A 72,089-nucleotide genomic window follows, 5' to 3' on the forward strand; every position below is an offset into this window, starting at 1 on the left:
TCTCTTCCAAGGGGCATTGATATTGTATTTTTATTCCACTGCAACCTCCACCACTCTTCCAAGGGCCATTAAAAACGTCTTGTTAAGCTGCAGTGAACTCCATGTCTCATCCAAGGGGAATTAAAACCGTCTTGTTAAACCACTCTGCACTCCACAGCTCTATCAAGGGGCATTAAAACAGTCTAGTTAAGCTACTGTGACCTCCACTTCTCTTTCAAGGGGCATTGATATTGTCTTTTTATTCCACTGCGACCTTCACCACTCTTCCAAAGGGCATTAAAACCGTCTTTTTAAGCTACTGTGAACTCCACGTCTCTTCCATGGGGCATTGATATTTTCTTCTTATTCCACTGTAACCTTCACCATTCTTCCAAGGGGCATTAAAAACGTCTTGTTAAGCTACTGTGACCTACACTTCTCTTCCAAGGGGCATTAAAACCATCTTGATAAACTACTCTGAACTCCATAGCTCTTCCAAGGGGCATTAAAACCATCTTGTTAAGCTACTGTGACCTCCACGTCTCTTCCACTGGTCATTGATATTGTCTTTTTATTCCACTGCGAACTCCTCTCTTCCAAGGGGCATTAAAACCGTCTTGTTAAGCTACTGTGACCTCCACGTATTTTCCATGGGGGATTGATAATGTTTTATTCCACTGCGACCTCCACCACTCTTCCAAGGGGCAATAAAACAAACTTGTTAAGCTACTGTGACCTCCACGTCTCTTCCACCTGCTATTGATATTGTCTGTTTTTTCCAAAGCGACCTCCACCACTCTCCCAAGGGTCACTAAAACCGTTTTGTTAAGCTACTGTGACCCCCACGTCTATTCCACCGGGCATTGAAATTGCCTTTTTATTCCACTGCGACCTCCACCAGTCTATCAAGGGGCATTGATATTGTCTTTTTATTCCACTGCGACCTCCACCACTCTTCGAAGGGGCATTAAAACCGTCTTGTTAAGCTACTGTAATCTCCAAGCCTCTTCCATGGGGCATTGATATTGTATTTTTATTCCACTGTAACCTCCACCAATCTTCCAAGGGGCATTAAAACCGTTTTTTTAAGCCACTGTGACCTTAACGCCTCTTCCAAGGGGCATTAATCCCGTCTTGTTAAACCACTCTGAACTCCACAGCTTTTCCAAGGGGCATTAAAACCGTCTTCTTAAGCAACTGTGACCTCCACGTCTATTCCACGGGGAATTGGTATCGTCTTTTTATTTCATTGTGATCTCCACCACTCTCCCAAGGGGCATTAAAACCGTCTAGTAAAGCTGCTGTGACCTCCACGTCTCTTCCACGGGGCATTGATATTGTCTTTTTATTCCACTGCGACCTCCACCACTCTTCCAAGGGACATTGATGTAGTCTATTTATTCCACTGCAACCTCCACCACTCTTCTAAGGGGCATGAAAACCGTCTTGTTAAGCAACTGCGACCTCCACCACTCTTCCAAGGGGCATTGATATTTTCTTTTTATTCCACTGTAACCTACACCACTCTTCTAAGGGGCATGAAAAGCGGCTTCATAAGCTACTGTGACCTCCACATCTCTTCCACGAGGCATTAAAACCATCTTGTTAAACCACTCTGAACTCCACAGCTCTTCCAAGGGGCATTAAAACTGTCTTGTTAACCTACTGTGACCTCCACCTCTCTTTCAAGGGGCATTAAAACCGTCTTGTTAAGCAACTGCGACCTCCACCACTCTACCACGGGGCATTGATATTGTTTTTTTATTCCACTGCGACCTCCAGCACTCTTCCAAGGGGCATTAAAACCATCATGTTAAGCTACTGTGACCTCCACGTATATTCCACGGAGCATTGATATTGTCTATTTTTTCCACTGCGACCTCCACCACTCTTCCAAGGGGCACTAAAACCGTCTTGTTAAGCTACTGTGATCCCCACGTCACTTCCACAGGGCATTGATATTGTCTTTTTATTCCACTGTAACCTCCACCACTCTTCCAAAGGGGATTAAAACTGTCTTTTTGAGCTACTGTGACCACCACGTCTCTTCCACGGGACATTGATGTTGCCTTTTTATTCCACTGCGACCTCCACCAGTCTTCCAAGGGGCATTGATATTGTCTTTTTATTCCACTGCGACCTCCACCACTCTTCCAAGGGGCATTAAAACCGTCTTGTTTAGCTACTGTGACCTCCACGTCTCTTCCACGGGGCACTGATATTGTCTTTTTACTCCACTGTAATCTCCACCAATCTTCCAAGGGTCATTAAAGCCGTTTTGTTAAGCCAATGTGACCTTCACGCCTCTTCCAAGGGGCATTAATCCCGTCTTGTTAAACCACTCTGAACTCCTCAGCTTTTCCAAGGGGCATTAAAACCGTCTTGTGCAGCTACTATGACCTCCATTCCTTTTCCACGGGGCATTTTTATTGTCTTTTTATTCCACTGCGACCTCCACCAGTCTTCCAAGTGGCATTGATATTGTCTTTTTATTCCACTGCGACCTCCACCACTCTTCCAAGGGGCATTAAAACTGTCTTGTTAAGCTAATTTGACCTCCATGTCTCTTCCACGTGCATTTGAACCGTCTTGTTAAACCACTCTGTACTCCACAGCTCTTCCAAAGGGCATTAAAACAGTCTTGTTAAGCTACTGTGACCCCCACGTCTCTTCCAAGGGGCAATAAAACCGTTTTATGAAACCACTCTTCATTCCACAGCTCTTCCAAGGGGCATTAAAATTATCTTGTTAAGCTCCTGAAACCTCCACATCTCTTCCACGGGGCATTGATAATGTCTTATTATGCCACTGCGACCTCAATCACTCTTCCAAGGGGAAATAAGAGTCTTGTTAAGCTATTGTGACCACCACGTCTCTTCCACGGGTCATTGATATTGTCTTTTTATTCCACTGCAAACTCCACTATTCTTCCAAGGGGCATTGATATTGTCATTTTATTCCTCTGCGACCTCCACCACTTTTTCAAGGTTCATTAAAACTGTCTTGTTAAGCTACTGTGACCTCCACTTCTCATCCAGGGGGCATTAAGACCGTCTTGTTAAACCACTTTGCACTCCACACCTCTTCCAAGGGGCATTGAAGCAGTCTTGTTAAGCTACTGTGACCTTCACATATCATCCAAGGGCCATCAAAACAGACTTGTTAGACTACTCTGAACTTCACATCTCTTCCAAGGGGCATTAAATCCCTCTTGTTAAGCTTCTGTGAACTCCACGTTTCTTCCAAGGGGCATTAATATTGTCTTTTTATTGCACTGCGACCTCCACCACTCTTCCAAGGGGCATTAAAACCATCTTATTAAGCTACTGTGACCTCCACGTCTCTATCACGGGGCATTGATATTGTCTTTTTATTCCCTTGTAACCTCCACCACTCAACCAAGGGGCATTAAAACCGTCTTGTTAAGCTACTGTGACCTCGACGTCTCTCCCAAGGGGCATTGATAATGTCATTTTATTCCACTGCGACCTCCACCACTCATCCATAGGGCATTAGAAGTGTCTTGTTAAGCTACTGTGACCTCCAGGTCTCTTCCACGGGGCATTGATATTGTCTTTTTTATATCACAGCAACCTCCACCACTCTTCCAAGGGTCATTAAAACCGTCTTGTAAAGCTACTGTGACCTTCACGTCTTCTCCCCGGGGCATTGATATTGTCTTTTTATTCCACTGCGTCCTCCACCACTCTTCCATGGGGCATTGATATTGTCTTTATATTCCACTGCGACCTCCACCACTCTTCCACGGGGCATTGGTATTGTCTTTTTATTCCACAGCTACCTCCAACACTCTTCCAAGGGGCATTAAAACCGACTTGTTAAGCTACTTTGACCTCCACGTATCTTCAACGGGGAAATTATATCATCTCTTTATTCCACTGCGACCTCCACCACTCTTCCAATGTTCATTGATATTGTCTTTTTATTCCACTCCGACCTTTACCACTCTTTCAATGGGCATTAAAACCGTCTTGTTAAGCTACTGTGACCTCCACTTCTCTCCCACGGGGCATTGATACGGTCCTTTTCTTCCACTGCAACCTTCATCACTCTTCCAAGGGGCATTAATATTGTCTTTTTATTCCACTGCGACCTCCACCACTCTTCCAAGGGGCACTAAAACCGTCTTGTTAAGCTACTGTGATCCCCACATCACTTGCAAAGGATATTGATATTGTCTTTTTATTCCACTGTAACCTCCACCACTCTTCCAAAGGGGATTAAAACTGTCTTGTAGAGCTACTGTGACCAACACGTCTCTTCCACGGGACATTGATGTAGCCTTTTTTTTCCACTGCGACCTCCACCAGTCTTCCAAGGGGCATTGATATTGTCTTTTTATTCCACTGCGACCTCCACCACTCTTCCAAGGGGCATTAAAACAGTCTTGTTTAGCTACTGTGACCTCCACGTCTCTTCCACGGGGCATTGATATTTTCTTTTTATTCCACTGTAACCTACACCACTCTTCTAAGGGGCATGAAAACCAGCTTCATAAGCTACTGTGACCTCCACATCTCTTCCACGAGGCATTAAAACCATCTTGTTAAACCACTCTGAACTCCACAGCTCTTCCAAGGGGCATTAAAACCGTCTTGTTAACCTACTGTGACCTCCACCTCTCTTTCAAGGGGCATTAAAACCGTCTTGTTAAGCAACTGCGACCTCCACCACTCTACCACGGGGCATTGATATTGTTTTTTTATTCCACTGCGACCTCCAGCACTCTTCCAAGGGGCATTAAAACCATCTTGTTAAGCTACTGTGACCTCCACGTATATTCCACGGAGCATTGATATTGTCTATTTTTTCCACTGCGACCTCCACCACTCTTCCAAGGGGCACTAAAACCATCTTGTTAAGCTACTGTGATCCCCACGTCACTTTCACAGGGCATTGATATTGTCTTTTTATTCCACTGTAACCTCCACCACTCTTCTAAAGGGGATTAAAACTGTCTTTTTGAGCTACTGTGACCACCACGTCTCTTCCACGGGACATTGATGTTGCCTTTTTATTCCACTGCGACCTCCACCAGTCTTCCAAGGGGCATTGATATTGTCTTTTTATTCCACTGCGACCTCCACCACTCTTCCAAGGGGCATTAAAACCGTCTTGTTTAGCTACTGTGACCTCCACGTCTCTTCCACGGGGCACTGATATTGTCTTTTTATTCCACTGTAACCTCCACCAATCTTCCAAGGGTCATTAAAGCCGTTTTGTTAAGCCAATGTGACCTTCACGCCTCTTCCAAGGGGCATTAATCCCGTCTTGTTAAACCACTCTGAACTCCACAGCTTTTCCAAGGGGCATTAAAACCGTCTTGTGCAGCTACTATGACCTCCATTCCTTTTCCACGGGGCATTTTTATTGTCTTTTTATTCCACTGCGACCTCCACCAGTCTTCCAAGTGGCATTGATATTGTCTTTTTATTCCACTGCGACCTCCACCACTCTTCCAAGGGGCATTAAAACTGTCTTGTTAATCTAATTTGACCTCCACGTCTTTTCCACGTGCATTTGAACCGTCTTGTTAAACCACTCTGTACTCCACAGCTCTTCCAAAGGGCATTAAAACAGTCTTGTTAAGCTACTGTGACCCATACGTCTCTTCCAAGGGGCAATAAAACCGTTTTATTAAACCACTCTTCATTCCACAGCTCTTCCAAGGGGCATTAAAACCATCTTGTTAAGCTACTGTGACCTCCACGTATATTCCACGGAGCATTGATATTGTCTATTTTTTCCACTGCGACCTCCACCACTCTTCCAAGGGGCACTAAAACCATCTTGTTAAGCTACTGTGATCCCCACGTCACTTCCACAGGGCATTGATATTGTCTTTTTATTCCACTGTAACCTCCACCACTCTTCTAAAGGGGATTAAAACTGTCTTTTTGAGCTACTGTGACCACCACGTCTCTTCCACGGGACATTGATGTTGCCTTTTTATTCCACTGCGACCTCCACCAGTCTTCCAAGGGGCATTGATATTGTCTTTTTATTCCACTGCGACCTCCACCACTCTTCCAAGGGGCATTAAAACCGTCTTGTTTAGCTACTGTGACCTCCACGTCTCTTCCACGGGGCACTGATATTGTCTTTTTATTCCACTGTAACCTCCACCAATCTTCCAAGGGTCATTAAAGCCGTTTTGTTAAGCCAATGTGACCTTCACGCTTCTTCCAAGGGGCATTAATCCCGTCTTGTTAAACCACTCTGAACTCCACAGCTTTTCCAAGGGGCATTAAAACCGTCTTGTGCAGCTACTATGACCTCCATTCCTTTTCCACGGGGCATTTTTATTGTCTTTTTATTCCACTGCGACCTCCACCAGTCTTCCAAGTGGCATTGATATTGTCTTTTTATTCCACTGCGACCTCCACCACTCTTCCAAGGGGCATTAAAACTGTCTTGTTAAGCTAATTTGACTTCCACGTCTCTTCCACGTGCATTTGAACCGTCTTGTTAAACCACTCTGTACTCCACAGCTCTTCCAAAGGGCATTAAAACAGTCTTGTTAAGCTACTGTGACCCCCACGTCTCTTCCAAGGGGCAATAAAACCGTTTTATTAAACCACTCTTCATTCCACAGCTCTTCCAAGGGGCATTAAAACCGTCTTGTTAAGCTCCTGAGACCTCCACATATCTTCCACGGGGCATTGATAATGTCTTATTATGCCACTGCGACCTCAACCACTCTTACAAGGGGAAATAAGAGTCTTGTTAAGCTATTGTGACCACCACGTCTCTTCCACGGGTCATTGATATTGTCTTTTTATTCCACTGCGAACTTCACTATTCTTCAAAGGGGCATTGATATTGTCATTTTATTCCTCTGCGACCTCCACCACTCTTCCAAGGGGCATTAAAAACGTCTTGTTTAGCTAATGTGAATTCCAAGTCTCTACCACGGGGCATTGATATTGTCTTTTTATTCCACTGTAACCTCCACCACTTTTTCAAGGTTCATTAAAACTGTCTTGTTAAGCTACTGTGACCTCCACTTCTCATCCAGGGGGCATTAAGACCGTCTTGTTAAACCACTTTGCACTCCACACCTCTTCCAAGGGGCATTGAAGCAGTCTTGTTAAGCTACTGTGACCTTCACATATCATCCAAGGGCCATCAAAACAGACTTGTTAGACTACTCTGAACTCCACACCTCTTCCAAGGGGCATTAAATCCCTCTTGTTAAGCTTCTGTGAACTCCACGTTTCTTCCAAGGGGCATTAATATTGTCTTTTTATTGCACTGCGACCTCCACCACTCTTCCAAGGGGCATTAAAACCATCTTATTAAGCTACTGTGACCTCCACGTCTCTATCACGGGGCATTGATATTGTCTTTTTATTCCCTTGTAACCTCCACCACTCAACCAAGGGGCATTAAAACCATCTTGTTAAGCTACTGTGACCTCGACGTCTCTCCCAAGGGGCATTGATAATGTCTTTTTATTCCACTGCGACCTCCACCACTCATCCATGGGGCATTAGAAGTGTCTTGTTAAGCTACTGTGACCTCCACGTCTCTTCCACGGGGCATTGATATTGTCTTTTTTATATCACAGCAACCTCCACCACTCTTCCAAGGGTCATTAAAACCGTCTTGTAAAGCTACTGTGACCTTCACGTCTTCTCCCCGGGGCATTGATATTGTCTTTTTATTCCACTGCGTCCTCCACCACTCTTCCATGGGGCATTGATATTGTCTTTATATTCCACTGCGACCTCCACCACTCTTCCACGGGACATTGGTATTGTCTTTTTATTCCACAGCTACCTCCAACACTCTTCCAAGGGGCATTAAAACCGACTTGTTAAGCTACTTTGACCTCCACGTATCTTCAACGGGGAAATTATATCATCTCTTTATTCCACTGCGACCTCCACCACTCTTCCAATGTTCATTGATATTGTCTTTTTATTCCACTCCGACCTCCACCACTCTTTCAATGGGCATTAAAACAGTCTTGTTAAGCTACTGTGACCTCCACTTCTCTCCCACGGGGCATTGATACGGTCCTTTTCTTCCACTGCGACCTTCATCACTCTTCCAAGGGGCATTATTTTGTCTTTTTATTCCACTGCGACCTCCACCACTCTTCCAAGGGGCACTAAAACCATCTTGTTAAGCTACTGTGATCCCCACATCACTTGCAAAGGGTATTGATATTGTCTTTTTATTCCACTGTAACCTCCACCACTCTTCCAAAGGGGGTTAAAACTGTCTTGTTGAGCTACTGTGACCAACACGTCTCTTCCACGGGACATTGATGTTGCCTTTTTTTTCCACTGCGACCTCCACCAGTCTTCCAAGGGGCATTGATATTGTCTTTTTATTCCACTGCGACCTCCACCACTCTTCCAAGGGGCATTAAAACCGTCTTGTTTAGCTACTGTGACCTCCACGTCTCTTCCATGGGGCACTGATATTGTCTTTTTATTCCACTGTAACCTCCACCAATCTTGTCTAATAATGTCTTATTATGCCACTGCGACCTCCACCACTCTTCCAAGGGGAAATAAAAGAGTCTTGTTAAGCTACTGTGACCACCACGTCTCTTCCACGGGTCATTGATATTGTCTTTTTATTCCACTGCGAACTCCACTATTCTTCCAAGGGGCATTGATATTGTCTTTTTATTCCTCTGCGACCTCCACCACTCTTCCAAGGGGCATTAAAAACGTCTTGTTAAGCTAATGTGAATTCCAAGTCTCTACCATGGGGCATTGATATTGTCTTTTTATTCCACTGTAACCTCCACCACTTTTTCAAGGTTCATTAAAACCGTCTTGTTAAGCTACTGTGACCTCCACTTCTCATCCAGGGGGCATTAAAACCGTCTTGTTAAACCACTTTTCACTCCACACCTCTTCCAAGGGGCATTGAAGCAGTCTTGTTAAGCTACAGTGACCTTCACATCTCATTCAAGGGCCATCAAAACAGACTTGTTAGACTATTCTGAACTCCACACCTCTTCCAAGGGGCATTAAATCCCTCTTGTTAAGCTTCTGTGAACTCCATGTTTCTTCCAAGGGGCATTGATACTGTCCTTTTATTCCACTGCGACCTCTATCACTCTTCCAAGGAGCATTAATATTGTCTTTTTATTGCACTGCGACCTCCACCACTCAACCAAGGGGCATTAAAACCGTCTTGTTAAGCTACTGTGACCTCGACGTCTCTTCCAAGGGGCATTAAAATCATCTTATTAAACCACTCTGAACTCCATCACTCTTCCAAGGTTCATTAAAACCATTCTGTAAAGCTACTATGACCTCCATGTCTCTTCCAGGGGGCATTGATATTGTTTTTTTATTCCACTGCGACCTCCATCACTCTTCCAAGGGGCATTGATATTGTATTGTTATTGCACTGCGACCTCCACCACTTTTCCAAGGAGCATTAAAACCATCTTATTAAGCTACTGTTACCTCCAAGTCTCTTCCAAGGGACATTGATATTGTCTTTTTATTCCACTGCGACCTCCAACACTCTTCCAAGGGGCACTGATATTGCCTTTTTATTCCACTGCGTCCTCTACCACGCTTCCAAGAGGCATTAAAACCGGCTTGTTAACCTACTTTGACCTCCATGTCTCTTCCACTGTGCATTGATATTGTCTTTTTATTCCACTGTAACATCCACCACTCTTCCAAGGGGCATTAAATCCGTCTTGTTAAGCTACTGTGAACTCGTCTCTTCCAAGGGGCATTAAAACCATCTTGTTAAACCACTCTGAACTCCACAGCTCTTCCAAGGGGCATTAAAACCATCTTGTGCAGCTACTATGACCTCCACGCCTTTTCCACGGGGCATTTATATTGTCTTTTTATTCCACTGAGACCTCCACCACTCTTCCAAGGGGCATTGATATTGTCTTCTTATTCCACTGCGATGTCCACCACTCTTCCAAGGGGCAGTAAAACCGTCTTGTTGAGCTGCAGTGACAACCACGTCTCTACGATGGGGCATTGATATTGTCTTTTAATTCCACTGTGACATCCACCACTCTTCCAAGGGGAATTAAAACCATCTTGTTAAGCAGCTGTGACCTACAAGTTTCTTCCAAGAGGCAATGATATTTTCTTTTTATTCCACTGCGACCTCCAGCACTCTTCTAAGGGGCAATAAAACAGTCTTGTTAAGCTACGGTGACCTACACTTCTCTTCCAAGGCACATTAAAACCATCTTGATAATGCACTCTGAACTCCACAGATCTTCCAAGGGGCATTAAAACCATCAATTTAAGATACTGTGACCTCCACGTCTCTTCCACGGGGCATTGATATTGTCTTTTTATTCCACTGCGACCTCCAACCCTCTTCCATGGGGCATTAAAATCGTCTTTTTAAGATACTGTGACCTCCACGTCTCTTCCACGGGGCATTGATATTGTTTTTTTATTCCACTGCGACCTCCACCACTCTTCCAAGTCGCATTAAAACCATCTTGTTAAGCTACTGTCACCTACAAGTCTCTTCCAAGGGCATTAAAACCATCTTAATAAACCACTCTGAAATCCACAGCTCTTCCAAGGGGCATTAAAAGCATCTTGTTAATCTACTGTGACCTCCACTTCTCTCCCACAGGGCATTGATACTGTCCTTTTCTTCCACTGCGACCTTCATCACTCTTCCAAGGGGCATTAATATTGTCTTTTTATTCCACTGCGACCTCCACCATTCTTCCAAGGGGCATTAAAGCCATCTTCTTAAGCTACTGTGACCACCATGTCTCTTCCACGGGGCATTGATATTGTCTTTTTATTCCACTGTAACCTCCACCACTCTTCCAAGGGACATTAAAACCGTCTTGTAAGCTACTGTGACCTCGACGTCTCTTCAAAGGGGCATTGATATTGTATTTTTATTCCACATAACCTCCACCACTCATCCAAGGGGCATTAAAACCGTCTTGTTAAGCTACTGTGACCTCCACGTCTCTTCCAAGGTGCATAAATACCATCTTGTTAAACCACTCTGAACTCCACAGCTATTTCAAAGGGCATTAAAACCGTCTATTTAAACTACTGTGACCTCCACGTCTCTTCCATGGGGCATTGATACTGTCCTTTTATTCCACACCTACCTCCAACACTCTTCCAAGGGGCATTAAAACCGACTTGTTAAGCTATTGTGACCTCCACGTCTCTTCCACGGGGTATTGATATTGTCAGTTTATGCCACTGCGACCTCCACCACTCTTCCAAGGGGCATTAAAACCATCTTGTTAAGCTACTGTGACCTCCACGTCTCTTCAACGGGGAATTGATATCATCTTTTTATTCCACTGCGACCTCCACCGCTCTTCCAATGTTCATTGATATTGTCTTTTTATTCCACTCTGACCTCCACCACTCATCCAACGGGCATTAAAACCGTCTTGTTAAGCTACTGTGACCTCCACGTATCTTCCAACGGGCATTAAAACCGTCTTGCTAAGCTACTGTGATCTCCACGTCTCTCCCACGGGGCATTGATACTGTCCTTTTCTTCCACTGCGACCTTCATCACTCTTCCAAGGGGCACCAATATTGTCTTTTTATTCCACTGCGACCTCCACCACTCTTCCTAGGGGCATTAAAGCCATCTTGTTAAGCTACTGTGACGTCCATGTCTCTTCCACGGGGCATTGATATTGTCTTTTTATTCCACTGTAACCTCCACCACTCTTCCAAGGGACATTAAAACCGTCTTGTAAGCTACTGTGACCTCGACGTCTCTTCAAAGGGGCATTGATATTGTATTTTTATTCCACAAAACCTCCACCACTCATCCAAGGGGCATTAAAATCATCTTTTTAAGCTACTGTGACCTCCACGTCTCTTCCAAGGTGCATAAAAACCATCTTGTTAAACCACTCTGAACTCCACAGCTATTCCAATGGGCATTAAAACCGTCTATTTAAGTTACTGTGACCTCCACATCTCTTCCACGGGGCTTTGATAGTCTTTTTATTCCACAGCGACCTCCACCACCCTTCAAAGGGGCATCAAAACCATCTTGTTAAGCTGCTGTGACCTCCACATCTCTTCCACGGGGCTTTGATAGTCTTTTTATTCCACTGTAACCTCCACCACTCATCCAAGGGGCAATAAAACCGTCTTCTTCAGCTACTGTGAGCTCGACGTCTCTTCCAAGGGGCATAAAAACCGTCTTTTTAAACCACTCTGAACTCCACCACTCTTCCAAGGTGCATTAAAACCATCTTGTTTACCTACTATGACCTCCATATCTCTTCCACGGGGCATTAATATTGAGTTTTTATTCCACTGTATCCACCACCCCTCTTCCAAGGGGCTTTGATATCATCTTTTTATTCCACTGCGACCTCCACCACTCTGCCTAGGGGCATTAAAACCATCTTGTTAAGCTACTATGACCTCCACGTCTCTTCCTCGGGACATTGATATTGTCTATTTATTCCACTGCGACCTCCACAACTCTTCCAAGCAGTGTTGATATTGTCTTTTTATTCCAATGCGACCTCCACCACTCTTCCAAGAGGCATTAAAACCATCTTGTTAAGCTACTGTGACCTCCACGTCTCTTCCAAGGGGCATTAAAACCATCTTGTTATACCAATAGGAACTCCACAGCTCTTCCAAGCCGCAATAAAACCAATTATTTAAGCTGCTGTGACCTCCCCGTCTCTTCCACGGAGCTTCAATATTGTCTTTTTATTCCACAGCGACCACCACCGCTATTCCAAGGGGCATTAAAACCGTCTTGTTAAGCTACTGTGACCTCCACGAGTCTTCCACGGGGCATTGATATTGTCTTTTTATTGCACTGTAACCACCACCCCTCTTCCACGGGGCATTGATATTGTCTTTTTATTCCACTGCGACCTCCACCACTCATCCAAGGGGCATTAAAACCGTATTGTTAAGCTGCTGAGAACTCCACGTCTCTTCCAAGGGGCATTAAAACCATCTTGTTTAACCACTCTGAACTCCACAGCTATTCCAAGGGGCATTAAAACCGTCTATTTAAGCTACTGTGACCTCAACGTCTCTTCCTCGGGGCATTGATAATGTCTTTTTATTCCACAGCGACCTCCACCAATTTTCCAAGGGGCATTAAAACCATCTTGTTAAGCTACAGTGACCTCCACTTCTCTTCCACAGGGCATTGATACTGTCCGTATATTACACTGTGACCTCCACGTTTCATGCGCGGGACATTGATATTGTCTTTTTATTCCACTGCGACCTCCACCACTTTTCCAAGGGGCATTGATATTGTCTTTTTATTCCACTGCGACCTCCACCACTTTTCCAAGGGGCATTGATATTGTCTTTTTATTCCACTGAGACCTCCACCACTCTTCCAAAGGGCATTAAAACTGCCTTGTTAAACTACTGTGACCTCCACGTCTCTTCCAAGGGTCATTGATATTGTCTATTTATTCCACTGTAGCCTCCACCACTCTTTCAAGGGGTATTAAAACCTCCTTGTTAATCTACTGGGTCCTCGACGTCTCTTCCAAGGGGCATTGATATTGTCTTTTTATTCCACTATAATCTCCACCACTCATCCAAGGGGCATTAAAACCGTCTTGTTACGCTGCTGTGACCTCCATGTCTCTTCCAAGGGGCATTAAAACAATCTTGTTAAACCAATCTGAAATCCACAGCTATTCCAAGGGGCATTAAAACCGTCTATTTAAACTACTGTGACCTCCACGTCTCTTCCACGGGGCTTTGATTTTCTCTTTTTATTCCACTAAAACCTCCACTACTCATCCAAGGGGCATTAAAACCGTCTTGTTAAGCTACTGTTAACTCCATGTCTCTTCCACGGGGCATTAATACTGTCCTTTTATTCAACTGCAACCTCCATCACTCTTCCAAGGGGCATTAATATTGTCCTTTTATTCCACTGCGACCTCCACCACTCTTCCAATGGGAATTGATATTGTCTTTTTATTCCACTGTGACCTCCACCACTCTTCCAAAGGGCATTAAAACCGTCTTGGTAAGGTACAGTTGCGTCAACGTCTCTTCCATGGGGCATTGATAATGTCTTTATATTCACTGTAACCTCCACCACTCTTCCAAGGGGCATTAAAACCATCTTGTTAAGCTACTGTGACTTCCACGTCTCTTCCAAGAGGCATTAAAACCATCTTGTTAAGCCACTATGAAATCCACATCTCTTCCAAGGAACAATAAAACCATTTATTTAAGCTACTGTGACCTCCATGTCTCTTCCACGGGGTTTTGTTATTATCTTTTTATTCCACAGCGACCTCCACCACTCTTCCAAGGGTCATTAAAACCATCTTGTCAAGCTACTGTGACCTCCACGTCTCTTCCACGGGACATTGATATTGTATTTTTATTCCACTGCGACCTCCACCACTCATCCAAGGGGCATTAAAACTGTCTTGTTAAGCTACTGTGACCTCCATGTCTCTTCCACGGGGCATTGATATTGTCTTTTTATTACACTGTAACCTCCACCACTCTTCCAAGGGACATTAAAACCGTCTTATAAGCTACTTTGACCTCGATGTCTCTTCGTAGGGGCATTGATATTGTCTTTTTATTCCACTGTAACCTCCACCACTCATCCAAGGGGCATTAAAACCGTCTTATTAAGCTACTGTGACCTCCAATTCTCTTCCAAGGTGCATAAAAACCATCTTGTTAAACCTCTCTGAGCTCCACAGCTATTCAAAGGGGCATTCAAACCGTCTATTTAAGCTACTGTGACCTCCACGTCTTTCCCACGGTGCTTTGAAATTGTCTTTTTATTCCACAGCGACCTCCACCACTCTTCCAAGGGGCATTAAAACCATCTTGTTAAGCTACTGTGACCTCCACGTTTCTTCCACGGGGCTTTGATACTGCCCTTTAATTCAACTGCGACCTCTATCACTCTTCCAAGGGGCATTCATATTGTGTTTTTATTCCACTGCGACCTCCACCACTCTTCCAAGGGGCATTAAAACCATCTTGTTAAGCTACTGTGACCTGCACATCTCTTACATGGGACATTGATATTGTCTTTTTATTCCACTGCGACCTCCACCACTCTTACAAGGGGTCATTGATATTGCTTTTTATTCCACTGCGACCTCCAATACTCTTCCAAGGGGCATTGATATTGTTTTTTCATTCCACTGCGACCTCCACCACTCTGCCTAGGGGCATTAAAACCATCTTTTAAAGCTACTGTGACCTCCACGTCTCTTCCAAGGAGCATTGATATTGTCTTTATTCCATTGCGACCGCCATCACTCTTCCAAGGGGCATTAATATTGTCTTTTTATTCCACTGCGACCTCAACCACTCTTCCAAGGGGCATTAAAACCATCTTGTTAAGCTACTGTGACCTGCACATCTCTTACATGGGACATTGATATTGTCTTTTTATTCCATTGCGACCTCCACCCTCTTACAAGGGGCATTGATATGGTCCTTTTATTCCACTGCGACCTCCAACACTCATCCAATGGGCATTAAAACTGTCTTGTTCAGCTACTATGACCTCCACGTCTCTTCCACGGGGCATTGATATTGTCTTTTTATTCCATTGTAACCACCACCCCTCTTCCAAGGGGCATTGACATTGTCTTTTTATTCCACTGCGACATCCACCACTCATCCAAGGGGCATTAAAACTGTCTTGTTAAGCTACTATGACTTCCACTTCTCTTCCAAGGTGCATAAAAACCATCTTGTTAAACTACTCTGATCTCCACAGCTATTCCAAGGGGCATTAAAACATAGTTACATAGTTACATAGTTACATAGTTTATAAGGCCGAAAAAAGACAAGCGTCCATCCAGTTCAGCCTATTTCTTGTGCACTGCAGCTATTCCGCAGCGTTGATCCAGGGGAACGCAAAAAAAAACAAAACAAAACAAAAAAAAACATGCGGTATAGGCCAATTGACATCATTGAGGAAAAAATTCACTTCCCGACACCAATCTGGATTAATTAACTATCACTAAGCATAAGATGTAATTTTATTGTTCTCAAGAAAGGCGTCCAGGCCTCTCTTGAACTCATTAAGTGAGTTGGACATCACCACTTCCTCTCCCAGAGAGTTCCAGAGTCTCACGGCTCTGACCGTAAAGAATCCCCTTCTATGCTGGTGCAGGAACCTCCTTTCCTCCAGACGCATAGTGTGCCCCCTCGTCTTTGTCACCATCCTTGGTATAAACAGGTCATGGGAGAGATCTCTGTACTGCCCCCTGATGTATTTATACATGTTTATGAGGTCTCCCCTAAGCCTTCTCTTTTCCAACGTAAATAGGCCTAATTTTGACAACCTCTCTGGGTATTCTAGTCCCTCCATTCCCTTTATTACCTTAGTCACCCTCCTTTGTACCCTCTCTAGCTCCAATATGTCTTTCCTGAGCCCCGGAGCCCAGAACTGTGCACAATATTCTAAGTGCGGCCTTACCAGCGCTTTATACAGAGGAAGAACAATGTTCTCATCATATGCCCCTATTCCTCTTCTGATGCATGCCATGACTCTATTTGCCTTCGCAGCTGCTGCCTGACACTGGGCACTCCAATTTAATTTGCTATTAACCAAGACGCCCAGGTCCTTCTCCATGTCAGATTTCCCCAACGGTTTCCCATTTAATATGTATGGGTGACTGCTGTTTTTCTTTCCCATGTGCATGACTTTACATTTATCGGCATTGAACCCCATTTGCCATTTTTTGGCCCAACTCCCCAATTTATCTAAATCCTCCTGTAGCTGTGCCCTATCCTCATCTGTGTTAACTACTTTATAAAGTTTAGTATCATCTGCAAATATTGCTATTTTACTATGCAACCCTTCCACTAGATCATTAATAAATATATTAAATAATATAGGGCCCAAGACAGACCCTTGAGGCACCCCGCTAGTAACCCTGACACACCCTGAGCTTACTCCATTGATAACCACCCTCTGCTTTCTATTACTCAGCCAGCTATTTACCCACTTACACACATTATCCCCCAGACCAAGCATTCTCATTTTATATACCAACCTTTTGTGTGGCACGGTATCAAACGCTTTGGAGAAGTCAAGGTATACAACATCCACTGACTCTCCCCGGTCCAGCTGTGAGCTCACCTCCTCGTAGAAGGCAATCAGGTTTGTTTGGCAGGAGCGATCTCTCATGAATCCATGTTGATATGGAGTTAGACAGTTATTATCATTAAGATATTCTACAATAGCATCTCTAAGAAATCCTTCAAACAATTTACCCACAACAGACGTTAAGCTGACTGGTCTATAGTTCCCAGGGTCACTTTTAGACCCCTTTTTGAATATTGGTACCACATTTGCTTGGCGCCAGTCTAGTGGGGCAGTCCCTGTCCATAAAGAGTGCTTGAATATAAGATACAGCGGTCTGTCTATCACATTACTTAATTCTTTTAGTACCCGGGGGTGTATGCCATCTGGGCCTGGTGACTTGTCTATTTTGATATTATTTAGGCGTTTCTGAACTTCCTCCTGGGTTAGGTGGGTGATATTTAGCGGAGGGTTTACTTTATTACTTTGCATTTCCTCCGATAAATTGTTTTCTTTTGTGAAAACAGTGGAGAAGAAGCTATTGAGTAGGTTTGCTTTACCCTCATCGCCCTCTATGATTTTACCCAGGTTATTTTTCAATGGGCCAACTCCATCAGTTTTAATCCTTTTACTGTTTATATAGTTAAAGAACAGTTTGGGATTCGTTTTACTTTCTTTGGCAATTAGTCTCTCTGTCTCCTCTTTTGCTATTCTTATTTGTTTCTTACAGATTTTGTTTTTTTCCCTATAAGTTATTAGCGCTTCCTCGCTGCCTTCTTGTTTAAGTTTACCGAAAGCCCTTTTTTTGTTTTTCATTGCCCTCTTGACTTCCTTATTTAGCCACATTGGCTTCCTCCTAAAAACCATCTATTTAAGCTACTGTGACCTCCACGTCTCTTACTCGGAGCTTTGATATTGTCTTTTTATTCCACAGTGACCTCCACCAATCATCCAAGGGGCATTAAACCGTCTTGTTAAGCTACTGTGGCCTCCACGTCTCTTCCTTTGGGCATTGATACTGTCCTTTTATTCCACAGCTACCTCCAACACTCTTCCAAGGGGCATTAAAACCGACTTGTTAAGCTACTGTGACCTCCACGTCTCTTCCACGGGGTATTGATATTGTCAGTTTATGCCACTGCGACCTCCACCTCTCTTCCAAGGGGCATTAAAACCATCTTGTTAAGCTACTGTTACCTATAAGTCTATTCAACGGGGAATTGATATCGTCTTTTTATTCCACTGCGACCTCCACCACTCTTCCAATGTTCATTGATATTGTCTTTTTATTCCACTCTGACCTCCACCACTCTTCCAACGGGCATTAAAACCGTCTTGTTAAGCTACTGTGACCTCCACGTATCTTCCAACGGGCATTAAAACCGTCTTGTTAAGCTACTGTGACCTCCACGTCTCTCCCACGAGGCATTGATACTGTCCTTTATTTCCACTACGACCTTCACCACTCTTACAAGGGGGATTAATATTGTCTTTTTATTCCACTGCAACCTCAACCACTTTTCCAAGGGGCATTAAAGCCATCTTGTTAAGCTACTGTGACCTCCATGTCTCTTCCACGGGGCATTGATATTGTCTTTTTATTCCACTGTAACCTCCACCACTCTTCCAAGGGACAGTAAAACCGTCTTGTAAGCTACTGTGACCTCGACGTCTCTTCAAAGGGGCATTGATATTGTATTTTTATTCCACATAACCTCCACCACTCATCCAAGGGACATTAAAACCATCTTGTTAAGCTACTGTGACCTCCACGTCTCTTCGAAGGTGCATAAAAACCATCTTGTTAAACCACTCTGAACTCCACAGCTATTCCAAAGGGCATTAAAACCATCTATTTAAGCTACTGTGACCTCAACGTCTCTTCCACGGGGCTTTGATAGTCTTTTTATTCCACAGTGACCTCCACCACTCTTCCAAGAGGCATTAAAACCATCTTGTTAAGCTGCTGTGACCTTCACGTCTCTTCCACGGGGCATTGATATCATCTTTTTATTCCACTGCGACCTCCACCACTCTTCCAAGGGGTCATTGATATTGTCTTTTTATTCCACTGTGAACTCCACCACTCTTCCAAGGGGCATTAATATTGTCTTTTTATTCCACTGCGACCTCCACCACTCTGCCTAGGGGCATTAAAACCATATTGTTAAGCTACTATGACCTCCACGTCTCTTCTTTGGGACATTGATATTGTCTTTTTATTCCACTGCGACCTCCACAACTCTTCCAAGCGGTGTTGATATTGTCTTTTTATTCCAATGCGACCTCCATCACTCTTCCAAGGGGCGTTAAAACCATCTTGTTAAGCTACTGTGACCTCCACGTCTCCTCCAAGGGACATTAAAACCATCTTGTTAGGCTGCTGTGACCTTCACGTCTCTTCCACGGGGCATTGATACTGTTCTATTATTCAACCAAGGGGCATTAATATTGTGTTTTTATTCCACTATGACCTCCACCACTCCTCCAAGTGGTATTAAAACCGTCTTATTAAGCTACTGTGACCTCCACGTCACTTCCACGGGACATTGATATTATCTTTTTATTCCACTGCGACCTCCAACACTCTTCCAAGGGACATTAAAACGGTCTTGTTAAGCTATTGTGACCTCCATATCTCTTCCACGGGGAATTGATATTGTCTTTTTATTCCACTGTAACCTCCACCACTCATCCAAGGGGCAATAAAACCGTCTTCTTCAGCTACTGTGAGCTCGACGTCTCTTCCAAGGGGCATAAAAACCGTCTTATTAAACCACTCTGAACTCCACCACTCTTCCAAGGTGCATTAAAACCATCTTGTTCACCTACTATGACCTCCATGTCTCTTCCACGGGGCATTGATATTGAGTTTTTATTAAACTGAATCCACCACCCCTCTTCCAAGGGGCATTGATATCATCTTTTTATTCCACTGCGACCTCCACCACTCTTCCAAGGGGTCATTGATATTGTCTTTTTATTAAACTGTGACCTCCACCACTCTTCCAAGGGGCAGTGACATTGTCTTTTTATTCCGCTGCGACCTCCACCACTCTGCCTAGGGGCATTAAAACCATCTTGTTAAGATACTATGACCTCCACATCTCTTCCTTGGGCCATTGATATTGTCTTTTTATTCCACTGCGACCTCCACAACTCTTCCAACCGGTGTTGATATTGTCTTTTTATTCCAATGCGACCTCCACCACTCTTCCAAGGGGCATTAAAATCATCTTGTTAAGCTACTGTGACCTCCATGTCTCTTCCAAGGGGCATTAAAACCATCTTGTTAAGCTGCTGTGACCTTCACGTCTCTTCCACGGGGCATTGATACTATCCTATTATTCAACTGCGATCTCTCTCACTCTTCCAAGGGGTATTAGTATTGTGTTTTTCTACCACTTTGAACTCCACCACTCTTCCAAGGTGCATTAAAACCATCTTGTTCACCTACTATGACCTCCATGTCTCTTCCACGGGGCATTGATTTTGAGTTTTTATTAAACTGTATCCACCACCCCTCTTCCAAGGGGCATTGATATCATCTTTTTATTCCACTGTGACCTCCACCACTCTTCCAAGGGGCATTGATATTGTCTTTTTATTCCACAGCGACCTCCACCGCTATTACAAGGGGCATTAAAACCATCTTGTTAAGCTACTGTGACCTCCACGAGTCTTCCACGGGGCATTGATATTGTCTTTTTATTGCACTGCGACCTCCACAACTCTTCCACGGGGCATTGATATTGTCTTTTTATTCCACTGCGACCTCCACCACTCATCCAAGGGGCATTAAAACAGTCTTGTTCGGCTGCTGAGAACTCCACGTCTCTTCCAAGGGGCATTAAAACCATCTTGTTAAACCACTCTGAACTCCACAGCTATTACAAGGGGCATTAAAACCGTCTATTTAATCTACTCTGACCTCAACGTCTCTTCCTCGGGGCATTGATTGTCTTTTTATTCCACAGCGACCTCCACCAATTTTCCAAGGGGCATTAAAACCACCTTGTTAAGCTACAGCGACCTCCACTTCTCTCCACGGGGCATTGATACTGTCCGTATATTACACTGTGACCTCCACGTTTCATGCACGAGACATTGATATTGTCTTTTTATTCCACTGTGACCTCCACCACTCTTCCAAGGGGCATTGATATTGTCGTTTTATTCCACTGAGACCTCCACCACTCTTCCAAGGGACATTAAAACTGCCTTGTTAAGCTACTGTGACCTCCACGTCTCTTCCAAGGGGCATTGATATTGTCTATTTATTCCACTGTAGCCTCCACCACTCTTCCAAGGGGCATTAAAACCTTCTAATTAATCTACTGGGACCTCGACGTCTCTTCCAAGGGGCATTGATATTGTATTTTTATTCCACTATAACCTCCACCACTCATCCAAGGGGCATTAAAACCGTCTTGTTATGCTGCTGTGACCTCCACCTCTCTTAAAAGGGGCATTAAAACAATCTTGTTAAACCACTCTGAAATCCACAGCTATTCCAAGGGGCTTTAAAACCGTCTATTTAAACTACTGTGACATCCACGTCTCTTCCACGGGGCATTGATATTGTCTTTTTATTCCACAGCGACCTCCACCACTCTTCCAAGGGGCATTAAAACCATCTTGTTAAGCTAATGTGACCTCCATGTCTCTTCCACGGGGCACTAATACTGTCCTTTTATTCAACTGCGACCTCCATCACTCTTCCAAGGGGCATTAATATTGTCCTTTTATTCCACTGCGACCTCCACCACTCTTCCAATGGGAATTGATATTGTCTTTTTATTTCACTGCGACCTGCACCACTCTTCCAAGGGGCATTAAAACCGTCTTGTTAAGCTACTGTGACCTACATGTCTCCTCCAAGGGGCATTAAAACCGTCTTATTAAAACACTCTGCACTCCACATCTCTTCCAAGGGAAATTTATATTGTCTTTTTATTCCACTGTGACCTCCACCACTCTTCCAAAGGGCATTAAAACCGTCTTGGTAAGCTACAGTTACGTCAACGTCTCTTCCACGGGGCATTGACATTGTCTTTTTATTCCACTGTAACCTCCACCACTCTTCCAAGGGGCATTAAAACCATCTTGTTAAGCTACTGTGACTTCCACGTCTCTTCCAAGAGGCATTAAAACCATCTTGTTAAAACACTATGAAATCCACATCTCTTCCAAGGAGCAATAAAACCATTTATTTAAGCTACTGTGACCTCCACGTCTCTTCCACGGGGTTTTGTTATTATCTTTTTATTCCACAGCGACCTCCACCACTCTTCCAAGGGTCATTAAAACCATCTTGTTAAGCTACTGTGACCTCCACGTCTCTTACACGGGACATTGATATTGTATTTTTATTCCACTGCTACCTCCACCACTCATCCAAGGGGAATTAAAACTGTTTTGTTAAGCTACTGTGACCTCCATGTCTCTTCCACGGGGCATTGATATTGTCTTTTTATACCACTGTAACCTCCACCACTCATCCAAGGGGCATTAAAACCGTCTTGTTAAGCTACTGTAACCTCCAATTCTCTTCCAAGGTGCATAAAAACCATCTTGTTAAACCACTCTGAACTCCACAGCTATTCCAAGGGGCATTCAAATCGTCTATTTAAGCTACTGTGACCTCCACGTCTTTCCCACGGTGCTTTGATACTGCCCTTTTATTCAACTGCGACCTCTATCACTCTTCCAAGGCGCATTCATATTGTCTTTTTATTTCACTGCGACCTCCACCACTCTTCCAAGGGGCATTAAAACTGTCTTGTTCTGCTACTGTGACCTCGACGTCTCTTCCAAGCGGCATTAAAACCATCTTATTAAACCACTCTGAACTCCACCACTCTTCTAAGCGGCATTAAAACCATTTTGTTCAGCTACTATGACCTCCATGTCTCTTCCACGTGGCATTGATATTGAGTTTATATTTCACTGTAACCACCACCCCTCTTCCAAGGGACATTGATATCGTCTTTTTATTCCACTCCGACCTCCACCACTCTTCCAAGGGGTCTTTGATATTGCTTTTTATTCCACTTTGACCTCCAATACTCTTCCAAGGGGCATTGATATTGTCTTTTCATTCCACTGCGACCTCCACCACTCTGCCTAGGGGCAATAAAACCATCTTTTAAAGCTACTGTGACCTCCACGTCTTTTCCACGGGGCATTGATATTGTATTTTTATTCCACTGTAACGTCCACCACTCTTCCGAGTGGCATTAAAACCATCTTGTTAAGCTACTTTGAACTCTACGTCTCTTCCAAGGGGCATTGATATTGTCTTTTTATTCCACTGCGACCTCCGCCACTCTTACGAGGTGCATTCATATTGTCTTTTTATTACACTGCGACCTCCACCATTCTTCCAAGGTGCATTAAAAACGTCTTGTTAAGCTACTGTGACCTCCACGTCTCTTCCAAGGGGTATTGATATTCTCTTTATTCCATTGCGACCTCCATCACTCTTCCAAGGGGCATTAATATTGTCTTTTTATTCCACTGCGACCTCAACCACTCTTCCAAGGGGCATTAAAACCATCTTGTTAAGCTACTGTGACCTCCACATCTCTTACATGGGACATTGATATTGTCTTTTTATTCCACTGCGACCTCCACCAATCTTACAAGGGGCATTGATATGGTCTTTTTATTCCACTGCGTCCTCCACCACTCTTCCAAGGGGCATTAAAACCATCTTGTTAAGCTACTGTGACCTCCATGTTTCTTCCACAGTGCATTCATATTGTCTTTTTATTCCACTGTAAACTCCACCACTCATCCAAGGGGCATTAAAACCCTCTTGTTAAGCTACTGTGACCTCCACGTCTCTTCCAAGGGGCATTAAAACCATCTTGTTAAACCACTCTGAAATCCACAGCTATTCCAAGGGGCATTAAAACCGTCTTATTAAGCTACTGTGACCTCCACATCTCTTCCACGGGACATTGATATTGTATTTTTATTCCACTGCGACCTCCACCACTCTTCCAATGGGCATTGAAATTGTCTTTTTATTCCACTGCGATCTCCACCACTCTTCCAAGGGGCATTAAAACCATGTTGTTTAGTTACAGTGACCTCCACGTCTCTTCCAAGGTGCATTAAAACCACCTTGTTAAACCACTCTGAACTCCACCACTCTTCCAAGGGGCATCAAAACCGTCTTGTTCAGCTACTATGACCTCCCCGTCTCTTCCACGGGGCATTGATATTGTCTTTTTCTTCCACTGTTACCACCACCCCTCTTCCAAGGTGCATTGATATTGTCTTTTTATTAAACTGCGACATCCACCACTCATCCAAGGGGCATTAAAACTGTCTTGTTAAGCTACTGTGACCTCCACTTCTCTTCCAAGGTGCATAAAAACCATCTTGTTAAACTACTCTGAACTCAACAGCTATTCCAAAGTGCATTAAAACCATCTATTTAAGCTACTGTGACCTCCACGTCTCTTCCTCGGAGCTTTGATATTGTCTTTTTATTCCACAGTGACCTCCACCAATCATCCAAGGGGCATTAAACCGTCTTGTTAGGCTACTGTGACCTCCATGTCTCTTCCACGGGGCATTGATATTGTCTTTTTATTCCACTGTAACCACTACCCCTCTTCCAAGGGGCATTGATATTGTCTTTTTATTCCACTGCGACATCCACCACTCATCCAAGGGACATTAAAACCGTCTTGTTCAGCTACTATGACCTCCACGTATCTTCCACGGGGCATTGATATTGTCTTTTTATTCCACTGTAACCACCACCCCTCTTCCAAGGGGCATTGATATTGTCTTTTTATTCCACTGCGACATCCACCAGTCATCCAAGGGGCATTAAAACTGTCTTGTTAAGCTACTTTGACCTCCATGTCTCTTCCATGGGGCATTGATATTGTCTTTTTATTCCACTGTAACCTCCACCACTCTTCCAAGGGACATTAAAACCGTCTTGTAAGCTACTGTGACCTCGACGTCTCTTCGTAGGGGCATTGATATAGTCTTTTTATTCCACTGTAACCTCCACCACTCATCCAAGGGGCATTAAAACTGTCTTGTTAAGCTACTGTGACCTCCAATTCTCTTCCAAGGTGCATAAAAACCATCTTGTTAAACCACTCTGAACTCCACAGCTATTCCAAGGGGCATTCAAACTGTATATTTAAGCTACTGTGACCTCCACGTCTTTTCCACGGTGCCTTGATATTGTCTTTTTATTCCACAGCGACCTCCACCACTCTTCCAAGGGGCATTAAAACCATCTTTTTAAGCTACTGTGACCTCAAAGTCTCTTCCATGGGGCTTTGATATTGTCTTTTTATTACACTGTAACCTCCACCACTCTTCTAAGGGGCATTAAAACTGTCTTGTTCTGCTACTGTGACCTCGACGTCTCTACCAAGCGGCTTTAAAACCGTCTTATTAAACCACTCTGTACTCCACCACTCTTCCAAGGGGCATTAAAACCATTTTGTTCAGCTACTATGACCTCCATGTCTCTTCCACGGGGCATTGATATTGAGTTTTTATTCCACTGTAACTACCACCCCTCTTCCACGGGGCTTTGATATTGTCTTTTTATTCCACTGCGATCTCCACCACTCTTCCAAGGGGTCATTGATATTGTCTTTTTATTCCACTGCAACATCCAACACTCTTCCAAGGGGCATTGATATTGTCTTTTTATTCCACTGCGACCTCCACCACTCTGCCTAGGGGCATTAAAACCATCTTTTAACCCCTTAAGCCCAGGAGCATTTTCCGTTTTTGCATTTTCGTTTTTGCTCCCCTTGTTCCCAGAGCAATAGCGTTTTTATTTTTTGGTCAATATGGCCATGTGAGGGCTTATTTTTTGCGAGACGAGTTGTACTTTTCAACGCCATTACTAGTTTTACCATATCCTGTACGGGAAAACGGTAAAAAAATTCCAAGTGCGGTAAAATTGCAAAAAAAGTGCAATACCACAGTTGGTTTTTTTTTTTTTTTTTTTACCACGTTCACTGAATGCTAAAACTGACCTGCCCTTCTTATTCTACAGGTCATTACGAGTTCATAGACACCAAACATGCATAGGTTCTTTTATATTTAAGTGGTGAAAAAAAATTCCAAAATTTGGTAAAAAAATAAATAAAAAAATAGCGCCATTTTCTAAGACCTGTAGCGTCTCCATTTTTCGTGATCTGGGGCTGGTTTATGGCTTATTTTTTGCGAACCGGGCTGTCGTTTTTATTGATAACATTTGGGGTAGATCCGATGTTTTGATCGCCCGTTATTGCATTTTATTTCAATTTTGCGGCGACCAAAAAAAGTAATTCTGGCGTTTAGAATTTTTTTCTCGTTACGCCGTTTACCGATCGGATTAATTTTTTTTTTATATTGATAGATCGGACGATTCTGAACGCGGCGATACCAAATATGTGTATGTGGGTTTTTTTTTTTTATTTTGAATGGGGCGAAAGGGGGGTGATTTAAACTTTTATATTTTTTTATTTTTTTTATATTTTTAAAAACTTTTTTTTTTTATTTTTTGCATGCTTCTATAGTCTCCATAGGAGACTAGAAGCAGCAACTATCCGATCGCCTCTGCTACATACAGAGGACGAGCAGATCCCCTGCATGCAGCAGAAATGGTCCTGTGTTATGAGCGCCGACCACTAGGTGGCGCTCATAGCGATAAGATCATGACAACCACAGGCGTCTGCTGCAGACCCTGGGTTGTCATGCACGCCCATCGGCGACCCGCGATCACGTGACGGGGTCGCCGGTGGGCGTGGCTTATGACGTGCCACCCGGAAGCGACCGTTAAATGCTTGACAGCAGAGATTGACAGCAGCATTTAACATGTTAACAGCCACGGGTGGATCGCGATTCCACCCGCGGCTGTTGCGGGCACATGTAAGAATCAGCTGACATGTGCTCCGTTCAGTGAGGGCTCAGCGCAGCAGCCCTCACTGAACGGGCAGTACGCAAATATGCTTACTAATACGTCCTCGGTAGTTAAGGGGTTAAAGCTAGTGTGACCTCCACGTCTTTTCCACGGGGCATTGATATTGTCTTTTTATTCCACTGTAACCTCCACCACTCTTCCGAGGGGCATTAAAAACGTCTTGTAAGCTACTATGAACCCTACTACTCTTCAAGGGGCATTGATATTGTCTTTTTATTCCACTGCGACCTTCACCACTCTTCCGAGGTGCATTCATATTGTCTTTTTATTCCACTGCGACCTCCACCACTCTTCCAAGGGGCATTAGAACCATCTTGTTAAGCTACTGTGACCTACACGTCTCTTCCACGGGGCATTGATATTGTCTTTATTCCACTGCGACCTCCACCACATTTCCAAGGGGCATTTAAACCGTCTTGATAAGCTACTGTGACCTCCATGTCTCTTCCTGAGGGCATTGATATTGTCTTTTTATTTCCCTGTAACCTCCACCACTCTTCCAAGAGACATAAAAACCGTCTTGTTCAGCTACTGTGACCTCCACCACTCTACCAAGGGGCATTAAAACCGTCTTGTTAAGCTACTATGAACTCCACGTCTCTTCCACGAGGCATTGATATTGTCTTTTTATTCCACTGTAACCTCCACCACTCTTCCAATGGGCATTAAAACCATCTTGTTAAGCTAATGTGACCTACACGTATCTTCCAAGGGGCATTAAAACCATCTCAATAAACCTCTCTGAACTCAACGTCTCTTCCAAGGAGCATTAAAAGCGTCTTGTTAAGCTACTTTGACCTCCACGTTTCTTCCACGGGGCATTGATATTGTCTTTTTATACCACACCAACCTCCACCACTCTTCCAAGGGGCAATAAAACCATCTTGTTAAGCTACTGTGAGCACGACGTCTCTTCGAAGGGGCATTGGTATTGTCTTTTTATTCCACTGCGACCTCTACCACGTTTCCAAGGTACATTAATACTGTCTTGGTAAGCTGCTTTGACCTCCACGTCTCTTCCTCGGTCATTGATATTGTCATTTTATACCACAGCAACCACCAGCACTCTTACAAGGAGCAATAAAACCATCTTGCTAAGCTACTGTGACATCCACGTCTCTTCCCCGGGGCATTGATATTGTCTTTTTATTCCACTGCGACCACCACTACTCTTCCAAGGGACATTAAAATCGTCTTTTTAAGCTACTGTGACCTCTACGTCTCTTCCAAGTAGCAATGATACTGTCCTTTTATTCCAATGCGACCTCCATCACTCTTCCAAGGGGCATTAATATTGTCTTTTTATTCCACTGCGACTTACACCACTCATCCAAGGGGGATTAAAACAGTCTTGATAAGCTACTGTGACCTCCACGTCTCTTCCAAGTGGCATTGATATTGTCTTTTTATTCCACTGCCACCTCCACCACTCTTCCAAGGGGCATTAACAGCTTCTTGTTAAGCTACTGTGACCTACATGTCTCTTCCAAGGGGCAATAAAACCATCTTGATAAACCACTCTGAACTCCACAGCTCTACCAAGGGGCATTAAAGCCATCTTGTTAAGCTACTGTGACTTCCACGTCTCTTCCACGGGCCATTGATATTGTCTTTTTATTCCACTGCGACCTCCACCACTCTTCCATTGGCCATTGATATTGTCTTTTTATTCCACTGCCACCTCCACCACTCTTCCAAGGGGCATTAAAACTGTCCTTTAAAGCTACTGTGACCTCCACGTCTCTTCCAAGGGACATTGATATTGTCTTTTTATTCCATTACGACCTCCACCACTCATCCAATGGGCATTAAGAAAGTTTTGTTAAGCTACTGTGACCTACACGTGTCTTCCAAGGGGAATTAAAGCCATCTTGTTAAACCACTCTGAACTCCACAGCTATTCCAAGGGGCATTAAAACCGTCTATTTAAGCTACTGTGACCTCCACGTCTCTTCCACGGGGCATTAATATTGTCTTTTTATTCTACTGCGACCTCCATCACTCTTCCAAGGGGCATTAAAACCATCTTGTTAAGCTACTGTGACCTCCATGTCTCTTCCTTGGGACATTGATATTGTCTTTTTATTCCAGCGTAACCTCCACCACTTTTCCAAGGGGCATTAAAACCGTCTTGTTAAGCTACTGTGACCTCCACGTCTCTTCCAAGGGGCATTAAAACCATCTTGATAAACCACTCTGAACTCCACAGCTCTTCCAAGGGGCATTAAAACCATCTTGTTAAGCTCCTGGGACCTCCACGTCTCTTCCACGGGGCATTGATATTGTCTTTTTATTCCACTGCGACCTCCACAACTCTTCCAATGGGCATTGATATTGTCTTTTTATTCCACTGCGACCTCCACCACTCTTGCAAGGGACATTAAAACCGTCTTTTTAAGCTACTGTGACCTCCACGTCTCTTCCAAGGGGCATTAATATTGTCTTTTTATTCCACTGCGATGTCCACCACTCACTCAAGGGGCATTAAAACAGTCTTGCTAAGCTACTGTGAACTCCACATATCTTCCAAGGGGCATTAAAACAATCTTGTTAAACCACTCTGAACTCCACAGCTATTCCAAGGGGCATTAAAAACATCGATTTAAGCTACTGTGTCCTCCACGTCTCTTCCACGGGGCTTTTAAACCATCTTGTTAAGCTACTGTGACCTCCACGTCTCTTCCATGGGCCATTGATATTGTATTCTTACTCCACTGTCACCTCCACCACTCTTCCAAGAGACATTAAAACGGTCTTGTTAAGCTACTGTGACCTACATATCTCTTCAAAGGGGCATTAAAACCGTCTTGTTAAACCACTCTGAACTCCACAGCTCTTCCAAGGGGCATTAAATCTATCTTGTTAAGCTACTGTGACCTCCACGTCTCTTCCACGGGGAATTGATTTTGTCTTTTTATACCACAGCGACCTACACCTCTCTTCCAAGGGGCATAAAACCTTCTTATTAAACTACTGTGACCTCCACGTCTCTTCCCCGTGGCATTGATATTGTCTCTTTATTCCACTGTGACCTCCACCACTCTTCCAAGGGGCATTGATATTGTCTTTTTATTCCACTGCGACCTCTACCACTCTTCCAAGGGGTATTAAGAACGTCTTGTTAAGCTACTGTGACCTCCACGTCTCTTTCTCGGGGCATTGATATTGTCTTTTTATTCCACTGCGACCTCCAACACTCTTCCAAGGGGCATTAAAACCATCTTTTTAAGCTACTGTGAACTCCACATCTTTTCCATGGGCATTGATATTGTCTTTTTATTCCACTGTAACCTTCACTACTCTTCCAAGGAGCATTAAAACCATCTTGATAAACCACTCTGAACTCCACAGCTCTTCCAAGAAGCATTAAAACCATCTTGTTAAGCTACTGTGACCTTAACGTCTCTTCCACGGCGCATTGATATTGTCTTTTTATTCCACTGCGACCTCCACCACTCTTCCAATGGACATTGATATTGTCTTTTTATTCCTCTGCGACCTCCACCACTCTTCCAAGGGCATTAAAACTGTTTTAAAGCTACTCTGACCTCTACCTCTTTTCCACGGGGCATTGATATTGTCTTTTTATTCCACTGTAACCACCACCACTCTTCCAAGAGACATTAAAACCATCTTGTTAAGCTACTGTGACCTCCACGTCTCTTCCAAGGGGCATTTATATTGTCTTTTTATTCCACTGCGACCTCCACCACTGATCCAAGGGGAATTAAAACCATCTTGTTAAGCTACTGTGACCTCCACGTCTCTTCCACGGAGCATTGATATTGTCTTTTTATTCCACGGTAACCTCCACCCCTCTTCCAAGGTGCATTGATATTGTCTTTTTATTCCACTGTGACCTCCACCACTCTTCCAAGGGGTCATTGATATTGTCTTTTTATTCAACTGCGACCTCCACCACTCTTCCAAGGGGTCATTGATATTGTATTTTTATTCCTCTGTGACCTCCACCACTCTGCCTAGGGGCATTAAAACCGTCTTGTTAAGCTACTGTGACCTCCACGTCTCTTCCACCGGGCATTGATATTTTCTCTTTATTCCACTGTAACCCCCACCACTCTTCCAAAGGGAATTAAAACCGTCTTTTGTTAAGCTACTGTGACCTCCATGTCTCTTGCAAGGGGCATTAAAACCGTCTTATTAAACCACACTGAACTTCACCACTCTTCCATGGGTCATTAAAACTATCTTCTTCAGCTACTATGACCTCCACGTCTCTACCACGGGGCATTGATATTGTCTTTTTATTCCACCTTTACCTGCACCCCTCTTCCAAGGGGCACTGATATTGTCTTTTTATACTACTGTAACCTCCACCACTCTTCCAAGGGGTCAATGATATTGTCTTTTTATTCAACTGTGACCTCCACCATTCTTCCAAGGGGCATTGATATTGTATTTTTATTCCACTGCGACCTCCACCACTCTGCCTAGGGGCATTAAAACCATCTTGTTAAGCTACTGTGACCTCCACGTCTCTTCCATAGGGCATTGATATTGTCTTTTTATTCCACTATAACCCCCACAACTCTTCCAAGGGGAATTAAAACCGTCTTTTGTTAAGCTACTGTGACCTCCCCGTCTCTTCCATGGGGCATTAAAACCGTCTTATTGAACCACACTGAACTCCACCACTCTTCAAAGGGGTATTAAAACCATATTGTTAAGCTACTGTGACCTCAACGTCTCATCCACGGGTCATTGATATTGTCTTTTTATTCCATTGCGATCTCCACCACTCTTCCAAGGGGCCATAAAACCATCTTCTTAAGCTACTGTGACCCCGACGTCTATTCCCCGTGGCATTGATATTGTCTTTTTTATTCCACTGCCACCTCCACCACTCTTCCAAGGGGCATTAAGAGCTTCTTCTTAAGCTACTGTGACCTACATGTCTCTTTCAAGGGGCAATAAAACCATCTTGATAAACCACTCTGAACTCCACAGCCCTACCAAGGGGCATTAAAGCCATCTTGTTAAGCTACTGTGACTTCCACGTCTCTTCCACGGGCCATTGATATTGTCTTTTTATTCCACTGCGACCTCCACCACTCTTCCATTGGCCATTGATATTGTCTTTTTATTCCACTGCCACCTCCACTACTCTTCCAAGGGGCATTAAAACTGTCTTTTAAAGCTACTGTGACCTCCACGTCTCTTCCAAGGGGCATTGATATTGTCTTTTTATTCCATTACGACCTCCACCACTCATCCAATGGGCATTAAGAAAGTTTTGTTAAGCTACTGTGACCTACACGTGTCTTCCAAGGGGAATTAAAGCCATCTTGTTAAACCACTCTGAACTCCATAGCTATTCCAAGGGGCATTAAAACCGTCTATTTAAGCTACTGTGACCTCCACGTCTCTTCCATGGGGCATTAATATTGTCTTTTTATTCTACTGCGACCTCCATCACTCTTCCAAGGGGCATTAAAACCATCTTGTTAAGCTACTGTGACCTCCATGTCTCTTCCTTGGGGCATTGATATTGTCTTTTTATTCCACCGTAACCTCCACCACTTTTCCAAGGGGCATTAAAACCGTCTTGTTAAGCTACTGTGACCTCCACGTCTCTTCCAAGGGGCATTAAAACCATCTTGATAAACCACTCTGAACTCCACAGCTCTTCCAAGGGGCATTAAAACCATCTTGTTGAGCTCCTGGTACCTCCACGTCTCTTCCACGGGGCATTGATATTATCTTTTTATTCCACTGCGACCTCCACAACTCTTCCATGGGCATTGATATTGTCTTTTTATTCCACTGCGACCTCCACCACTCTTGAGAGGGACATTAAAACCGTCTTTTTAAGCTACTGTGACCTCCACGTCTCTTCCAAGGGGCATTAATATTGTCTTTTTATTCCACTGCGATGTCCACCACTCACGCAAGGGGCATTAAAACCGTCTTGTTAAGCTACTGTGAACTCCACGTATGTTCCAAGGGGCATTAAAACAATCTTGTTAAACCACTCTGAACTCCACAGCTATTCCAAGGGGCATTAAAACCATCGATTTAAGCTACTGTGTCCTCCACGTCTCTTCCACGGGGCTTTTATATTGTCTTTTATTTCCACAGCGACCTCCACCACTCTTCCAATGGGCATTAAAAACATCTTGTTAAGCTACTGTGACGTCCACGTCTCTTCCAAGGGGCATTGATATTGTCTTTTTATTCCACTGTAACCTTCACAACTCTTCCAAGGGGCATTAAAACCATCGTGATAAACCACTCTGAAATCCACCACTCTTCCAAGGGGCATTAAAACCATCTTGTTCAGCTACTGTGACCTCCACGTCTCTTCCCCGTGGCATTGATACTGTCTCTTTATTCCACTGTGACCTCCACCACTCTTCCAAGGGGCATTGATATTATCTTTTTATTCCACTGCGACCTCCAACACTCTTCCAAGGGGCATTAAGACCGTCTTTTTAAGATACTGTGAATTCCACGTCTATTCCATGGGGCATTGATATTGCCTTTTTATTCCACTGTAACCTTCACAACTATTCCAAGGGGCATTAAAACCATCGTGATAAACCACTCTGAACTCCACAGCTCTTCCAAGAAGCATTAAAACCATCTTGTTAAGCTACTGTGACCTCCACGTCTCTTCCACGGGGCATTGATATTGTCTTTTTATTCCACTGCGACCTCCACCACTCTTCCAATGGACATTGATATTGTATTTTTATTCCTCTGTGACCTCCACCACTCTGCCTAGGGGCATTAAAACCGTCTTGTTAAGATACTGTGACCTCCACGTCTCTTCCACGGGGCATTGATATTGTCTTTTTATTCCACTGTAACCCCCACCACTCTTCCAAGGGGAATTAAAATCGTATTTTTTTAAGCTACTGTGACCTCCACGTCTCTTGCAAGGGGCATTAAAACCGTCTTATTAAACCACACTGAACTTCACGACTCTTCCATGGGTCATTAAAACCATCTTGTTCAGCTACTATGACCTCCACCTCTCTACCACGGGGCTTTGATATTGTCTTTTTATTCCACCTTTACCTCCACCCCTCTTCCAAGGGGCATTGATATTGTCATTTTATACTACTGCGACCTCCACCACTCTTCCAAGGGGTCACTGATATTGTCTTTTTATTCAGTTGCAACCTCCACAATTCTTTCAAGGGGCATTGATATTGTATTTTTATTCCACTGCGACCTCCACCACTCTCCCTAGGGGCATTAAAACCGTCTTGTTAAGCTACTGTGACCTCCACGTCTGTTCCATAGGGCATTGATATTGTCTTTTTATTCCACTGTAACCCCCACCACTCTTCCAAGGGGCATTAAAACCATCTTGTTAAACCACTCTGATATCCACAGCTCTACCAAGGGGCATTAAAGCCATCTTGTTAAGCTACTGTGACTACCACGTCTCTGCCACGGGGCATTGATATTGTCTTTTTATTCCACTGCGACCTCCACCACTCTTCCATTGGCCATTGATATTGTCTTTTTATTCCACTGCCACCTCCACCACTCTTCCAAGGGGCATTAAAACTGTCTTTTAAAGCTACTGTGACCTCTACGTCTCTTCCAAGGGGCATTGATATTGTCTTTTTATTCCATTACGACCTCCACCACTCATCCAATGGGCATTAAGAAAGTTTTGTTAAGCTACTGTGACCTACACGTGTCTTCCAAGGGGAATTAAAGCCATCTTGTTAAAAAACTCTGAACTCCACAACTATTCCAAGGGGCATTAAAACCGTCTATTTAAGCTACTGTGACCCCCACGTCTCTTCCACGGGGCACTAATATTGTCTTTTTATTCTACCTCGACCTCCACCACTCTTCCAAGGGGCATTAAAACCGTCTTGTTAATCTACTGTGACCTCCATGTCTCTTCCTTGGGGCATTGATATTGTCTTTTTATTCCACCGTAACCTCCAGCACTTTTCCAAGGGGCATTAAATCTGTCTTGTTAAGCTACTGTGACCTCCACGTCTCTTCCAAGGGGCATTAAAACCATCTTGATAAACCACTCTGAACTCCACAGCTCTTCCAAGGGGCATTAAAACCATCTTGTTAAGCTCCTGGGACCTCCACATCTCTTCCACGGGGCATTGATATTGTCTTTTTATTCCACTGCGACCTCCACAACTCTTCCAATGGGCATTGATATTGTCTTTTTATTCCACTGCGACCTCCACCACTCTTGCAAGGGACATTAAAACCATCATTTTAAGCTACTGTGACCTCCACGTCTATTCCAAGGGGCATTAATATTGTCTTTTTATTCCACTGCGATGTCCACCACTCATTCAAGGGGCATTAAAACCGTCTTGTTAAGCTACTGTGAACTCCACGTATCTTCCAAGGGACATTAAAACAATCTTGTTAAACCACTCTGAACTCCACAGCTATTCCAAGGGGCATTAAAACCATTGATTTAAGCTACTGTGTCCTCCACGTCTCTTCCACGGGGCTTTTATATTGTCTATTATTTCCACAGCGACCTTCACCACTCTTCCAATGGGCATTAAAAACATCTTGTTAAGCTACTGTGACGTCCACGTCTCTTCCAAGGGGCATTGATATTGTCTTTTTATACCACAGCGACCTCTACCACTCTTCCAACGGGCATTAAAACATCTTGTTAAGCTAATGTGACGTCCACGTCTCTTCCACGAGGCATTGCTATTGTCTTTTTATTCCACTGCGACCTCCACCAATCTTCCAATGGGTATTGATATTGTCTTTTTATTCCTTTGTGACCTCCATCACTCTTCCAAGTGGCATTTAAACCATCTTGTTAAGCTACTGTGACCTCCACGTCTCTTCCACGGGGCATTGATATTGTATTCTTACTCCACTGTCACCTCCACCACTCTTCCAAGAGACATTAAAACGGTCTTGTTAAGCTACTGTGACCTCTTCCACGGGGAATTGATATTGTCTTTTTATACCACAGCGACCTACACCTCTCTTCCAAGGGGCATAAAACCATCTTATTAAGCTACTGTGACCTCCAAGTTTCTTCCCCGTGGCATTGATATTGTCTTTTTATTCCACTGTGACCTCCACCACTCTTCCAAGGGGCATTGATATTGTCTTTTTATTCCACTGCGACCTCTACCACTCTTCCAAGGGGTATTAAGAACGTCTTGTTAAGCTACTGTGACCTCCACGTCTCTTTCTCGGGGCATTGATATTGTCTTTTTATTCCACTGTAACCTTCACCACTCTACCAAGGGGCATTAAAACCATCGTGATAAACCACTCTGAACTCCACAGCTCTTCCAAGAAGCATTAAAACCATCTTGTTAAGCTTCTATGACCTCCACGTCTCTTCCACGGGGCATTGATATTGTCTTTTTATTCCACTGCGACCTCCACCACTCTTCCAATGGACATTGATATTGTCTTATTATTCCTCTGCGACCTCCACCACTGTTCCAATGGCATTAAAACTGTGTTTTAAAGCTACTCTGACCTCCACGTCTTTTCCACGGGGCATTTATATTGTCTTTTTATTCCACTGCGACCTCCACCATTCATCCAAGGGGAATTAAAACCGTCTTGTTAAGCTACTGTGACCTCCACGTCTCTTCCACGGGGCACTGATATTGTCTTTTTATTCCACGGTAACCTCCACCCCTCTTCCAAGGTGCATTGATATTGTCTTTTTATACTACTGCGACCTCCACCACTCTTCCAAGGGGTCACTGATATTGTCTTTTTATTCAACTGCGACCTCCACCATTCTTCCAAGGGGCATTGATATTGGATTTTTATTCCACTGCGACCTCCACCACTCTGCCTAGGGGCATTAAAACCGTCTTGTTAAGCTACTGTGACCTCCACGTCTCTTCCATAGGGCATTGATTTTGTCTTTATATTCCACTGTAACCCCCACCACTCTTCCAATTGGTATCAAAACCGTCTTTTGTTAAGCTACTGTGACCTTCCCGTCTCTTCCTAGGGGCATTAAAACCGTCTTATTGAACCACACTGAACTCCACCATTCTTCCATGGGGCATTAAAACCATCTTGTTCAGCTACTATGACCTCGACGTCTCTTCCACGGGGCATTGATATTGTCTTTTTATTCCACTTTAACCTTCACCCCTCTTCCAAGGGGCATTGATATTGTCTTTTTATACCACTGCGACCTCCACCACTCTTCCAAGGGGTCACTGATATTGCCTATTTGTTCAACTGCGACCTCCTCCACTCTTCCAAGGTGCATTGATAATGTATTTTTATTCCACTGCGACCTCCACCACTCTGCCTAGGGGCATTAAAACAGTCTTGTTAAGCTAAAGTGACCTCCACTTCTCTTCCACGGGGCATTGATATTGTCTTTTTATTCCACTGTAATCTCCACCAATCTTCCAAGAGGCATTAAAACCGTCTTTTGCTAAGCTACTGTGACCTGCCTGACTCTTCCAAGGGGCATTAAAACCGTTTATCTAAGCTACTATGACCTCCACGTCTCTTTAACAGGGCATTGATATTGTCTTTTTATTCCACTGCGACCTCCAGCACTTTTCCAATGGGCATTGATATTGTCTTTTTGTTCCACTGCGACTTCAACCACTCTTCCAAGGGGCATTAAAATTGTCTTTTTAAGCTACTCTGACCTCTACGTCTCTTCCACAGAGTATTAAATCCATCTTGTTAAACCACTCTGAACTTCACAGCTCTTTCAAGGGGCATTAATAAGGTCTATTTAAGCTACTGTGACCTCCACGTCTCTTCCACGGGGCTTTGATATTGTCTTTCTATTCCACAGCGAGCTCCACCACTCTTCCAAGGGGCATTAAAACCGTCTTGTTAACCTACTGTGACCTACACGTCTCTTCCAATGGGCATTAGAACCATCTTGTCAAAGCACTCTGAACTCCACAGCTCTTCCAAGGAGCATTAAAACCACCTTGTTAAGCTACTGTGACCTCCACGTCTCTTCCACGGGGCATTGATATTGTCTTTTTATACCACAGCGACCTCCACCACTCTTCCAAGGGGCAATAAAACCATCTTATTAAGCTACTGTGACCTCCACGTGTCTTCCCCGTGGCATTGATATTGTCTTTTTATTCCACTGCGACCTCCACCACTCTTCCAAGGGGCATTGATATTGTCTTTTTATTCCACTGCAACCTCCACCACTCTTCCAAGGGGCATTAAAACCGTTTTTTAAATCTAATTTGAACTCCACGTTTTTTCCACGGGGCATTGATATTGTCTTTTTATTCCACTGTAACCTCCACTACTCTTCCAAGGGGCATTAAAACTGCCTTGTTAAGCTACTGTGACCTACACGTCTCTTCCAAGGTGCATTAAAACCATCTTGATAAACCACTCTGAACTCCAAAGCTCTTCCAAGGGGCATTAAAACCATCTTTTTAAGCTACTTTGACCTCCACGTCTCTTCCAAGTGGCATTGATATTGTCTTTTTATTCCAATGCGACTTCCACCACTCTTCCAAGGGGCAATAAAACCATCTTATTAAGCTACTGTGACCTCCACATCTCTTCCACAGGGCATTGGTATTGTTTTTTTATTCCACTGCGACCTCCACTACTCTTCCAAGGGGCATTAATATTGTCTTTTTATTCTACTGTGACCTCCACCACTCTTCCAAGGGGCATTAAAACCAACTTGTTAAGCTACTGTGATCTCCACGTCTCTTCCATGGGGCATTGATATTGTTTTTTTATTCTACTGTAACCTCCACCGCTCCTCCAATACGCATTAAAACCGTCTTGCTAAGCTACTCTGACCTACACGTCTCTTCTAAGGGGCATTAAAACCATCTTGATAAACCCCTTAGAACTTCACAGTTCTTCCAAGTGTCATTAAAACCGTCTTGTTAAGCTACAGTGACCTCCACGTCTCTTCCACAGGGCATTGGTATTGTTTTTTTATTCCACTGCGACCTCCACTACTCTTCCAAGGGGCATTAAAACCGTTTTTTTAATCTAATTTGAACTCCACGTTTTTTCCACGGGGCATTGATATTGTCTTTTTATTCCACTGTAACCTCCACCACTCTTCCAAGGGGCATTAAAACTGCCTTGTTAAGCTACTGTGACCTACACGTCTCTTCCAAGGTGCATTAAAACCATCTTGATAAACCACTCTGAACTCCAAAGCTCTTCCAAGGGGCATTAAAACCATCTTTTTAAGCTACTTTGACCTCCACGTCTCTTCCAAGTGGCATTGATATTGTCTTTTTATTCCAATGCGACTTCCACCACTCTTCCAAGGGGCAATAAAACCATCTTATTAAGCTACTGTGACCTCCACATCTCTTCCACAGGGCATTGGTATTGTTTTTTTATTCCACTGCGATCTCCACTACTCTTCCAAGAGGCATTAATATTGTCTTTTTATTCTACTGTGACCTCCACCACTCTTCCAAGGGGCATTAAAACCAACTTGTTAAGCTACTGTGATCTCCACGTCTCTTCCATGGGGCATCGATATTGTTTTTTTATTCTACTGTAACCTCCACCACTCTTCCAAGGGGCATTAAAACCGTCTTTTTAAGCTACTGTATACTCCACGTCTTTTCCACGGGGCATTGATATTGTCTTTTTATTCCACTGTAACCTCCACCACTCTTCCAAGGGGCATTAAAACTATTTTGCTAAGCTACAGTGACTTCCACGTCTCTTCCACAGGGCAATAAATCCATCTTGTTAAACCACTCTGACCTCCACAGCTATTCCAAGGGGCATTAAAACCGTCTATTTAAGCTACTATGACCTCCACGTCTCTTCCACGGGGAATTGATATTGTCTTTTTATTCCACTGCGACCTCCACCACTCATCCAAGGGGCATTAAAACCGTGTTATTAAGCTACTGTGACCTCCACGTCTCTTCCACGGGACATTGATATTGTCTTTTTATTCCACTGCGACCTCCACCACTCTTCCAAGGGGCATTGATATCGTCTTTTTATTCCACTGCGACCTCAACAACTCTTCCAAGGGGCATTAATACCATCTTGTTAAGCTGCTGTGACCTCCATGTCTCTTCCACGGGGCATTGATATTGTCTTTTTATTCCACTGTAACCTCCACCACTCTTCCAAGTGGCATTAAAACCATCTTTTGTTGAGCTACTGGGACCTTGACGTCTCTTCCAAGGGGCATTAAAACCATCTTATTAAGCCACTCTGAAATCCACCACTCTTCCAAGGGGCATTAAAACCATCTTGTTCAGCTACTGTGACCTCCATGTCTCTTCCACGTGGCAGTGATATTGTCTTTTCATTTCACTGTAACCTCCACCACTCTTCCAAGGGACATTAAAACCGTCTTGTCAAGCTACTCTGACCCCCACTTCTCTTCCAAGGGTCATTAAAACCATCTTGATAACCACTCTGAACTCTACAGCTCTTTCAAGGGGCATTAAAACCGTATATTTAAGCTACTGTGACCTCCACGTCTCTCTCACAGGGCTTTGATATTGTTTTTTTTTCCACAGCGGCCTCCACCACTCTTCCAACGTGCTTTAAAACCATCTTGTTAAGCTACTGTGACCTGCACCTCTCTTCCAAGGGGCATTGATATTGTCTTTTTATTCCAATGCGATCTCCACCACTCTTCCAATGGGCATTAAAACCATGTTGTTAGGCTACTGTGTTCTCCAAGTCTCTTCCACGGGGCATTGATATCGTCTTTTTAATTTCACTGTAACCTCTATCACTCTTCCAAGGGGCATTAAAATTGTCTTGTTAAGCTACTGTGTTCTCCACGCCTCTTCCACGGGGCATTGATATAGTCTTTTTATTCCACTGCGACATGCACCACTCTTCCAAGGGGAATTGATATTGTCTTTTTATTCCACTGTAACCTCCACCACTCTTTCAAATAGCATTAAAACCGTCTTGTTAAGCTACTGTGTTCTCCAAGTCTCTTCCACAGGACATTGATATCGTGTTTTTATTCCACTGTGACATCCAGCACTCTTCCAAGGGGCATGAAAACCTTCTTGTTAAGCTACTGTGACCTCCACCTCTCTTCCACGGGGAATTGAAATTGTCTTTTTATTCCACTGTAACCTCCCCCACTCTTTCAAGGGACATTAAAACCATCTTGTTAAGCTACTGTGACCTCCACGTCTCTTCCAAGGGGCATTAAAACCATCTTGTTAGAACACTCTGAACTCCATGTCTCTTCCAAGGGGCATTAAAACCGTCTTGTTAAACCACTCTGAACTCAACGTCTCTTCCAAGGGGCATTAAAATCGACTTGTTAAACCACACTTAACTCCACGTCTCTTCTAAACGGCACTAAAACCGTCTTTTTAGGTTACTGTGACCTCCAAGTCTCTTCCAAGGGGCATTAAAACCTTCTTGTTAAACCACTCTGAACTCAACGTCTCTTCCAAGGGGCATTAAAATCGACTTGTTAAACCACACTTAACTCCACGTCTCTTCTAAACGGCACTAAAACCGTCTTTTTAGGCTACTGTGACCTCCAAGTCTCTTCCAAGGGGCATTAAAACCGTCTTGTTGAACCACTCTGAACTCCATGTCTCTTCCAATGCGCATTAAAACAGTCTTGTTAAGCTACTATGTCCTCCACGTTTCTTCCAAGGGGAATTAAAAGCGTCTTGCTAAACCACTTTGAACTCCACGTCTCTTCCAAGGGGCATTGATATTTTCTCCTTATTCTACTGTGACCTCCACGTCTCTTCCAAGGGGCATTAAAACCGTCTTGTTAAACCACTCTGAACTCCATGTCTCTTCAAAGTGGCATTAAAATTGTCTTGTTAAGCTACTATGACCTCCACGTCTCTTCCAAGGGGCATTAAAACCATCTTGTTAAACCATTCTGAACTCCACGTCTCTTACAAGGGGCATTAAAACCGTCTTGTTAAACCACTCTGAACACCAAGTCTCTTCCAAGAGGCATTAAAACCATCTTGTTAAGCTACTGTGACCTCCACGTCTCTTCCAAGGGGCATTAAAAACGTCTTGTTAAACCACTCTGAACTCCACGTCTCTTCCAAGGGGCATTAAAACCGTCTTGTTAAGCTACTGTGACCTCCACGTCTCTTCCAAGTGGCATTAAAAACGTCTTGTTAAACCACTCTGAACTCCACGTCTCTTCCAAGGGGCATTAAAACCGTCTTGTTAAGCTACTGAGACCTCCACGTCTCTTCCATGGGGCATTAAAAACGTCTTGTTAAACCACTCTGGACTCCACGTCTCTTTCAAAGTGCATTAAAATTGTCTTTTTAAGCTACAGTGACCTCCATGTCTCTTCCAAGGGGCTTTAAAACCGTCTTGTTAAGCTACTATGACCTCCACGTCTCTTCCAAGGGCCATTAAAACCGTTTTGCTAAACCACTCTGAACTCAACCTCTCTTCCAAGGGGCATTGATATTGTATCTTTATTCCACTGTAACCTTCACCACTCTTCCAAGGGGCATTGATATTGTCTCTTTATTCCACTGTGACCTCCACGTCTCTTCCAAGGGCCGTTAAAACCATCTTGTTAAACCACTCTGAACTCCACGTCTCTTCCAAGTGGCATTAAAACCGTCTTTTTAAGCTACTGTGACCTCCACGTCTCTTCCAAGGGGCTTTAAAACTGTCTTGTTAAACCAATCTGGACTCCACGTTTCTCACAAGGGGTAATAAAACCGTCTTGTTAAACCACTTTGAACCCCAAGTCTCTTCCAAGAGGCATTAAAACCGTCTTGTTAAGCTACTGTGACCTCCACGTCTCTTCCAAGGGGCATTAAAACCGTCTTATTAAACTACTCTGAACTCCACCACTCTTCCAAGGGGCATTAAAACCGTCTTGTTCAGCTACTATGACCTCCCCGTCTCTTTCACTGGGCATTGATATTGTCTTTTTATTTCACTGCGACCTCCACCACTCTACCAAGGGGCATTGATATTGTCTTTTTATTCCACTTCGACCTCCACCACTCATCCAAGGGGCATTAAAACCGTCTTGTTAAAAAACTCTGAGCTCCACAGCTCTTCCAAGGGGCATTGATATTGTCTTTTTGTTCCACTGCGACTTCCACCACTCTTCCAAGGGGCATTAAAACTGTCTTGTCTAGCTATTCTGACCTCCACGTCTCTTCCACAGGGTCTTAAAACCATCTTGTTAGACCACTCTGAACTCCATGTCTCTTCCAAGGGGCATTAAAACCGTCTTGCTAAGCTACTGTGACCTCCACGTCTCTTCCAAGGGGCATTAAAATCGACTTGTTAAACCACTCTTAACTCCACGTCCCTTCTAAACGGCACTAAAACCGTCTTTTTAGGCTACTGTGACCTCCACGTCTCTTCCAAGGGGCATTAAAACCGTCTTGTTAAGCTATTGTGACCTCCACGTATTTTCCAAGGGGCATTAAAACTGTCTTGTTGAACCACTCTGAACTCCACGTCTCTTCCAAGGGGCATTAAAACCATCTTGTTAAGCTACTATGTCCTCCACGTCTCTTCCAAGGGGCATTAAAACCGTCTTGCTAAACCACTCTGAACTCCACGTCTCTTCCAAGGGGCATTGATATTGTATCTTTATTCCACTGTAACCTCCACCACTCTTCCAAGGGGCATTGATATTGTCTCTTTATTCTACTGTGACCTCCACGTCTTTTCCAAGGGGCATTAAAACCGTCTTGTTAAACCACTCTGAACTCCAATTCTCTTCCAAGAGGCATTAAAACCATCTTGTTAAGCTACTGTGACCTCCACGCCTCTTACAAGGGACATTAAAAACGTTTTGTTAAACCACTCTGAACTCCACGTCTCTTCCAAGGGGCATTAAAACCGTCTTGTTAAGCTACTGTGACCTCCACATCTCTTCCAAGGGGCATTAAAAACGTCTTGTTAAACCACTCTGAACTCCACGTCTCTTCCAAGGGGCATTAAAACCGTCTTGTTAAGCTACTGTGACCTCCACGTCTCCTCCAAGGGGCATTAAAAACGTCTTGTTAAACCACTCTGAACTCCACGTCTCTTTCAAAGCGCATTAAAATCATCTTTTTAAGCTACAGTGACCTCCATGTCTCTTCCAAGGGGCTTTAAAACCGTCTTGTTAAGCTACTATGACCTCCACGTCTCTTCCAAGGGGCACTAAAACCGTGTTGCTAAACCACTCTGAACTCAACCTCTCTTCCAAGGGGCATTGATATTGTATCTTTATTCCACTGTAACCTCCACCACTCTTCCAAGGGGCATTGATATTGTCTCTTTACTCCACTGTGACCTCCACGTCTCTTCTAAGGGGCATTAAAACCGTCTTGTTAAACCACTCTGAAATCCACGTCTCTTCCAAGGGCCGTTAAAATCATCTTGTTAAACCACTCTGAACTCCACGTCTCTTCCAAGGGGCATTAAACTTGTCTTGTTAAACCAATCTGGACTCCATGTTTCTTACAAGGAGTAATAAAACCGTCTTGTTAAACCACTCTGAACTCCAAGTCTCTTCCAAGAGGCATCAAAACTGTCTTGTTAAGCTACTGTGACCTCCACGTCTCTTCCAAGGGTCATTAAAAACGTCTTTTTAAACCACTCTGAACTCCACGTCTCTTCCAAGGGGCATTAAAACCATCTTGTTAAGCTACTGTGACCTCCACGTCTCTTCCAAGGGGCATTAAAAACGTCTTGTTAAACCACTCTGAACTCCACGTCTCTTCCAAAGTGCATTAAAATCGTCTTGTTAAGCTACAGTGACCTCCATGTCTCTTCCAAGGGGCATTGATATTGTCTTTTTATTCCACTGCGACCTCCACCACACTTTTAGTCAGCTTTTGCTTTTCAATGCATAAGTGAACACTAAGGGAGACCCACTCCCCAATAATGGGTAGAAGGTTTTTAGTATGCTGTAATCCACGTCTGTTTCAAGGGGCATTGCAGTTCCTCATAATTTTTGGAAAGCTTTCCATTCACTGCTTAGGCCAACAGTGTACAGTAGACCCAGTTGCTATAAATGGAAAAAAAGGTTTAGTTAAGGCCCTCTGACCTCCATGTCACTTCTAAGGGGCATTGGAGTGCCTCAAAATTTTTGGTAGGCATTGCACTCACTGTATGCCCTATAACTGTGTAGCCAAACCTCTCCTTTTGGTACAGAAACATATCCTACAAGACATGTGTGGTTGACTGACCTGACATTGGTGTGAATGGTTCCTGTTCCTCCTGCTCTTTCTCCTTTGCCACCACCTCATCCATCATTCATCACATCAAGCTTTTTTTAAACGGGAGTCATAGAACAGGGATAGTAGCAGGAAAACATCCAGCAATCCTCGTAGGAGGTAGGATATGCGCCAAAACGCTGACCACCTCAGGCCTAGCTGCTACTACATACATGCGCTTGCATTCCAAGGAACAGAAAACTAAGGAGATGGATGGCCTCATGATCATGAATAATTTACTCGTTGTGTAGGAGGCCGACCACTGCTGCTGTCTACCTTCGGAACTTTGTCAGTCAACATAACTGACCAATAGAGTCATGCAGAAATTTAGTAGGAGGGACCCAAACGTGACGCTGTTCAACGTCAACTAGTAAGTATATCAAATAGAAAAAAGACGTAAACTGAATATTATCCAAAAAATACAAAGAATTCTTTATTAGTAATATTTAAAATCAGACAAAAACACAATGTTTAAAAAAAGGCAGTAAGTATTAATAATTAACCAAAAAAAAAAAAGAAAAGAGCACCATAATAGATACCCACATGAGCATGAATTACAGTAGTACAGGTCAAACAATGAAAAATAGAAAAAATCTTTATAAAACTTGTTCAAGCCAAGTCACTAAGCAAATCATCAATCTAGATCATATGAGGATCTGTACCTCACCTCACCTCACCTCATATGATCTAGATTGATGATTTGCTTAGTGCGCATGTGGGAGACCTCGTTTCTGAAACTCTATGACGTGTACCATTGCTATCACTGTTCCAAAAAGCCCATTTTTGATGTCTTTCAAATGGCTGCTGAGTTTCAGTGAAAATACGCGTGCGACTTTCAGTGAAAATACAGCAGATAGTCCTACTGAAAGACTGTTAGAATTTGTATTATGGCAAGAAAAAAGCAGCTAAGTAAAGAAAAATGAGTGGCCATCATTACTTTAAGAAATGAAGGTCAGTCTGTCCGCAAAATTGGGCAAACTTTGAAAGTGCAGTTGCAAAAACCATCAAGCGCTACAAAGAAACTGGCTCACATGAGGACCTCCCCAGGAAAGGAAGACCAAGAGTCACCTCTGCTTTTGAGGATAAGTTTATCCGAGTCACCAGCCTCAGAAATCACAGGTTAACAGCAGCTCAGATTAGAGACCAGGTCAATGCCACACAGAGTTCTAGCAGCAGACACATCTCTTCAACAACTGTGAAGAGGAGACTTTGTGCAGCAGGCCTTCATGGTAAAATAGCTGCTAGGAAACCACTGCTAAGGACAGGCAACAAGCAGAAGAGACTTGTTTGGGCTAAAGAACACAAGGAATGGACATCAGAACAGTGGAAATCTGTGCTTTGGTCTGATGAGTCCAAATTGAGATTTTTGGTTCCAACCACCGTGTCTTTGTGAGACGCAGAAAAGGTGAACGGATGGACTCTCAATGCCGGGTTCCCACCGTGAAGCATGGAGAAGGAAGTGTGATGGTGTGGGGGTGCTTTACTGGTGACACTGTTGGGGATTTATTCAAAATTGAAGGCATACTGAACCAGCATGGCTACCACAGCATCTTGCAGCGGCATGCTATTCCATCTGGTTTGCGTTTAGTTGGACCATCATTTATTTTTCAACAGGACAATGACACCAAACATACCCCCAGGCTGTGTAAGGGCTATTTGACAAGAAGGAGAGTGATGGGGTGAAACGCCAGATGACCTGGCCTCCACAGTCACCAGACCTGAACCCAATTGAGATGGTTTGGGGTGAGCTGGACTGAGTGAAGGTAAAAGGGCCAAAAAGTGCTAAGCATCTCTGGGAACTCCTTCAAGATTGTTGGAAGACCATTTCCGATGACTACCTCTTGAAGCTCATCAAGAGAATGCCAAGAGTGTGCAAAGCAGTCATCAAAGCAAAAGGTGGCTATTTTGAAGAACCTAGAATATAAGACATATTTTCAGTTGTTTCACACTTTTTTGTTAAGTATATAATTCCACATGTGTTAATTCATAGTTTTGATGCCTTCAGTGTGAATGTACAATTTTCATAGTCATGAAAATACAGAAAAATCTTTAAATGAGAAGGTGTGTCCAAACTTTTGGTCTGTACTGTATATATTCTGTTTTGTATATTATAGTGACTGTCGGGGGCGCTCTTTTACACCTCTCCCCGTGGAGCTCCGCACACTCTTCACTATGTCGGGGCTGTGGACAAATGGGAAAAGTCACATTCTGGCAAAACTGAATAATCAGTGCTGAGTGTAATTTTTTATATTGCAAAAAGTGACAATGCAAGTTTTATTAATCTGGAAAAAAAAGAATTTTGCCCAAACACAAAGTATAAGAGTGTAAAAATAGAAAAAATATATAACAGTGCATAAAAAAATCCTGTTTGACCTGTGATGTTTGCTCCATTAAAAACATGAGCAATTCCATAAAAAAGCATTAAAACTACAATAAAAAGCCAGAAGAGGCATCTAGATTGCAGAGTGTATGAGAAGCTCCTGGAATCAACTACGATCTAGTGGTGTCAGTGCTGAACTGTCTACATTGGAGTTGTTCTCTTGAGGCCCTCACTCCAGCAACTCCGATCTAGTCACCTCAACACTGAAGCATCTAGAGTGGAACTGTTAAAACGGTTAACACAAAAGATAAACTCCAATCTAGACACCTCAGCACTGAAAGCACTAGATCGAAGAGGAGAATGTGAGAACCTCAAAAGATAAACTCCGATCTAGACGCCTCAGCACTGAAAGCACTAGATCGAAGAGGAGCATGTGAGAACCTCAAAAGATCAACTCCGATCTAGAAAGTTCAGCAGTGAGGCGTCTAGAATGGAGTGGCTAAAGTGAGGACCACAAAAAATCAACTGCGATCTAGACGCAACCGTGTAATGAGACAAGGATCTGACAATTGGCCACTTCCTGTTTCATAAGTTGCAATGGAATCTGAGCAAAAGGACCTGCATGACTCACTTCTGGTCATGTGATCAGGTCACATGATCGCAAACACGGAAGTAACAAGCACAAATGTGTATGTCGCCACCCGGTGTCATGTTATTGGATCTGCAATAACCCAGATCCAAATAGAAAAGAAAAAAATAGGTAAAGGCAGTTAAAATGAATGGGGAATATATATATAATAGAATCACAGGTGTTCATAAAGCGTAGACCTCTGGCTACCAATGGTATTAGTAAGAAAAATATAGTAATACATGTTTAAGGGATAAACTAGACCAAGGGGAAAAAAATATAAGGAAAAATAATTTAGGGAAATATACTGATCACTACCCAATGTAGTATTAGATTGAAATAAAAGAAAAGAAAGGAAGAGAAGAAAATAGAGAGGAGTAGGTGATATCTAGCATTAATCAACAGACAACATCATCACCCACAGGAGTGAATAAAGTTCTATGAGAAGAAATGTGATTTCATGCAGTTCCAGAGAAAGGAATCAAGTAGTACGTGTCTGAAACAGAAAAACAATAATTAATACATTTACAGAAAGCTAGATAACTCATACTCTCTATTTAAATCCCGAGGTTACAACGTATCCAACGTATGGATCTAAAAAGCTTCACGACGTTTTAATGCCTGAATCCTATTATCCCCACATATTAATGGTGGTACATGTTCCAGAACCTGAAAATTGACTTGTTCTACGGAGTGCTTCTTTAAATTAAAATGGTAAGATAAGGGGAGATAAGTCTTCCCACATCTTATACTCGACTTGTTTTGAGATATGCGGTCTCGTATAGGTTAGGTTGTCTCACCAACATATATGAGACCATCAAGGACATTTGATCGCATACACTACAAAAGAAGAATCACAAGTAAAAAAACCTTGAATTCTAATCCCGGTATGGGGGTGGAAAAAAGTATCACCCCGCTGTATATTGCTACATTGCGGGCAGCGTAGGCATGGGTATGTACCTTTTTTCTGAGTTCATAGAAAGGTTTGTATTGGCGTCTTTCTCAAGGAATGCCAATACAAACAAGTTGAAAGAGTACTTGTTTAAAATTTGCTCGAATCTTTTACAAAAATTGTCATTATCTTTAAACATTGTTGGTTGAAAGTTTACCCTCAAGCCATGTGGTATTCTTTGTGCCAAATCACTGGGAATTCAGACATTGGAAATAATTTCAGCTACTTCATTTGTAGTATAAGAAAAGGTTTCACTAGACATACAGTTAGGTCCATATATATTTGGACAGAGACAACATTTTTCTAATTTTGGTTCTAGACATTACCACAATGAATTTTAAACAAAACAATTCAGATGCAGTTGAAGTTCAGACTTTCAGCTTTCATTTGAAGGGTATCTGTGTCACCCTGACCTGGATGCCACAAGTGTAATTAAAGCTGTGTCTGAGAGCAAGGGGGAGGTTCTCTAGTCAGGGGAACATTAGCATGCAATGCCTCCTGTCTCAGGCCAGTAGGGGGAGCTGGCTGCCCCTATAAAAGCTGGTACTGAGGGCAGGGTTAGAGAGAACTGGATTGCCTGTCTCAGCACTGAGACGTGTCCCAGAGTGGAGCAGGGACAGAAAGTTGATTGCACCTAAGAGGAAGTGTGGCAGTAGGAGAGCCACAAGTCAGAGACAAGAGGCGAAGAGAGCCTGTCTTGGCAGAGAAAAGACTTAACTTTACCAGACTTTGGTGTCTGAGGCTGGAAGGATTCCACATCCCCCAGCAGAGAACCAGTCCGCAAGGGACTGTACATTCCTTGGCCTAAGAAGCCTGGAGGCCCTGCCACAACCGAAGGGACCAGTAAAGCCGTACAAGGCTGGGAGCAGAAAGGAACCCACGTCGCAGGCCATACAGGCGAGAATACACGGAGAGCTCGGAAACGTGGGCTGTTATCCTATCAGGAGGAGATAGCCAGAAGGAGCGCAGAAAGCACGGTAGGCCTACACCCTCACCCTGACCAGGGCCAATTTCCCCGTTGCTCTCAGACATCCAGGTCCCCTCCTAGCCGGGACTGTTTGTGGGTCAATTTACCTGTTTTAGTAAAGACCCTGGACTGCAACCTGTTGTCTGTGTGCTCCTTGCTCCTCCAGCACTACCAGCACTGGGACTCTCAATACCATCACTCCCACCATCCACTATACTGCCCTGGGGCCGCACTCTTCCCGTGGGGAGTCACACTACCCTAGCTGCACACCTCATCAGCCCCAGCGGTCTGCATGCAGCGGCGGTTCCTAATAACCGCAATCCACGGGTGGCGTAGTCGGACATAAACATCAGTACATAACGGACTACCACTGGCCTGACCACCCTGAGCCACGGAACCGGGTTGCCACTACTACTCCCACCGTTTCCCTATTGCCCGGATCCGAGTGCCCCACGGCCCAGGGGGCGAGTCAGCTTTGGCGTAGTCGGCAGGATTTCGTGCCCGCAACCACCGGGTACTGCGTGCCTGAAAAAGACTTTTGTAACTTACCTGTGGAGTCGTTTCCCGCCATCCGGAGCCGATTCCCGACATTAGACGCCATCTTGGACCGTTTCCCGCCGTCCGGAGTCGTTTCCCGCCATCCGGAGCCGATTCCCGCCATCAGACGCCATCTTGGACCGTTTCCCACCGTCTTCGGCCGTCTTCCCGCCATCCGCGGCTGCTTCCCGCCATCGGACGCCATCTTCAGGACGCCGCGCGGGAAGAAGAGGGGCGTGGACGTCAAAACCGCGCGAGATCCGAAGCTCCGCCCCACGCACCGACGCTGCGCAAGGTCCTGGAAGGGAGAGAGAGCGACGCTGACGTCATCAGGACGCGACGCCAGGTCCTCGTCCATAGCAGCAGCAGCGGAGCCGCGGCCTACAGAAGAGGATCGTCGGAAGGTAGGCCACGCTTAACTAGGGGGGAGGAAGATGTCGGACACAGAGGCGCCCACTACCACCAACGCAGCTGCAGCAGCGGTGATGCCCTTTGCCCTGCCCTACATCCCTGGAGCGGCCTGGCTGCCCAAATACTCAGGGGAGCCCCATGCCCTAACTGACTTCAAGGAAAGGCTATACAGTTTGTTCCAGGTTTACCCCCTGACAGAGGAGCAGAAGGTCAGCATATTAACAGGGCAGTTAACTGGCGCAGCCCAAAGGGAGGTAAAATCATGGCCCACTGAGGAGAAAAGGACTGTGAAGGGTATTCTGGCCCGGCTGCGGGGTACCTTTGATACACGTACCTCCGCTGAGATTAAAATGAGGTTCTATGGATGTAAGCAGCGGGCACAGGACAGCATCAGAGACTATGCCCTAAATCTGCAGGAAGCCTTGAGGGCTATTCAACAAACTGACCCTGGCAGTGTGCAGGAAACCGATAAGCTGCTAACAGAACAATTCATAGAAGGTCTGCTGTCTAGCGCCCACAGGGCCCAACTGCGCCTCATGTTCTTTCAGAACCCCGACCTGACCTTTGCCCAATTTAAGGACAGGGCCATAAGGGTGCTCCGTGAATCTGCAACCAGTGGCGCTATAAAACCCCCGGCGCCCTGCTATCACCTACCACCAGGAGGCGGCGCCCTCCTCTATGGACTCCGTGGAGGCTGATGCACAGGCCCTGAACCAAGCCCCGTCGAAAGGCCTGCACCACCAAGTCCAGGAGCTGACCAGGAGCGTCGCGGCGTTGACCAGGACCGTCCAGGCGTTGTAAGTGGACCCGTCAAGACCCATCGAGCTGGCTTCAAGTCCGGAGGATGTCCCGTGGTGTCGACAGAGGAGGATCCCGTCGTTCCGAGGGAGGCCCACAGACCGCTACGCAGAGGATGGACAGCCCATTTGCCGTCGATGCAACCAGACCGGACACATTTCCAGGTACTGTAATTTAAACGGGTCCTACCTGGGGCAGAGGGCCGACCCCCAGGCATAAGATCACCAGGCCCTTATAATTGGCGTGATAAGTACATTGGGGGGCGCCCGGTTTTACCCGTGGTGCTGGACGGTATCCCCATGAGCGCCTTGCTGGATACTGGGTCGCAAGTAACCACAATCCCTTATGTACTTTTTAAGCAGTATTGGACTGATGCTGATATCACACGGTATCCAGACAGTAACTTGAGCATCATCGCCAGTAATGGCTTACCCGTGCCGCAGATGGGGTTCAAGGAGATGACCATTAAAATTGGTAAAGTTGAACTGCCGGCACAGGGAGTGATTATTGTGGACATTGACCGTCATGAAAGTCACCCTAAAATAACTGTGGGTACTAACATAATTGAAAATTGTCTTTCAGAGGTAATTGTAATTCAACAACAGGTGGCGGTGAATGCTAGTTCCAGCCAACAGAGGGTCCTCAACAAGGAGATAAAAGCCCTGATGAGACGGCAGCAGGTAGAACTGTCTGGTGGTGAGATCGGTAGCGTAAGACTCAGTGATCCATTCCCCATTTCCATGCCTCCCAAAAGTGAAATGATGATCTGGTGTCGGACTGCAATCGGGTTGAGAGGTAGAGACTACCAAGCCATGGTAGAACCCGTGTACTCAGACAGCAGGCCCACCATTTTGACAGCCCGGGGGGTGGTTGATGTCCGTCATGGGAGGGTGCCCGTCCGCATCCTCAACATTGGGGAGAGGGAAGTACACTTACCCAGGTACGCTACACTCGCCAAACTGTTTGTTGTCGAACACCAAGCTATCAGGGCCGTGGAACCCTTGCCTCCATCTCCTCAGGCGGAGGGTAATGGCTCCCAGAAACAAAAAGAGGACTGGTGCCAGAAACTCCACGTGGGTGCTGACTCCACTCCCCTGCACCAAAAACAAGGAGTCTACCGGGTGGTACAGGAGTACGAGAGAGTCTTTAGTAAGCACCCGCTAGACTTCGGCAGAGTAAAAGGGATAGAACACCACATCCCCACAGGGAGCCACCCACCAATAAAAGAGAGGCACAGACCTGTACCCCCTGCACATTATCAGAACGCCAAGGGTATGCTGCGGGAAATGAAAGAAGCTGGGGTCATTAGAGATAGCTGTAGCCCCTGGGCAGCCCCCTTGGTTCTGGTGAAAAAGAAAGACGGCACCATGAGAATGTGCGTGGACTATAGACAAATCAACCGTATCACCCACAAAGACGCATATCCGCTGCCTAGAATAGAAGAGTCTTTAGCCGCACTAAAATCTGCTAACTTCTTTTCTACTTTGGACCTTACTAGCGGGTACTGGCAGGTTCCTGTGGCAGAGGCTGACAAGGAGAAGACCGCCTTCACCACCCCGACGGGACTGAGCGAATTCAACTGTATGCCTTTCGGGCTCTGCAACGCACCAGGGACCTTCCAGCGGCTGATGGAATGCTGTCTAGGGCACCGAAACTTCGAGACGGTCCTCCTTTACCTGGACGACGTGATCGTCTATTCGAAGACCTACGAGGACCATCTCAAGCACCTGGCCGAGGTGTTCGAAGCCCTGGCAGGCTATGGCCTGAAGGTGAAACCATCGAAGTGTCACCTGCTGAAACCAAAAGTCCAGTACCTAGGGCACGTGGTAAGTGCGGAAGGAGTAGCCCCCGACCCTGACAAGGTCACGGCAATCAAGAGCTGGCCAAGCCCCTCGAACATCAAAGAGGTGAGACAGTTTCTCGGGTTGGTAGGCTACTACCGAAGGTTCATCCCCGGGTTCACTAAGATGGCAGCTCCTATGCAGGACCTCCTGATCGGACAGTCCAAGTCCAGGAGTCAAAAGCCACCCTTCAAGTGGGATAAACCGGAAGAGGAGTCCTTCCGCCAGCTAAATATGGCCCTCACGGGGGATGAGATCCTGGCCTACCCTGATTACGGCCAGCCTTTCATTCTCCACACAGATGCCAGTAATGTGGGACTGGGAGCCGTACTGTCCCAAAACTAACAGGGCACAGAACGGGTGATCGCATACGCCAGCCGGAAGCTGAGGCCCACCGAGAGGAACCCGGAGAATTACAGCTCCTTCAAGCTAGAATTCTTGGCGGTGGTGTGGGCCGTGACGGAACGCTTCAAGCATTACCTGGCCTCCGCGAAGTTCACCGTGTACACGGACAACAACCCGTTGACACACCTGGACAATGCAAGACTGGGTGCCCTGGAACAGCGGTGGATGGCCCGTCTCTCCAACTATGACTTCTTGATCAAGTACCGGGCAGGCAAAACCAACGCCAACGCGGACGCCCTATCAAGAATGCCTCACTTACCTGAAGGTGACGAAGACCCAGAAGAGCTGGAGGAGGTAGAACTCCCCGCGTTTCACCGATATGGAGCCTCTCAACACTCTCACCGCGTGAAGGAGGAGGATCTAACAACTGTGATGATGAATCCCCTACCTCACCACAGCTGGGCCGAGACCCAAGATAGTGACCCTGCAGTCCGCCTGGTGAAAGATCTGCTGACCCGGGAAGACGCCCGCCTAGATCCAGATGCCCCAGAGGAAGCCAAGCAGCTATGAAAGGAGAAGAGCAAGCTGTTCCTCTACGAAGGCAAGTTGTGCAGAAGGATTGTCAACCACCGGACGCACGAGCTGACCTGGCAAGTCCTGGTCCCAAGGCGGGATGCAGCTATGGTCCTGGGGGCTTACCATGACAGAGCGGGACACTTCGGTTGGAAGAAACTGGAGTTCCTACTAAGAGGAAGGTTCTTTTGGGTCGGCATGAGAGGAGCAGTAGAAAAGTGGTGCAGAGACTGTGTCCCTTGTCACCTGAGGAGGAAGGACCGCACCAGCCAGAAGACATCCTTGAGGCCCATCGTCACCACGCAGCCTCTTGAGCTGGTAGCTCTGGACCACGTCAAGTTGGCTCCAAGCCGGTCCGGATACATCTACGCACTGACAATCGTGGACCACTATTCCCGTTTTCTAGTGGTGGTCCCGGTAAAGGACTTGACAGCCCAAACAGCGACCAGAGCCTTCCAGCAGTACTTCTGCCGTCCACACGGGTATCCGGAACAGGTCCTGACAGACCAGGGTCCAGCGTTCGAGGCTGAAATCTTCCAGGAGTTCTGCAACCTCTATGGCTGTAAGAAAATTCGTACAACGCCTTACCACCCACAAACCAACGGGATGTGTGAGAAGATGAACAATATAGTCATTGATCTCCTGAAGACGTTGCCCCTGGAGGAACGCAGCCAGTGGCCAGAAAAACTGCCGGACCTGATAGACCTATACAACAATATCCCGGTGAATGCTACAAACTGCACCCCGGCTTATCTGATGCGAGCTAGACCAGGTAAGCTGCCTGTAGACCTGGAGATGGGAGTCCTAATACCTGAGGACACCTCCCCGGATGCAGACTGGGATACGGAAAGGCAACTGCAGTACAAGAAGGTACAGGAGAGTGTGGAGAAGAGCCTGGCCCAGGTGAGAGAGAGGCAAGAAAAACTCTTCAACCAACACACCCCTGCTGGTCCCCTAGACCCTGGTGAGCAAGTCCTAAAGCGGAAGAGAAGGCTACATAAGTTGGACGACCAGTGGGAAAGGGAACCCTACACCGTACTGCAGTCTGACCACGACAACCCAAAGGTGTGCGTAATCACCAAGGACGGAGGAGAAACCACTAGTGTCGTCTCCAGAGACGACCTCAAAAGGTGCCCCGAGCAACTCCGTAGTGCAGAAGAAGATCAGAGTGACCTTGAACCCGCAGAGGACAAGGAAGAAATGATCAGCACCGTTCTCGGAGAGATCCCTCAGTCCTGGACTCGCATAAATGATGCTATAGTGGTACCCGTCCTGCATTTCCTGCAACCGGCCGAGCAACAACCAACACCAGAGCCGGAAGGTGAAGAGGAGCAAGCGGTTCCAGAGGCAGAAGAGCCTGTTCCAGCAGCCCAGGAGAGTCAACCCTCTGCTGACAGTGAGCCTGCCATACCTGCGGTAAGCCAAAGGACCCACAGACAGCTGCCTGCCCTACCTGTACACCCAGCTGGTAGCTGTACCCCTAACGCTATTGAGGAGAGCCAAGTTGGTCCACCACCAGACAGTGGGCTATGTAGGTCAACCAGGAGCACAGAGGGGCAGATACCCGCTCGCTGGAGAATATAGAGTGTGCTAAATTGTAAATAACCCTGTTGCCAAATGTTGAAATGTTGGCCAAGTTACCTGCATGTTTATTAATAGTGTGTTTCAGTTTCTTGCAGCTACCGTAAGGACTCACAGGTTATGGACTTTTTATAACCGGGACCTTGTATGGACTGCATTCTGAGCCTAACCCAGGAATGAACTAAGACTGTGAAGGACTTGGGGTAGGACAGACCCCCACCTGGTTAAGGCTCCCGTTGTTTTGGTGATATGGACACCTGGTCACAGACCACACTGTGACCTTAAGAACTCAATTTGTGCGTCGTCTGTCTATTAATGTTTTATTGTTATGTATATTATCTTTGTTTACTGCTTAGTCCCGGAGTACTAAATTTCACTAGGGGGGAATGTGTCACCCTGACCTGGATGCCACAAGTGTAATTAAAGCTGTGTCTGAGAGCAAGGGGGAGGTTCTCTAGTCAGGGGAACATTAGCATGCAATGCCTCCTGTCTCAGGCCAGTAGGGGGAGCTGGCTGCCCCTATAAAAGCTGGTACTGAGGGCAGGGTTAGAGAGAACTGGATTGCCTGTCTCAGCACTGAGACGTGTCCCAGAGTGGAGCAGGGACAGAAAGTTGATTGCACCTAAGAGGAAGTGTGGCAGTAGGAGAGCCACAAGTCAGAGACATGAGGCGAAGAGAGCCTGTCTTGGCAGAGAAAAGACTTAACTTTACCAGACTTTGGTGTCTGAGGCTGGAAGGATTCCACATCCCCCAGCAGAGAACCAGTCCGTAAGGGACTGTACATTCCTTGGCCTAAGAAGCCTGAAGGCCCTGCCACAACCGAAGGGACCAGTAAAGCCATACAAGGCTGGGAGCAGAAAGGAACCCACGTCGCAGGCCATACAGGCGAGAATACACGGAGAGCTCGGAAACGTGGGCTGTTATCCTATCAGGAGGAGATAGCCAGAAGGAGCGCAGAAAGCACGGTAGACCTACACCCTCACCCTGACCAGGGCCAATTTCCCCGTTGCTCTCAGACATCCAGGTCCCCTCCTAGCCGGGACTGTTTGTGGGTCAATTTACCTGTTTTAGTAAAGACCCTGGACTGCAACCTGTTGTCTGTGTGCTCCTTGCTCCTCCAGCACTACCAGCACTGGGACTCTCACTACCATCACTCCCACCATCCACTATACTGCCCTGGGGCCGCACTCTTCCAGTCACACTACCCTAGCTGCACACCTCATCAGCCCCAGCGGTCTGCATGCAGCGGCGGTTCCTAATAACCGCAATCCACGGGTGGCGTAGTCGGACATAAACATCAGTACATAACGGACTACCACTGGCCTGACCATCCTGAGCCACGGAACCGGGTTGCCACTACTACTCCCACCGTTTCCCTATTGCCCGGATCCGAGTGCCCCACGGCCCAGGGGGCGAGTCATATCCACATTAAAATTGGATGAAGGGTTTAGGAGATGCTCGGCGCTCGGTGAGTACTTCCTGGATGCTCGGGCGGGAGCTCAAGTTCCCGCATCCGCATGTTTGGCGCTGTTTAGACAGCAAATAAACATGCGGGGATTGCCTGCCAGTCACTGAAATGCCGCGGCCATGTTGGTTGTGGCGTAACAGTGATTGGCTGGCCGCATAGCGTCATCTGGTCTATAAAAGACTCGATGACCTATGCTCATAACAGTCTACAGTTCAGACAGGCAGAGCTGCAGCTGAGTGAGGGAGAGAATTGGTGGTTTATTTAGTGAGGTATTCCACAACAATAAACATCTAAACTAACAGTCCTCCTAAGGACTAACCCATATGCATATCAATCCTGGTGATAGCAGGAGTTAGGCAGGCATAGTTTGTGGAGAGTGTATAGAACAGAATAGGGTGCATTGCACATTCTGTCTGCTGCTGTTACTGATATCCATAGCCCTATATATCAGGGCTAATATTCTTTTTGGTCTTAATCCTGATTATTTGCTTGAAAAGCAATATAATACATAATTGTTACAGCTCCATTTGCTTGTTAGCAGCATACAGCCAGGTTTGTTTGATTTTAATAGCATTGCTGTATTGTAGAAGCAGAGAAACTTGTCCGTCATCTCAAGTAATCTGATATTACTGTGGTAATAATCCATTTTTGGGAACGTGACAAATATTATACTCCATTGAAAGTCTGCCAGTTGTGTGTTGTTCAAACCTATTCACACTTGGTCCCTTACCAACATAATACTACTAGGTCACTGCCTAAAACCGTGGTCATCAGACGTGATCCGATATTATAGTAATAATGCTGTCATTTTTGGGAGCGTGCCTAATATTACACTCCTTTTAAAGTCTGCCAGTTGTGTGTGGATCAAACCTATTTACACTTGGTCGCTGACCAATACAATACTATTAAGCCAGTGCCCAAAACCGTGGTCATCAGACGTGATCCGATATTATTGTAATAATGCTGACATTTTTGGGAGCGTGCCAAATATTACACTCCATTTAAAGTCTGCCAGTTGTGTAATGTTCAAACCTATTCACACTTGGTCACTGATCAATACAATACTATTAAGCCAGTGCCTAAAACCATGGTCATCAGACGTGATCCGATATTATTGTAATAATGCTGACATTTTTGGGAGCGTTCCAAATATTATACTCCATTTAAAGTCTGCAAGTTGTCTTTTGTTCAAACCTATTCACACTTGGTCGCTGAGCAATACCATACTATAAGGCCGCTGCCTAAAACCGTGGTAACCAAACATGATCCGATATTAGAGCAGTTAGAATGCTGACATTTTTGGGACTGTGACAAACATTATACTCCATTTAAAATGGGCAAAGCGCATAGCAAAGGACTGGGAAGTGGACGTGATGGTGATGGTGCACGCAGAGGCTGAAGCCGTGGGCAAGCTGAAATTGTGCCTGCTGAGGGAGCACAATAAGCACCCACATCATGTCACTCTACCTTCCTGTCCATTTTTGTAAGTGGCCGTAGAACACCACTATTGAAGCCAGAGCAGAGTGAAAAGTTGTTGGTTGGATAGCAGATAATGCTTCCAGTAAGTTTGCCACCAAAACTACCTTGTCTTCCACATGGTTTAGTCTCTGTAGCCTTAAGTCTGAACCACATATTCCTCACCCTGATCATTAATCCCACCATGCCGAGTGCCTGGAGACAACTGATCCCACACTTGGACACGCCAAAGAGCTGTTCACTTTTCCATTTATAGATTCGGGCCTCTTGCCCGGTCCGCTTCAAGCTGGGCAAGAGGAGATCACATGTAGCGATGCCCAAGTATTTGAGCAGCCATGGTCACACGAAGACAATGGTGGGAAAGTGCAATTACTGTGGCAAGAGGTGGGTGATGATGATGAGACACAACTGCCAGCAAGTCAGGAGGAGGCTTAGGGTGTGTATGTGGATGACGAGGTGGTGGACGATGAAGTCACTGAGCCAACCTGGCAAGCAAGGAGGGCAGCACAGAGGAGGAGGGAGGTGTAGCACCACAACAGGCAGGAATAAGCAGTGGGGTGGTCACAGACACAAGGCGGGCAGTTGTTCCCCAGAACATCAATATGAGGGAAGTTGCCAGTCCAACTGTTAAGTCTTCCAAAGACTGTCAAGTTAACCACAAAAAGGCCATTTGCAACATGTGCCATGCCAGAATCAGCAGGGGCAGCAAAACTACCAGCCTGACCACAACCAGCATGCTCAGGCACATGACAGCAAAGCACCTGTCACGGGTGTGTCGCCACGAAGATCGTCACGAGTACACAGCCTGACTTCTCGCAGCTGACTTGTTGGTGCTTTGTGTTTTTCGGCAGTGAGGGAGTTAATTCTCTCTCTCTCTGTGCTAGATGAGGTCCAGCCTCGCCCAGCTGCAATCAATATTTCTGTAGTGAGACTCCTTCAAATGCCTGCTGGTCTGTTTGGGAAGTGTCGGTGAAAGCATTTCATTCAGACTTACAGAGCGGATCGTGGTGTTTGGAGTTTCTGAGATAAGTGTATTTGGAAGTGTTTTTTCCCTTTCCTCGCTTTATCATTTATCTCCTTTCCCGTTGGTGTTCCCTCTGTTGTAGTTGTGTAGTTGTTGTATGCAAGGTGGTTTTGGTTTTTCCCTTGTACTGTCTCGTTCGTCTAAGTACTGTGTGTGGGCATATTATTTCTTGTTCCCTTTTGTTGTGATCGGGGTCCTTCTCAGGACTAGATTACTTAGGTGCAGGGATCCTCAGGAGGTAGGGGTTACGCTGGCGGCCTGGACATCTGTACCTTTAACAGTACCTCCAGGTTGAGGGATTAGTCAGGGCCCCAGCTTAGGGTCAGCTTAGGCCCCCTACCTCCAGTATACTGAGACAGCGTGACATTTTCACCGACCCACTTAGCTTTTTTCCAGCTACCATGGATCCAGTAGCCGGTCTAGCTCGGCAGTTGCAGAGTTTGTCCATGGAGCTGGCGGACGTTAGGTCCAAGGTTTTGCATCCTCAGGAGCAAGCCGGACCAGAACCTAAAGTAGCTCTCCCTGACATGTTCACTGGGGGGCGGGACAAGTTTTTTGTTTTCCGGGAGGCATGCAAATTGTACTTTCGGCTGCGGCCTCGGTCATCGGGGAGTGAAGAACAAAGGGTGGGAATTGTCATCTCGCTCCTACAAGGGGACCCACAATCTTGGGCGTTCTCTCTTCCCCCGGGCTCCCCGGCTCTCCAGTCAGTGGATAGGTTTTTCGCTGCTCTGGGACTCGTATATGATGACCCAGATCGGATCTCCCTTGCTGAGTCTAAGTTACGTAGGATCCAGCAGGGAGATCGTCCGGCGGAGGAATTCTGTTCGGAGTTCCGTAGGTGGGCCACGGACACCCAGTGGAATGACCCGGCTCTTAGGAGCCAGTTTTGTCATGGTTTATCCGACAAATTACAGGATGTGTTGGCACAGTATGACTCTCCCGCGTCACTGGAAGCCGCTATGGCCCTTGCTATTCGCGTTGACAGACGGCTTCAGGAGAGGTGCGGGATAACTCTACCCCCTGTGATGACTCCACCTCCTACAAGGTCCCCTCATATGGTGGTTCCCCTGGTCAGTCCAGAGGAGCCTATGCAATTAGGAGGGACATCATTTCGGGGGAGGGGACCGGTGGTGCGCCATAAGACAGGAAGGTGTTTCTTCTGCGGGAGAAAGGGACATTTTATTGGGGGGTGTCCATCCCGTTCCTTGCAGAGTGAAGAGTCGTCGGAAAACTGTTGATCCCAGGTTGTGTGGTGGACGGCAATCTGGGAGTAGGTATTTCGTCCCTAGGTTTGTCTCAGTTTCTCGTACCGGCGGAGGTGGTGGTGGGTACGAGAACTGAGAGGATATCTGTTCTTCTGGATAGTGGGGCCGGGGCTAATCTGGTTGATGCTCGGTTTGCCCGGGTTCAAGGTATGCGATTGAGTGAGTTGGCTAAACCCATCCCCATATTCTCGATCGATGCCAGGCCTCTCGGTCAGGGAAGTTTTTTGCAAGCTGTGCATGACGTAAAACTTCAAGTGGGGGCAATACATAAAGAACTGTTGTCTTGCTACGTGTTGGAGGGTCTTCCCACTCCTATAGTGTTGGGCCTTCCTTGGTTAGCTAAGCATAACCCGGTTATTAATTGGCAAACCAGAGAGATAAGCCAATGGAGTAAATTCTGTAATAAAAACTGCATGAACACGGTCATCGGTGCGGTTTCTCCTTGGGTCTTACCTCCATTTCTGGCGGACTTTGAGGATGTATTCTCGGAGAAAGGGTGTCAGGAACTACCTCCTCATCGCGAGTATGACTGTTCTGTAAAACTGCTCCCTGAGGCCAAGTTACCTAAAGCTAGGTTGTATAACCTTTCTGGTCCTGAGAGGCAGGCCATGAAGGATTATATTTCAGAAAGTCTGGCTAAGGGGCATATTAGACCTTCATCTTCACCGGTGGCTGCGGGGTTCTTCTTTGTTAAGAAGAAAGATGGAGGCCTACGCCCTTGCCTGGATTTCCGTGAACTTAATCGGATTACGGTCCGAGATCCGTATCCGCTCCCACTTATTCCCGATCTCTTTAATCAGATCGTGGGCGCCAAATGGTTCTCTAAGTTGGATCTCAGGGGGGCGTACAATCTGATTAGGATGAAGGAGGGGGATGAGTGGAAGACGGCGTTTAACACTCCGGAGGGGCATTATGAGAACCTTGTCATGCCATTCGGTCTGACTAATGCCCCGGCGGTGTTTCAACACTTTGTTAATGACATTTTTCGCCGCCTGGTGGGACAGTTTGTTGTCATATATCTGGATGATATCTTAATTTACTCGCCGGATCTGGTGTCTCATCAGGAGCACGTTAGGCAGGTGTTACAGATCTTGCGGGATAATAAACTGTATGCCAAGTGGGAAAAGTGTGTGTTCGCCGTACAGGAACTCCAGTTTTTAGGCTTCCTGGTTTCAGCGTCCGGTTTTCGTATGGACCCTGGGAAAGTGCGGGCAGTTCTTGAGTGGGATCGGCCAGAGAATCTTAAGGCACTACAACGTTTCCTGGGGTTTGCTAATTATTACCGGAAGTTCATTCGTAATTTCTCGTCCATGGTTAAGCCTCTCACTGACATGACTAAAAAGGGGACGGATTTTTCTAGGTGGTCTGACAAGGCTTGTCAAGCATTCTCCTCCTTGAAAAAATGTGTTGCCTCGGCACCCATACTCATTCAACCTGATGCGTCACAGCCATTCATTGTAGAGGTAGACGCTTCCGAGGTAGGGGTGGGAGCAGTATTGTCACAGGGTTCGTCCCCTGGTAAGTGGCATCCGTGCGCCTTTTTCTCTAAAAAATTGTCGTCCGCTGAGAGGAATTACGATGTCGGCAATAGGGAACTCTTGGCCATTAAATTAGCTTTTGAGGAGTGGCGCCATTTTTTGGAGGGGGCAGTTCATTCGGTCACCGTCATCACCGATCACAAGAACCTGCTATATCTGGAGTCCGCGAAACGTCTGAATCCCAGACAAGCTAGGTGGTCATTGTTTTTTACCAGGTTTAATTTTGTCGTTACATATCGTCCTGGGTCAAAAAATGTAAAGGCGGATGCCTTATCTCGTAGTTTCCCTGGGGCCGGGAATACGGACGACCCGATTCCTATCCTTCAGGAGGGGGTGGTGGTTTCGGCAGTATGCTCTGAGCTGGAGGAGGAGGTATTGGAGGCTCAGGGGGACGCCCCTGCTGGACCTCCGGGGAGACTGTTTGTTCCAGATCAGTTGCGACAAAAGGTTATCGAGGCACACCATAACTCAGTTTTTGCAGGACACCCGGGGAGTAAAGCAACTGTGGATCTCCTCTCGCGTCGGTTTTGGTGACCTAACTTACATAAGGAGGTGGTAACTTTTGTCGCGTCCTGTGGGGTTTGTGCGCGCTCTAAGACCTCACATACCCGTCCGTCTGGGGCCCTCTTACCTTTGAAGATCCCGGAGCGTCCTTGGACTCATCTGTCTATGGACTTTATTACGGACCTCCCTCCGTCTTCGGGTAAAACGGTCATACTCGTTGTAGTGGACAGGTTCAGCAAGATGGCACATTTTATCGCTCTTCCGGCTCTCCCTAATGCTAAAACTCTTGCGCAGGTGTTCATTGGGGAGATTGTGAGGCTTCACGGGGTACCCTCCGAGGTGGTGTCTGATCGGGGGTCTCAGTTTGTGTCCAAGTTCTTGAAGGCGTTTTGTGCACGGCGGGGGATGCATTTGTCATTCTCATCGGCTTTTCATCCTCAGACCAATGGTCAGACGGAACGTATGAACCAGAGCTTGGAGACATATCTCCGGTGTTTTGTGTCAGAGAACCAGGAGGACTGGGCTTCTTTCTTACCTCTGGCAGAGTTTGCTCTTAATAATAGGCGGAGCGAGTCCACTGGTAAGTCCCCGTTTTTTGGGGCATATGGTTTTTACCCCCAGTTTTGTACTTTCAGTAGGGGGGGCTCTTCGGGGGTTCCTGAGGAGGAACGATTTTCCTCATCACTCGCTTCAGTATGGAGAGGGGTGCTGAAGAATCTGAATACTATGGGAAACCGATACAAACGTATGGCTGATAGGAGGAGAGTGTCTGGTCCGGACCTAAGTGTGAACGATCGGGTATGGTTGTCTACCAGGAATATTAAACTTAAGGTTCCCTCCTGGAAACTGGGTCCCAGGTTCATCGGGCCGTACAGAATCAGTTCTATTATTAATCCGGTGGCATTCCGTCTTGACCTCCCCCCTACGTTTAAAATTCACAACGTGTTTCACAGATCATTGCTTAAGAGGTATGTGGCGCCGGTGGTACCGTCACCTTTACCTCCCCCTCCAGTGGTGGTCAATGGTAACTTGGAGTTCCAGGTATCGAGGGTCATCGATTCACGCTTTAATCGCCGGTCCCTTCAGTACCTGGTTCATTGGAAGGGGTATGGTCCTGAGGAGAGGATGTGGGTTCCTGCGTCGGATATTAACGCAGACCGATTAGTTCGGGCCTTCCACACGACTCACCCGGATAAACCTGGCCCTGAGGGTCCGGAGGCCCCTCGTAGAAGGGGGGGTACTGTTACGGGTGTGTCGCCACGAAGATCGTCACGAGTACACAGCCTGACTTCTCGCAGCTGACTTGTTGGTGCTTTGTGTTTTTTCGGCAGTGAGGGAGTTAATTCTCTCTCTCTCTGTGCTAGATGAGGTCCAGCCTCGCCCAGCTGCAATCAATATTTCTGTAGTGAGACTCCTTCAAATGCCTGCTGGTCTGTTTGGGAAGTGTCGGTGAAAGCATTTCATTCAGAATTACAGAGCAGATCGTGGTGTTTGGAGTTTCTGAGATAAGTGTATTTGGAAGTGTTTTTTCCCTTTCCTCGCTTTATCATTTATCTCCTTTCCCGTTGGTGTTCCCTCTGTTGTAGTTGTGTAGTTGTTGTATGCAAGGTGGTTTTGGTTTTTCCCTTGTACTGTCTCGTTCGTCTAAGTACTGTGTGTGGGCATATTATTTCTTGTTCCCTTTTGTTGTGATCGGGGTCCTTCTCAGGACTAGATTACTTAGGTGCAGGGATCCTCAGGAGGTAGGGGTTACGCTGGCGGCCTGGACCTCTGTACCTTTAACAGTACCTCCAGGTTGAGGGATTAGTCAGGGCCCCAGCTTAGGGTCAGCTTAGGCCCCCTACCTCCAGTATACTGAGACAGCGTGACAGCACCTGTCTAGTTGGGCCGAATGCCAGGGTCCAGAAACAGTGTCTAAGGGAGACACCACTGCCAGTTCTGCTGTTGAGCATGCACGCCAATCCCCTGTCCATGGTGCAGGCGAAGATGCCTCCTGCCATGCACCTGTCATTGCACATTTATAACCACCATCATCAGCAACCAAGTCCACAATCTTGTCCCAGGGCAGCGCCTCTAAAAATTTTCCCCACGGGCATCATAAACACCCTTAAAAAATTATGTGGCTGTTGCATCTTGGTCACCATAGTGATATGGTGGTGGAGGATGAGGAGAAGGACAAGAAGGACAACATAAAATAGGTATACGCTTCAGGATTTTGTCTGTCTTGGTGTGAAGAGGTTAATGGGAATAGACCCCCACAAAACCCCCACTGGATTTGACTTCATGTTCCGCTGCTATCATCCAGTGGTGTTGAGAAGTTTGGCCCAATCCAGCCTGTGAGGCAGTGACCGGGATCGTATACGAGGGACATTATATATCCCCCAGAATGTGTACAGAGACCTATTAAGTCCATTGGAGTGCATTGCAGTTGTAGCACCCCGAGGGTTCGGTTGCTACAGAGGTATTGCATCTCACCCAGATGTGCGATATCTCACTTCCAGGTAAGGATGGAGTGTGGCTCAGGACCCTAACACCCACATGCACTACACCACATTTCCGGGGGACAGCTCGACGGTGCTCCCATTAGTTATGCAGGCACGAGTGAGCATGTCCCTGGCTGGAGTGGGGGGAGGGAACACCTAGAGAAGGGAACCCGGTAGTGTGTGCGTGGGGGAAGTAGATCCTGGGTGCACTCTGTACAGGAGTATAAGAGGGGGGCACCATTTTGGAAAAGGAGTGAGTTCAGAGAGGAGAAGCCAGAGAGCAGAGCTGCTTTATGGGCTCTGCTCCACAGGCAAGGAGAAGCCAGGGAGCAGAGCTGCTTTATGGGCTCTGCTCCACAGGCAGGCCCTGTCAGGAGGAGAAGCCAGGGAACAGAGCTGCTTTATGGGCTCTGCTCCACAGGCAGGCCCTGTCAGGAGGCCTGAGCCTGGAGGAGGGAAGAAGGAGGAAGAGGAGCAGACTGGGCTCCAAGAAGGACAGAGGGGACCCCAGGGGTGTGGACTGGCTGGTAGCCACCACACGCCCGCCGCTACCCGAGTAGGGGGGTCAGGTCAAGAAGAAGGGAACCGGATCCCAAATTAGTGGAGGAGAGAAACTACCCTCAACTAAGAACCGGAGGCTGCGACATTACATGTGGAGCAGCCCCTCACCAAACCCGCTAGAAAGGCACCACATAGGACCTGGGAAACGCAGGCCAACGTTTGCCCACCAAGAAGGTCCGAGGCAGCTGGACATAAGCGTGGTCACTAGTGGGGTTGAAGACCAGAAACAGGAGACATAAAGGGGGTCCTGCAAAGCACTCCAGAAAGACCTGGGGGTTAATCGAGCCCCTCACCTGGTGAGCACAGCGCGACACAGGCGGCCACCTCTGCAGCGGTGGCCTGGAGCAGTAACCGAGTAACCGTGAGTAAAGACCCTGAACTGCACCATCAAGACTCCGAGTTATCTTTGTTGCGCTCATGTACCACCATCACCCCCATCATCCGCACAAGCTGCCCTGAGGCCATACCTCTCCCGTTGGGGGTTATACCACCATTGCTGCACACATACCACCGGCCTCAGCGGACTGTTCTGCAGCGGCGGCTTCAAAGCCGCACTCAACGGGTGGCGTAGTCGACATTCATCCAACATCTACTGCTAGTACTCTGCCACTTAGTCTGACTCCCTGGGCACGGACCGGGTCACCGCCACGAGACTACAACCCTCAACAGATCCGGCTCCGGGTAAGCTCCCGCGTGCGCAACGCAGTGCGACACAGGCCCAGGGGCGCGTCAACTTTTGGCGTAGTCGGCAGGATAACGTGCCCGCAATCACCGGGTACTGCGTGCCTGAAGAAAAGTTCACATTTACTTCAAAAAGAAGTCTCCCGCCGATTCCAGAGGGTCCCCGCCATCGGACGCCATCACGGATCGTTTCCCGCCGGTTGCCCGCCATCTGCAGCTTTTTCCCGCCATCCACGGAGTTTCCCGCCGCTGGGAGACGATTCCCGCCATTTCAGAAGATTTCCCGCCCTGGCAGAGCGGACGCCATTATGGGCGTGCCAGAGGGTGGCAAGAGGCCACCTCCCATCGTGGGCCAGGTCCAAGAATGGCGCCAAAAGCGGAAACCGCCCCCACTAACAGAGACTGTGATGATAGAAGTGTCCATCAGCGTGAGGGAACTGCCCCTGGAACTGACAATCACCAAGTTGCCCCGGGACCATCCCCAAAGGGGGCGGATACAGAACAAAAGAGCGAAGATGGGTGCCGCCTGGAGGAGTCTGGAGAGAGCGCACCCGGAGATGAGGAGTCTGGAGAGGAGTCCGGAGAAGTCGCACCCGGAGATGGAGGGAGAGTCAGGCAGCACCGACCCTGTGGTCAGGAGCCTGCTGCAAGCGACAACCCCACTAGGCATGGTGGAGATCCTGGCACAGCTCCCCCGAGACCGGGAGTGTGCACAGACCGCGCTGGAGGGCCTCGCACGGAGGATGGCCCAGGTGCAGCGAGAAACGCTGACGGAATGGAGCAGGGAGATGGCCCAGCAGGCTGGAACCTGCCAGCGGAGCACACCACCCGCAACGAGGAGCACGCCTGCCCCTGAAGAGGATGCAGAAGGGACGGAGGCAAGTAAAGGGGACGTCACTACCCCAAGCCCAGCCACCGTAAGCCTATCCCCGCTCCCCGTCGCAGAGCCCGAAATCCCACCGCTCGTGCCCGTTGCCGCACCGCTACCGCTCCAGACTAGGCCTCAAGCAGAAGCCGCGACCACGCCCCCTGGGACGTCACGCGCCTCAACCCTGAGCGCGGCCAAGCAGGAGACGCCACCAGCCTGGTCGCAAGGCCGAGTGCCCCCGGGCGCCGCAGTGCCAACAGCGCCCTCTACTTCCACTGAGCCATCGGCCTGGTCGCTGGGCCAAGTAACCCCGGGCGCCGCCGTCCTAACGGTGCCCTTTACCTTTAGGATGCCCCAAGCCTGGTCGCAAGGCCTGGTCAACCCGGGCGCCGCTACCACCACCGCGCCCTCAACATCTAGAGTGCCGCACCTGGGTGAAGACTTGTTTGCTCAGCACACTTGCCCGGATGGGCAGCCCTTTATATGGCCACCGGAGTACTACCAACTACAACTCCAAAAGGAAAGGCCCCTGTGCGAGCCCCTGATTCCGGCTCCGAAGCCCGTCAAGAGGACCCCGCTCTCGTTGGAGGAGGCACAGTTTGAGTGGGATCCCACTGAAGGAGACCTCATGGGGTTCACCCAAGAAACTCGGGCGGCCGCAGCTGAGCGTGCGGAGTGCTGCCGCCAGCAGTTGGAGGTCTTTGAGCAAGAGCGGAGAGAGAGGCGGGTCCGTGAGCAGCGGCTGCAAATACAAAGTGCAGAACAGAAGAGTCGGACCCGGAGGAACCCCCGTGCAGCTCATGGTCCCCGTGCCACCGGGACTGTGATTAAATTCCAACTGCAGCACGGTTGGGGTTTCATCAGGGATCACCGCACCCCCGGCGACGTCTTCGTGACCAGGAGAGATGTCGAGTCCCACCTACCGGAGGGACACAGAGGACGTGACCTATACGTAGGGGATGAGGTCACATTCACCCGGCACAAATGTGCCAAAGGACCCTATGCCCTTCATGTACACCGTTTGACGGAGGAAGAGCTGAAGTGTCAGGAGGAGCAAGAGGACCCGGACGGGTCTGAAGCTTACCCGCGAGAAGGAGCAGGAGGACGCCGTTACTAGAGTACGGTAAAGAGAACTGTAAAATAGTTACCCGTCAGGGTACAGAGAACTGTTAATAGTTAAAATATGTTCCCGTTGGGACAAGTGTGAACTGAAACCCGTGTGTCCCTATTCCCACTGACCGAGGACTGAGAGCGGTCATCCTTTCCTAATACCTGGCCGAGGACTGAGAGCGGCCATACCTCCCCTTGTATATAGTTGCGCTTTCTAAGGCGCCCCCTATTGGTTTTATAAGGAACTGTGTTTTTTTCAGAAGAGACTGTTGCACTTTACCCGGTCACAAGTTGCACCGTGGCCGGAGGCACAAGAATGTTGATAATGAACAGTTTATAATGAAAAAGTTTTTATGCTGCTGATAATATATATATAATGTTTTCTATGTTTATGATGTTATGAAAAAAAATTGTATGTTTTTGTATGTTTTTGCTCTTTTACAGCCCGAGGACGTGCTGTGATTTACCAGGGGGGAATGTAGCACCCTGAGGATTCGGCTGCTACAGGGGTATTACACCTCAAGCCAGAGGTGTGGTATTCCACTCCCGGGTAAGGATGGAGTGTGGAACTGAGCTAGTAGGCTGCATGCACTACATACATCCCATTTCCGGGGGACAGACCGACGGTACTCCCACCAGTATATGTGCAGGTACGACAGCGTCTGTCCCTGGCTGGAGTGGGAGGGGGGTGGAACATCCCAGTAGTGTAGGGGCAGATAGGGGGAGTAGTCTGGGTAAGGCTAGGAGCTCATTGGGTGCTGGTCACCTGAGCTCACACATAGAGGGAGTATATAAGGTGGGCACCATCTTAGGACAAGGAGTGAGTTCAGAGAGGAGAAGCCAGGGAGCAGAGCTGCTTTATGGGCTCTGCTCCACAGGCAGGCCCTGTCAGGAGGAGAAGCCAGGGAGCAGAGCTGCTTTATGGGCTCTGCTCCACAGGCAGGCCCTGTCAGGAGGCCTGAGCCTGGAGGAGGGAAGAAGGAGGAAGAGGAGCAGACTGGGCTCCAAGAAGGACAGAGGGGACCCCAGGGGTGTGGACTGGCTGGTAGCCACCACACGCCCGCCGCTACCCGAGTAGGGGGGTCAGGTCAAGAAGAAGGGAACCGGATCCCAAATTAGTGGAGGAGAGAAACTACCCTCAACTAAGAACCGGAGGCTGCGACATTACATGTGGAGCAGCCCCTCACCAAACCCGCTAGAAAGGCACCACATAGGACCTGGGAAACGCAGGCCAACGTTTGCCCACCAAGAAGGTCCGAGGCAGCTGGACATAAGCGTGGTCACTAGTGGGGTTGAAGAACAGAGACAGGAGACATAAAGGGGGTCCTGCAAAGCACTCCAGAAAGACCTGGGGGTTAACCGAGCCCCTCACCTGGTGAGTAACCGAGTAACCGTGAGTAAAGACCCTGAACTGCACCATCAAGACTCCGAGTTATCTTTGTTGCGCTCATGTACCACCATCACCCCCATCATCCGCACAAGCTGCCCTGAGGCCATACCTCTCCCATTGGGGGTTATACCACCATTGCTGCACACATACCACCGGCCTCAGCGGACTGTTCTGCAGCGGCGGCTTCAAAGCCGCACTCAACGGGTCGCGTAGTCGACATTCATCCAACATCTACTGCTAGTACTCTGCCACTTAGTCTGACTCCCTGGGCACGGACCGGGTCACCGCCACGAGACTACAACCCTCAACAGATCCGGTTCCGGGTAAGCTCCCGCGTGCGCAACGCAGCGCGACACAGGCCCAGGGGCGCGTCACAGTCACAAACTCACCTGCGGCTGCAATGCAGGAATGAAGGTGAGCATTGATCTGGTCAGGCTATCTGGCTAAGGCAGATTAAGTAAAACCTGGCAGGGCCTTCATTTCTTGGGGGAGGCTACAGGAAGGCAGTGGGACGGCCTCCTCCCTCCAACCGGGGTTTTCCAGTAGCTCTTGCCACAGGTCCTTTAAAAACCCTGCACTAAGGATTAGTGTTGTTCTGTATTGGAACCTGCTAGGAGCTTAGCAGGAAAGCTCAGCAGGATTGAGTGTGGCTGAACCCACGCCTGGGAAGGCTCTGCACATGTCAGGCTCTGAGCGGCCCGGCATGGCCGTTGCCCACGGCAACCGTTGTTTAAGGAATCGTGTTAACCCGGCTGCAAACCGGAGGACTTTTCTGTTTCCCCGTGAGTTGCTGAATAAAGCTTGCTTGGATTTGCTTGGGTCACCGTCTCAGTTACATAACGGTGTGAACACTGCCGCCTTACAGCTTGGTGGAGAATGCGGGCATAGTGACTGAGGCATACCCCACCGGCAGCTGCATGACCACAATCCGGCCGGCCATCTTTCCGCCCCACCCCGTTGACAAAATGGAGCAGCTGGTACTTACCCAGCAGCAGCAGCTGCAGTGTCAGTGGCAACAGCAGGAGCAGCACCAGAATCTCCAACAGCAACAGCAGGAGCGGGAACAGCAGCATAAGCAGCAGCAGCTACTGTACCAGCAGCAGCAAAAAACAAATGAACTGTTGCTGCAACAGATTGCTGCCCTGCGGGAGACGCCAACAGCACCAGCCTCAGAACGTAGTGAGGCCCGGGACAAGGTTCGCTCAGCGAAGATGGGACCGGAGGACGATGTGGAAGCCTTCCTGACCAGCCAGTCAGTGGGCAGAAGTGGTGGCTCCGTTTCTGGTCGGCGATTCCCAAAAGGCCTACTTCGACCTCAGTCGGGAGGACGCCCAGGACTAACAGAGGCTCAAAGGTGAGATCCTTGTCCGACTGGGGGTCAATATATATGTGAGGGCTCAGCGTGTATTTACATGGGCCTATGTGGAGACCCGACCCGCCCGTTCTCAGGCTTATGACCTACTGCAGCTGGTAGAGGTGGCTCCAGCCTGAGACTTTGTCTCCAGCCCAGATGGTGGAGAGGGTGGTGGTTGACCAGCTGCTGAGGACTCTGCCAGCCGCTATCCAACGTTGAGTGGGGCAAGGGGACCCCGGCACACTCGACCAAGTGGTCAGCCTG

Source organism: Phyllobates terribilis, unplaced genomic scaffold, assembly GCF_046119375.1.
Source record: "Phyllobates terribilis strain yellow unplaced genomic scaffold, ASM4611937v1 Scaffold_322__1_contigs__length_2175068, whole genome shotgun sequence".
NCBI classification, from domain to species: domain Eukaryota; kingdom Metazoa; phylum Chordata; class Amphibia; order Anura; family Dendrobatidae; genus Phyllobates; species Phyllobates terribilis.